The sequence below is a fragment of the Chenopodium quinoa genome, unplaced genomic scaffold (assembly GCF_001683475.1).
Source record: "Chenopodium quinoa cultivar QQ74 unplaced genomic scaffold, ASM168347v1, whole genome shotgun sequence".
Taxonomy (NCBI): Eukaryota; Viridiplantae; Streptophyta; class Magnoliopsida; order Caryophyllales; family Amaranthaceae; genus Chenopodium; species Chenopodium quinoa.
The window spans coordinates 3,738,097-3,799,044 of NW_018744151.1; the positions used below are offsets into that span (position 1 = coordinate 3,738,097).

At 34.9% G+C, this 60,948-nt stretch overlaps 2 protein-coding genes and 1 long non-coding RNA gene across 5 annotated transcripts; 1 reads left to right on the forward strand and 2 right to left on the reverse strand.

The window, feature by feature from the left end:
- The first annotated feature begins 30,819 nt into the window (after positions 1 to 30,819).
- Positions 30,820 to 32,599, forward strand: LOC110693642 (squamosa promoter-binding protein 1-like). Of its 2 annotated transcripts, none has more exons than XM_021870788.1 (2): positions 30,820 to 31,246; positions 32,023 to 32,599. In XM_021870788.1, exons 1-2 carry the CDS (start codon positions 30,969 to 30,971, stop codon positions 32,141 to 32,143), a joined length of 399 nt encoding a protein of 132 aa, XP_021726480.1. In that variant the 5' UTR covers positions 30,820 to 30,968; the 3' UTR covers positions 32,144 to 32,599. The 2 variants fall into 2 exon arrangements, with proteins under 2 accessions (XP_021726480.1, XP_021726481.1); XM_021870789.1 differs by having other exon boundaries at positions 30,832 to 31,168; positions 32,023 to 32,587.
- A 4,216-nt stretch (positions 32,600 to 36,815) lies between these two features.
- LOC110693643 lies at positions 36,816 to 39,986 on the reverse strand. Its single transcript, XR_002505618.1, has 2 exons — positions 39,611 to 39,986; positions 36,816 to 37,124 (listed from the first exon to the last, which is right to left on the reverse strand). It is a non-coding gene; the product is annotated as an uncharacterized LOC110693643 (long non-coding RNA).
- A 9,920-nt stretch (positions 39,987 to 49,906) lies between these two features.
- LOC110693644 (mitochondrial arginine transporter BAC1-like) lies at positions 49,907 to 60,044 on the reverse strand. Of its 2 annotated transcripts, XM_021870791.1 has the most exons (8): positions 59,795 to 60,044; positions 58,051 to 58,140; positions 51,467 to 51,568; positions 51,195 to 51,299; positions 51,028 to 51,126; positions 50,759 to 50,947; positions 50,548 to 50,646; positions 49,907 to 50,436 (listed from the first exon to the last, which is right to left on the reverse strand). In XM_021870791.1, exons 1-8 carry the CDS (start codon positions 59,906 to 59,908, stop codon positions 50,302 to 50,304), a joined length of 933 nt encoding a protein of 310 aa, XP_021726483.1. In that variant the 5' UTR covers positions 59,909 to 60,044; the 3' UTR covers positions 49,907 to 50,301. The 2 variants fall into 2 exon arrangements, with proteins under 2 accessions (XP_021726483.1, XP_021726484.1); XM_021870792.1 differs by lacking the exon at positions 59,795 to 60,044 and having other exon boundaries at positions 58,023 to 58,136.
- Positions 60,045 to 60,948: the final 904 nt, after the last annotated feature.

The window sequence follows — 60,948 nt, forward strand, 5'->3', positions numbered from 1 at the left end:
AGTTTCTGCACCTGTGAACATACTCAAAAGAAAGTAGTCAAAAACTTCAAGGACTCAAGACTCAATGGAACAAGTCAGTTAAGCCAACTGGTTCCCTAAACAGAAACAGAAAATAAAATAAAGTCAAAGTAAAAGTAAAAAGACTCAAAAACGACTCAATCTAAACTAGTAAAGACTATAGGCTTCAACTTCAACTATTTTCCCCCTTTTGGCATCATTAAAAAGATATGCAAAAGTAGCCTCTTATGCATAAAGTAACGTGCTAAACCATCCAATGGCATCAACCATTATACAAATAAAGTGCTGCAAAAGAAGGTCAGATTAGTCAAAGTAAAGCCATGCCAACAATAAAGATCATAGTTTAATACAAACCATCAAAAGTAAACGATAGAGCCCAAATCCATATCAAAACAAATTCATGGATTGGGAGGAATAAAAACAGTCCAACAGAATCAGTTATTCAGAATATAATATAATAAAGGTAGGCTAAATGAAAAAGAAAACAAATTCAATCATCATCATCATTTTCATCATCTTCTTCCTCTTCTTCAGTGTCAGCCTCCTCAACTGCTTCATCCTGATTCTCCTCCTCTTCATTGTCATCTTCCTGCTGGTCTGTTTGCTGGTCCTCCTCAACTTGTTCCTTCTCAATTCCAGAACTACCAGCAACCTGTTTCTCTAACTTGCTCATCCTTATAATAAACGAAGTAGATAAACTTTCCACTAAGGTCACTAACTTGCTAAGCTGATCCCCTACAGCACTCATCTTCTCTTCCTGACTCTCCAGCCTCTTAAGAATAACCTTCTGACCTGCTGGTTCCTCTGCCTTCTGTTTCTTCTTGGCAGGCTTAGGAGTCTCTACTGGTTCCTCCTCCCTAAACTTCAACACCCCAGCACTTATAATCAACCCCTTTTGTTTCAGAATACCTTTGGTAAACACTATTACAGGAGTAGTTGATCCACTAAGAGAAACATTATTCTCTTTAAGAAGCTTAGTTATGTAAGAACCATAAGGAAGAGAATGGTGGGAGGAATTATAGCAATTCATCATATGGTTTATCATTAGGGAAGGGAGATTTATCTTAATCTTATTCATCAGCAAATATATAAGCACCATTTCCATGATGCGCACAAAACCCCTACCTTGTGCTCGAGGAATAATCATCTTGTTACACAGAGAATGAAGAACCAGCATCACTGGTTCCTTCAAGCTACCAGTTTTAAAAGTTCCAACTTTCTTTGGAACTTTCCCTCCAAACACAAAGTCATGCACTTCATCTGGACTGACCCCAATAAGTGTGGGCCATCCATCTCCAGAATACTCATCAAAACCATCTCTGGGTATATTCAACAACCCAGCCAAACTTGCAACAGACACATTTACTTCAACATCATTCACAGCTGATCCTAACGACCTATCCACCATTTGTTTCAAATTTATATAAAACTTTCTAACACCATCAATATTAGCATCACAGAAATCAAACAAAGCCATCCAACCTTGATATTCTAACAACTCTTTCACATCACTTAAGGCACTTTCATCAAAATAACCAACTTCTGTTTTACAACCAGATAGCACAACCCTAGAACCTAAATCAGTCATACCAACAGATGGAGATTCTACTGACATACCTCTTGTAGACTTCCGTGATGTTCTCTTTCGTTTGGTACCAGCAGAATCCATCGATTGTTCCTCCACTACTACTTCGCCAATGTTTTTCAGGGAAGACCTAGTCACTCTGCTGTGAACCAAGGGTTTTTGAAGTCCCCTTTTTCTGCCCAATAATCTGTAGATCCGCTTCTTCACTTCTAACTTCCTCCTCTTCCCTTTCTCCAACAGTATTGAAGAATTCTTCAGCGCTTTTGGGCTGGTCCCCCTGAGATGAGGCAGGTTCTTTGATGATGGAATCATCAGCCTCAGGGGTTTTGGGTAAAGGTGCATTTTTGGGAGGTGAAGGTGAGGGAGATTTAGAAGATGGAGACGGAGTTGGTGATGGGTTCTTTGTGGTAGTAGGAAGTGAATTGCTCGATAAAGTCGGAGCAGGGTTAGTTTCAGTGATGGTGGTCTCCTTCAATTGAGTGGACTCACTTGCTTGAGTCTTCTCCTTTCCTTTCTTAGCTGAAGCCTTGGCTGATTTCCTTACCATTGTAGCAAACAAGCTTCAAAATTTAGTAGGAATTTGAGAGAGATGAAAACGGAGTGAACAGTGATTAGGGTACCACTGTTGAACGAGAGAGAGGATGAATTCAATGATGATGTGATGTGAAACTGTATCAATGTGTTAGTGTGTATTTATATTAATTGCACAACATATGAATTCCAAAAACTAGCCGGTTGAGAATCAAAATAAACGGAAAAGATAATTTCAAAAATTGAAAATTTAAAATATGGTAATTATCTTTTTACCAAAAAAAAAAATCAACCAACTATAAATTAGGCAATTAAATATATTTGCCTCTTTGTAGGATAAGAATAACTGAAATAAGATAATTCTTTGCAAAAAGAAATTATCTTATAGTAATCTTCCAAAAATAAAATATTTTCGGTTCGGATGACATATCAGAGCTGAACTGCTGTTTCCTCTTGCTGGTACCTGTACTGAACCAGTCATTCTATTCTCAGCATGTTTCAAAATAACTTCTCCTGTTCTTATACAACAATAATCCACTTAGGTTATTTACACAATATTTGTAAGTAAGCAACATAGTTATATACACAATCAGTACAAAAGCATACCTATTCTAGCCAATCATTGAAGGAAATAATTGAAGCCAACTCCTAAAATCTAACTAGACCTAAAAGGACTCTTAACCTACAAAAGGACTCTCTACATAAAGGCTTTGTGAAGATATCAGCTATTTGATCTTCACTTTTACAAAACAACATCTCCACCAATCCTTTTTCCACATTGTCTCTTAGAAAATGGTGTCTTATCTCAATGTGTTTGGTCTTGGAGTGTTGCACGGGGTTCTTTGAAATATTGATTGCACTAGTGTTATCACAAAAAATAGGAACACTTTTATAAATAACACCAAAATCTTTCAGCTGGTTCCTTATCCACAGTAGCTGGGAACAGCATGAAGCTGCAGCTATATATTCTGACTCTGCTGTGGATAGGGCCACTGAATTTTGCTTTTTAGAACCCCATGATATAAGACAAGAGCCAAGGAAGTGTGCCATACCTGATGTGCTCTTTCTATCAACTAGGAAACCAGCATAATCTGCATCTGTATATCCAATGAGATCAATGGTACTGCCTTTGGGGTACCACAAAAACAGATCTGCTGTTCCCACAAGATACCTAAGTATCCTTCTAACAGCCTTCAAGTGAGATTCCTTTGGATTGCTTTGAAACCTAGCACACAAACCAACAGAAAACACAATGTCAGGTCTACTAGCTGTTAGGTAAAGTAGAGAACCAATCATTCCTCTATAAAGCGTAGCTTCAACATTTTTTCCCTTAAGATCAGCATCCAACTTTGTGGATGTGGGAACAGGTGTATCATAAGCTTTGCTGTTCTCCATGCCAAACTTTTTCAGCAGCTCTTTTAAGTACTTTTGTTGATGAATCATTATACCATCATTTGTTTGCTTAATCTGCAGCCCTAGGAAGAACCCTAGTTCTCCCATCATACTCATTTCGAATTCACTCTGCATAAGATTTGCAAATTCATCACACAAAGTTTGATTAGTAGCACCAAATAAAATATCATCAACATAAATTTGTACTACAATCAAGTGTTTCCCCCTGGTTTTTATGAACAAGGTCTTGTCTACTGTTCCCCTCTTGTAATCATTTGCCATCAAGAAATTGGACAGTCTTTCATACCAAGCCCTTGGAGCTTGTTTTAAGCCATATAATGCTTTATCCAACTTGTATACATGTTGGGGAAACAGTGCATCTTCAAAACCAGGTGGCTGCTCCACATATACTTCTTCCTTCAAATAGCCATTAAGGAAGGCAGTCTTCACATCCATCTGAAACAGCTTAAAATTCATGTGAGCAGCATAAGCAATTAAAATCCTAATAGCCTCTAGCCTAGCTACTGGTGCAAACGTCTCATCATAGTCAATTCCTTCTTGTTGATTGTACCCTTGCACCACTAGCCTTGCTTTGTTTCTGACTATAGTACCAAGGTCATCTAACTTGTTTCTAAAGACCCATCTAGTACCAATGACTGATCTTTCCTTTGGACGGGGAACCAGGTGCCAAACCTGGTTCCTCTGAAACTGATTTAGCTCATCTTGCATAGCTAGTACCCAATCAGGATCAGTCAATGCCATTTTATAGTCAGTAGGCTCTACATTAGACAGGAAAGAATAGAAGGCACAAAAGTTTTGAAAAACACTTCTTCTCGTTTGAATCCCCTTATTTATATCACTAATTATTTGATCAGTGGGATGAGAAGATTTATATCTAAAACTTTTGAAATTAAGATTGTTTTGTGCTTTCTCATTAAGTTGGGAACCAGCATGTTCATGAATCTCTTCTTCTTCTGAGGAGCCAGGAGGATTCACATTCATGCTGTTTCCTCTATCATTACTTACCTCAGGTTCAGGGGTGGTACCTTCTTCTGTTCCCCCTGAACTCATTACCTGTCTATTATTTGAGGAACCATCAGGACTTGGTTCCCCTTCAGAGTCCTCATTATCTTCATTTTCTTCTCTAGGCACTTCATCATTATCATCTGGTGGAGTATTTGGTAGGCCTAGATCTGCTTGCACTTCATCTGTGGGACCAGTATACTGGTTCCCCGTGAAATCCATCAATCCAATCACTTCATCAGGTTGTACCTGCGCAATCTCAGAAGACATGTTAAATTCATCAAAAATGACATGGACACTCTCCTCAACACAAAGAGTCCTTTTATTGAAGACTCTATATGCTTTGCTGTGAGAAGAGTGTCCAAGAAAGATTCCCTCATCACTTCTAGGATCAAACTTATCAAGTTGATTCTTCCCATTATTATGCACATAACATTTACATCCAAAGACACGAAAGTATGTGATGTTGGGCTTTCGACCTTTAAGAAGTTCATAGGGAGTCTTATTTAACTTTGGTCTAATGAGACCTCTATTCAATATATAGCAAGCAGTGTCAACAGCTTCTCCCCAAAAACTCTTTGGGAGACCACTCTCAATGAGCATCGTCCTCGCCATCTCCTCAAGAGTTCTATTCTTCCTTTCTACAACACCATTTTGTTGAGGTGTTCTAGGGGCTGAGAAGTTGTGATTAACTCCATGTTCCCTACAATAATCAATAAAGTTAGCATTATCAAATTCAGTACCATGGTCTGATCTTACCGAGACCAGCTTGTGGGTGAGCTGGTTCTCCACTTGTTTCACCAATGTTACCCATTCTTCAAACGTTTCATCCTTTGTGTGTAACATCATTACCCAAGTGTACCTGGAATAATCATCAACCATAACACAGACATATCTATGACCTCTTCGACTTTGTACTCTCATGGGACCACACAAGTCAATGTGTACAAGTTCGAAGGGTCTGCTGGTACTCAAAACAGTTTTAGGCTTAAAAGAGATTTTGACCTGTTTCCCCCTTACACATTCAGAACAAACTTTATCAGCTTCATACTTAATGTTAGGAAGACCTACCACTAAGTCATGTGCTTTAAGTTTGTTTAGAAGTGTTAGGCTAGCATGTCCAAACCTCTTATGCCAAATCCATTGATTATTGTCAGAAACAGCTCTCAAACAGATGGACTTGTCTTGAGGGATTTTATCTAAGAAGGTGATGTAGACATCATGCTTCCTGGTTCCCTCACATACAAGTTCTCCTATTTGTGAGTTAACTATGTGACATAGGTTGGCTTGAAACTCAACTCTATTACCTTTGTCACATAATTGAGAAATACTCAAGAGATTATGTTGCAAGCCTTCAACATAATAAACATCATTTATTGCGTTAGAAAGTGTCTTACCAACCTTACCTAAACCAGTGATGGTTCCCTTGTTGTTATCCCCAAAGGTGACACTTCCTCCATCAAAGGCCACTAGTGAAAGGAATTGATCTTTATCCCCGGACATGTGTCTTGAGCAACCACTGTCCAAATACCAATAGGTGTCTCCCTTCACTCTAGCCTGCAAGAGTAAATCAAACATTAGTTTTAGGAACCCAAACACACTTGGGTCCCTTTTCAACAACATTAACATCTTGTTGATCCTTTCTTCTCCACACATACATTACACTCTTGTTGTTCTTATTAGCACTAATTTTCTTAGCTGGACATTCATGTATCTTATGTCCATTCTTACCACAATGAAAACACACGTGCATCTCTTTAGTCATGACATACTTACCTCGCTGATATTCTTTGATCCAGGTGGTTTCTCTGGGAGACCAGTTAGTCCTGGTTCTCTGTCTAGTATAACCAAGACCAAATTTTCCTTTGTTTCCTCCTGATGAAGTCAGATGGTCCAAGGTTCTTTGTGCATTCAGTAGCTTATCCACATGTCTATGACTGTCATGCAATTCCCTTTCTTTTGTTTCAAGTGTCTTAACTAACAACTCGTTTTTCTCTTTCAAAAACTCAAAGTTACTTTTTAAAGTTGCAAGTTGTAAGTTAAGATCTAAAACCATAGGGTCATTAGACATGTCAATAACTACTGATTGCTTTTCACTTTTTAGTTGATTAAATTCAGCATGTAACTTACAGATAGTACTTTCATATTCATTAATCATACTGCTGACTTCAATGCTGGTTCCAGTAGGAGAACCAGGGGGCTGAACAGCTTTAAGTGAAGCAATTTCTTTGTGAGAATTTTCTAAGTTGAAAGCCAATGTTTCAAAGGCCTTCAACAGAGAAGTTCTATTGCAAGAATTTGCTTTACTTATGACTGTTGAAAAATCAAGGACTTCACTAGTAGTTGATAAGTCTCTGGGGAACCAGGAGATCAAATCTTCTTCACCATCACTCGGATAGTCAAGTTCAGAAGATCTTGCCCTTCCTAGTTCTACCTTGCACTTGTCCAATTCAACTTCTAGTTCAGCAACTTGATTTTTCAAGTTATGGCAAACCATCTCTAGGTGATCACAACTAGCAATAGCAATTTTACATTCATTACGTTTTTCTTTTAATTCTCTTTTGCCAGTTATATAAGTTTCACCTAATTTATAGCATTCATCCAATAAAGAATCTATACAAGCGAGCATATTTTCTCTATCATATTCATGCATATCTATTCTAATTTGTTCAAGGTTTACCTTATGTTTTTGTAGTACATCCTTCTTAGCCATCAAGCATTTCTTGAATGTACTGGTTCCCCCTCTGGTTCCCGGACCAGTGCTGTTCTCCTTGATGTTTGTGAAAGCAGTTAAGCAAACATCAGAACTAGGTGTATCTTCCTCTTCATCAGATCCTGAGTCAGATTCTCCCCACATAGATGCTATCATGGCATTCTTGAAAGCCCTCTTATCTCCAGATTGAGATTGCTTGTCCTTCCATTTTGGACAATCACGAATGATGTGTCCTTTCTCACCACACTTGAAGCAACCTGAAGGTGAGGAAGAGTTAGATTTTTTTGTATTTTTGAAATTCTTACCTTTGAAATTCCTCTTTTGATCACGAAGAGATCTTTCAAATCTTTTTGCAATCATGCTGATCTCATCTTCTTCTTCTTCTACTGTTCCCTTCAGTGCCATGCCTCTGGCTGGTTCCTTGTCAGACTTAGAGTCAATCAGCATCTCATGAGTCATAAGGGAACCAATAAGCTGTTCCAAAGACAAGGTTGACAGATCTTTTGCTTCATATACTGATGTTACCTTAGCTGTCCATGTATCTGTTAAACTATGCAAAATTTTTCTCACAAGATCCTCATCAGAAAATTTTTTACCAAGTGATCTAAGATCATTAACAATAGTCATAAACCTACGAAAGCAATCATTGATTTTTTCATTTTTATTCATGGCAAACAATTCGTATTTAGACATGATTAAATCAATTTTAGATCGTTTTACCTCACTGGTTCCCTCAAACGCAAGTTCAAGGGTGTCCCATATCTCCTTAGCACTACTGCAACCAGAGATACGATTTGTTTCGGTCTCACCTATTGCTTGTTGTAGAATTGACATTGCCTTAGCATTTTTCTCCAGCAACTTGTAATCAGCAGTGACCAATTCGCTATCCTTCTTGGGAACCTGTTTCCCATCAGCTTCTGTCTTGAGAATGATATTAGGACCATTTTTAACTACGAGCCAGCATTCATAATCAATACCCATGATAACATTCTGGATCCTGTTCTTCCACCAAGCATAATTATTTCCATTAAACTTTGGTGTCTTGTTGTCATAACCAATTGCACTTAATTCTTGAGTACTCATTCTTAACTCCTCTAGATGTTACTCTTTCGAGAAGCTTAGGCTCTGATACCAATTGAAGGTTCAATGGGCACTCAAGAGGGGGGGGGTGAATTGAGTGTTAAGTAATCGTTAGCGATTTTTGCTTCTTTTCGGATTATGTGTAAGGAACCGGTTGTGCTGGTTCCCTTATGCAGCGGAATAAAACAAAGCAATAAAGAACACCACAGATTTAACGAGGTTCAGCCAACTCTGGCCTACGTCCTCCTATCCTAAGTCCTTTATTAATCTACTCCGAAAAATAAAGACAAAGAACACTCTACTGTTTCCCTACTCCGGGAACCAGTAAACCCCACACTCTACTCCGAATGTGCTCTAAACTTACCCTCGTAAGTTCCTAGTGTGTTTGAACTCACAAACACTCATCAAGTCTTCAACCCCTCTGTCAAAGACTTAATACAAGATCAAGAACTCTCTAATGATCTAACTCTCAAAAGTCAAATAGAGAAAAACGTTAAAACACTATTATGCTCTTGTGTACCACTTAATAATTGAATTAGTGCTTTTAGCTCTCAAAAATAAAACTCTATTAAAAATGCGTGAGAGCCGTATCTGATTATTCAGAATAAGATGTATTTTATAGGTTAGTTAGCTAAACCCTAGTTACCTTAAATCATGCATATAAGATATATACGATTTATGGTAAGTATTTATCTTAATTGATTTGATCACAAGATAAAATCAATTTAAGATAAAATACTTCCTAGTTTTTAGCTAACCAAAAATATCATCTTTATTCTTAGCTGCTTGGATATATTTTAAATCAATATTTTTCGGAAAATATCTTTTTATAAAATCTTTGTAAAAACGGCAGCTTGAATAATCTGTTCAGTTAACCTGGTTCCCTGGCCTGGTTCCCTGAACTGAATATGTTATGAAATTTGTTCCAAACCTTGTACCAAATTTCATAACGATATTTAATATACTAAAAGCACTTTATATACTCAATTATATAAGTTATACTACGGAGCATTTACATGAAGTTCCTAAATAACTCTTTGAGTGTAGTCTTCCTTCATGCATTCGTTAAGTCTTGAAAGCTTCCATGAATGAACTCAATTATTGACCAAAGGACCTTCCTTTAAGTTGATCGAAAATTCTTTCAAGCTTCCAGTCTTAGAAATCAACTTAGATACTGCACATTCAACAAAGTTAATGTACAATACTAAATAAGTAACTGCCTTTCATAAAAGCAGTTTGAGAAAACAGTTTATACTGGTTTCCTACCAGTGCATAGCTCATTCATCATCTAACTGTTCCCTGTATAAAGATAAGTTAGTTCAACAAATATCTCATATAAGTAATAACTTATCTAGGGAAACAGTGTTCTATTTTAGCTGGTTCCCCCAACTGTATTGAACACTTTCAAAGACCTGTTTCCCTTAGCTGTTTGTCATCATTCAAAACTATCAATCAAAACCTAAGGGACTCAACAAAAGTACATTATATAAACAATCAAAGAACATGGAGATAAATAACATTATTTAACATGTTATGTTTTTTACAATCAATTCTGTAACATGTTCTTTTCACTTTAACTTAATGCTCTTTACATTTCTATATAATGTTTTATCCGCTTTTTTTTTTTTTTTTTTTTTTTGGAAGATACACCATGAGGATCGTGCATTTGCCTGCAGGAACCACCCGCTGATATTTAGCAAATTACATTATACAAGATGAAATTAATAGACATAAATAAAAAGAAGTAGCATACAAAGAGGTTCATGGAATGTGACTTAAATCTTATAATCAATAAGATATGGGAATCACCCCCTCTCTCACTAAAGATATGGGAATCATTTTTATAATAATTCAAATTGAATTGAGAATGAAAGATATATCAGCTAATTAGAGCTTTCTTCTTGATTTAATGGGATGCTGGGATCGATTTTTAGTCAGCCATCCTTACGGTTCTTTGTACTAAAAATTGTATAGTGATCGTTTGAAATATTGTTTATTATTAAAATAATATGGGAGCATATTTTAAACGACCGTTGTAGATACATCCTTCTCTGTACACTAAATCAAATTGAATTCAGGTGATTGTGTTTTAAAAGTTTCGGTTATTCTTATGATATTTGCTAATTAATTAACCAAATCTTCACTAAATTAGGGACAGTTTTCAAATGGCTACAATAAAATTGTGGCGATTGTATTGAAACAAATCACAACCGTTTATTTATATTGACTAATGTGAACTATTGATATAGTTTATTTTTATTTTATTTTAAAAACAAACTTGACAAAACTACGGTATCAATTTCATCTCTTCAATCTTTGCCTGTGATCCATGTATACTGATTATAATTATTTGCTATTGGCTCCAACACCAATCATTGTTGTCTTTTTAAGTGTAATTTTTCTTAAATCCACCCTTTGCTTTACTCCGTATTTCATTAGCTTTTTATGGCTTGAATTTCAGAATAAATAGTTGGGAGATTGGTAATTGGTTTCAAATACTTCGTACAATAGTTAGATATTGGCATGCAGTTGCCAAGTTCCATTTGTTTCAAGTTTAAATTTATTTCTTGTTTCTTGAGTATGTGCGGCAAATCTTGCAATGGATGGGATAACAAAATTGCTACAATACTATTGTGGAGCCACTGGTCTATTTTTCCATGTGCTTTTTGTGCATAGAGATATACTGATATGGAATTAGATCAGACCAATTGTTGCCTCTGGCATTCCAATAGAGTTGCTTGAATTTTTTGAGGAAAAAAAAATTACTGAGAAAAAAGAAACTGATAAGATCAAAAACCTTTTTTTTTAAATAAAATAAAAATTAAATCATATTAACGGTTCACATTAGTCAATAGAAATTAACGACTATGATTTGTTTTAATACAATGACCACAATTTTATTGTAGCCATTCAATAGTCATCCCTAAATAAGTTATTTTTTGCTAATTGCCAATCCGTAGCAACTTTTTCAACTTTATGATCCGATGATAACTCATCGAAATGAACACAACACAAACAAGCCAAAATTAAAATGAAACAAATTCTTTAAGATAAATATATAAGTGTGCATTATGATATTCATTAAAGAAAAAAAAATCAAAAACTGGAAATGGTGGTAGGAATTGTGAGAATCTATAGTAGGTTACTTTTCATGCATTTTTATTAAAAACTAGTACTAGCATTTAGTTTACGTTTGAAGGACCACTCTAACCTATACAATTATTTGGAAAACTTTCCCTTTCTTACATGGAGTAGTTATTTTATTGAATTATCCATTTTATTATATTATCTTCTATTAATAACATGGTTGCTTAGCTTTAATATGTAAATGTATTACTCTTTTTTTTTTTAGAGAAGGAAGATTATCATTTTATGGTAAGTCAAATGCCACCTACATTCACAATAATAATTAATTAACCAACCCTAATGGAATTCCAAAAATACTACGTACAAATTTCAACTCCAAACTAAGTGTAAGTTACAATAGTGTACGTACATGTATTGCTACTTGCACAAACAATATCACAAAATCCACTAATAAAATTGCTAGAGAATCAATTCAACCAAAATATTAAAGTATTACTCATAACATATTGGCTAGTTGTTGCTATCATGTTAAAGAACAAGATTGATTTTATATTTAAGGATAAAATTGTATGTGCAGGTACCATACCGACACAATATAGTATTCAGAAATAAAAAGACTGTGTTAAAAATATTAATTTTAATTAGATTGAAGAATAATTTATAAGATGTAAGAAAGTTAGAGGGGCTATATAATTACCTATGTTGGCTCCTAAAATAATGGGTTCATCTCTGCATAATATGGAAAGTATAGACCAAGCAATGGATTATTGGATATATGATTGATATAGTTTAGGCTTAGGCTCCCCACTAAACATCAAATCGATTGGCCAAGATTTATTATTATTAGGTGGCTTTTTAAGACTGTGAGAGATGCCAACTTTTGTGTAACATCAATTGGCCCATGCATTAACTTTGACGACATTTCCTAATTAAGCTAACTGATTCGATAATATTAATATTAATTAATAATAATACCAAGTAATAATAGTAGATGTACAAATATTAATTTTAGTAACTGTTCCACGTGCATGGCTCAAAATTCCAATGTTATCTATCCACTGTTTTAGTCTCATTGAGTCAGAACTCAGAAGTAGTTTTTATACGGAGTAACACAACTATATTACTATATAAACTATCTAGTACGGAGTACTGTAATTCATGAAAAATATTTTAAGGGAAATGAAGTATGACTTAGGTTCTGTTCTTTTAAGCTTCTAGACAAGCACAACAGATTTTAGCAAAGTAGATGTTAGTAGAGCAAAGTAGAGCAAATTTATTCAGCAGAGCGCAACAGATTTCAGCATAATAGAGCAAATTTCAACAACCCAACAAAAAATTCTACTTTCCATGTATATTTCGAAATTTTCCTTACAGTGTAAAATAACTCAAAACATGCATGTATATGTTAGCAATTTAGCATTTTGTGCATTTACCTATATATTGTACATGACCACTAATAACATTTAAAAGTTATACCAAGCTAATAAAGTTTGATCATGTTGAGTCCCTTAGGTTTTGATTGATAGTTTTGAATGATGACAAACAGCTAAGGGAAACAGGTCCTTGAAAGTGTTCGATACAGTTAGGGGAACCAGCTAACATAGAACACTGTTTCCCCAGACAAGTTATTACTTACATGAGTTTTCTTATTGAACTAACTTGTCTTTATACAGGGAACAGTTATATGATAAAAGTGTTATGTACTGGTAGGGAACCAGTATGTAATGTTTCCATGGTTGCTACGTGGTAAAGCAGTCACATACTCTTTATTGTGCATTAACCATGTTACATGTGCAGTAGTTGAGTTGATTCCAAGACTTGGAGCATAGAAGCCTTTCGAAGATATTTCGAAGAAAGATTGTTTGCTCATAATAGAAGTATTCAAGGAAGATTCAAGTCTTGAAGATTACATGAAGAAAAGACGATTTATGCTTTAATATGTTATCTAGGTTTTCATGTAATATGCTCCGTAGTATGCTTGCATGTTTGGGTTATATAAGTGCTTAAAAGTATATTGAAGTATGATATGAAATCTGGTACAAAGTTGGAACAGGTTTCATAACATGTTTCAATTCAGGGAACCAGGTCGGGGAACCAGGTTCACTGTATTCGAGCTGCCGTTTTGGAAAAAGATTTTACAAAAAGATTTTTTCGAAAAGATTATCTTGAAAATATTTTGTGCAGCTGGAAATAAGATGAAATATTCTTGGTTACCTAAAATCTAGGAGTATTTATCTTAATTGATTCTATCTTTGTGATTAAATCAAATAAGATAAAAACTTTCCTAAAATTACATTATATCTTATTCTCTAAGATTGTGTGATTTAAGGAAACTAGGTTTTAGGAATCTAAGCTTATATAAACTCATCTTATTTCACATATTTCGTGTGCCTCTCCAGAAATTAAAAGAGCAATTATTTGAGAGCATATACTTAAGCACTAATCCCATTCATCAAGTCATATACAAGAGCATTCTAGTACTTAAACGTTTTCTCTTAATTAGCTTTGTAGAAGTGAGATCAAAGGGGAGTTCTTGATTCTTGTATTGAGTCTTTAACAAAGGGGTTAAAGGCTGGGTGAGTGTTTGTGAGTTCAAACACATTGGGCTTACGAGTGTAAGTCGAGAGCACACTCGGAGTAGAGTGTGGGGTTTGCTGGTTCCCGGAGTAGGGAACAGCAGAGTGTTCTTTGTCTTTGTTTTTCGGAGTAGATTAATAAAGAACTTAGGATAGGAGGACGTAGGCCTGAGTTGGCTGAACCTCGTTAAATTTGTTGTGTTCTTTATTGCTTTGTTTTATTTCGTTAAATTTGTTGTCTTCTTTATTGCTTATTTATATTCCGCTGCGTACGGGAACCAGCACAACTGGTTCCTCACACATAATCCGAAAAGAAGCAAAATTAGCCAACGATTACTTAACACTCAATTCACCCCCCCCCCCTCTTGAGTGCCCATTGAACCTTCAATTGGTATCAGAGCCTAAGCTTCTCGAAAGAGTAACATCTAGAGGAGTTAAGAATGAGTACTCAAGAATTAAGTGCAATCGGTTATGACAACAAGTCACCCAAGTTTAATGGAAATAATTATGCTTGGTGGAAGAACAGGATCCAGAATGTTATCATGGGTATTGATTATGAATGCTGGCTCGTAGTTAAAAATGGTCCTAATATCATTCTCAAGACAGATGTTGAGGGGAACCAGGTTCCCAAGAAGGATAGCGAATTGGTCACTGCTGATTACAAGTTGCTGGAGAAGAATGCTAAGGCAATGTCAATACTACAACAAGCAATAGGTGAGACCGAAACAAATCGTATCTCTGGCTGTAGTAGTGCTAAGGAGATATGGGACACCCTTGAACTTGCGTTTGAGGGAACCAGCGAGGTAAAACGGTCTAAAATTGATTTAATCATGTCTAAATATGAATTGTTTGCCATGAATAAAAATGAAAAAATCAATGACTGCTTTCGTAGGTTTATGACTATTGTAAATGATCTTAGATCTCTTGGTAAAAATTTATCTGACGAGGATCTTGTGAGAAAATTATTGCGTAGTTTAACAGATGCATGGACAGCCAAGGTAACAGCAGTATATGAAGCAAAGGATCTGTCTACCTTGTCTCTGGAACAGCTGATTGGTTCCCTTATGACTCATGAGATGCTGATTGACTCTAAGTCTGAGAAGGAACCAGCAAAAGGCATGGCGCTTAAGGGAACAGTAGAAGATGATGAAGATGAAATTAGCATGATTGCAAAAAGATTTGAGAGATCTCTTCGAAATCAAAGAAAGAATTTCAAAGGTAAGCATTTTAAAAACTATAAAAAATCTAACTCTAATTCTTCTTCTACAGGATGTTTCAAGTGTGGAGAAAAAGGACATCTTATTCGAGATTGTCCTAAGTGGAATGACAAACAGTCTAAATCCGGAGATAAACAAGCATACAAGAATGCCATGATAGCTTCCATGTGGGGAGACTCTGACTCAGGGTCAGATGAAGAAGAAGGATCATCCAACTCAGATGTTTGCCTAACTGCCTTTACAAACATCAAGGAAAACAGCACTGGTCCAGGAACCAGAGGGGGAACCAGTACATTCAACAAATGCTTTATGGCAAAGAAGGATGTATTACATGAACGCAAGGTAAGCTTAGAGCAAATTAGAGAAGATATGCATGAATATGATAGAGAAAATATGCTTGCTTGTATTGATTCCTTACTAGATGAATGCTATAAACTAAGTGAAACATACATAACTTGCAAAAGAGAATTAAAAGAAAAACGTGGTGAATGTAATATTGCTATTGCTAGTTGTGATCATCTAGAAGGAGTCTGTTATGAACTAAAAAATCAAGTAGCAGAACTAGAGGTTGAATTGGACAAGTGTAAAGTGGAACTAGAAAAGGAAAGATCGTTTGAACCAATTGATGGTGAAGAGGATCTGACCTCCTGGTTCCCTAGAGACTTATCAACCACTAGTGATACTCTTGATTTTTCAGTAGCTATAAGTAAAGCAAATTCGTGTACTAGAACTTCCTTGTTGAAGGCCTTTGAAACATTGGCTTACAACCTGGAAAACTCTCACAAGGAAATTGCTTCACTTAAAGCTGCACAGTTCACTGTTTCCCCTACAGGTACCAGTGTAGATGTCAGTAATACGATTGATAAGTATGAAAGTAATATTTGTGATTTGCATGCGGAAATCAATCAACTGAAAAAGGACAAGCAACCAGTGGTTGTTGACATGTCTATTGACTCTATGGTTTCAAAGCTTAATCTACAATTCGAAGCTTTAAAAAGTAACTTTGATTTTCTTAAAGAGAAAAACGAATTGTTAACTAAAACACTTGAAACCAGAGAAAAAGAACTTAATGATAGTCATAGACATGTGGACAAATTATTGAATGCTCAAGAATCCTTAAATTACCTGACTTCTTCAAAAGGAAACAGAGGAAAAGTTGGTCTTGGTTATACTAGACAGAGAACCAGGACTAACTGGTCTCCCAGAGAAACCACCTGGATCAAAGAATATCAACGAGGCAAGTATGTCATGACTAAAGAAATGCATGTGTGTTTTCATTGTGGTAAAAATGGACATAAGATACATGAATGTCCAGCTAAGAATATTAGTGCTAATAAGAACAGCAAGGGTGTAAAATATGTGTGGAGAAGAAAGGATCAACAAGATGTTAATGTTGTTGAAAAGGGACCCAAGTATGTTTGGGTTCCTAAAACTAATGTTTGATTTGCTCTTGCAGGCTAGAGTGAAGGGAGACACCTATTGGTATTTGGACAGTGGTTGCTCAAGACACATGTCCGGGGATAAAGATCAATTCCTTTCACTAGTGGCCTTTGATGGAGGAAGTGTCACCTTTGGGGATAACAACAAGGGAACCATCACTGGTTTAGGTAAGGTTGGTAAGACACTTTCTAACGCAATAGATGATGTTTATTATGTTGAAGGCTTGCAACATAATCTCTTGAGTATTTCTCAATTATGTGACAAAGGTAATATAGTTGAGTTTCAAGCCAACCTATGTCACATAGTTAACTCACAAACAGGAGAACTTGTATGTGAGGGAACCAGGAAGCATGATGTTTACATTACCTTCTTAGATAAAATCCCTCAAGACAAGTCCATCTGTTTGAGAGCTGTTTCTGACAATAATCAATGGATTTGGCATAAGAGGTTTGGACATGCTAGCCTAACACTTCTAAACAAACTTAAAACACGTGACTTAGTTGTAGGCCTTCCTAACATTAAGTATGAAGCTGATAAAGTTTGTTCTGAATGTGTAAGGGGGAAACAGGTCAAAAATTCTTTTAAGTCTAAAACTGTTTTGAGTACCAGCAGACCCTTCGAACTTGTACACATTGATTTGTGTGGTCCCATGAGAGTACAAAGTCGAAGAGGTCATAGATATGTCTGTGTTATGGTTGATGATTATTCCAGGTACACTTGGGTAATGATGTTACACACAAAGGATGAAACGTTTGAAGAATGGGTAACATTGGTGAAACAAGTGGAGAACCAGCTCACCCACAAGCTGGTCTCGGTAAGATCAGACCATGGTACTGAATTTGAAAATGCTAACTTTATTGATTATTGTAGGGAACATGGAGTTAATCACAACTTCTCAGCCCCTAGAACACCTCAACAGAATGGTGTTGTAGAAAGGAAGAATAGAACTCTTGAGGAGATGGCGAGGACGATGCTCATTGAGAGTGGTCTCCCAAAGAGTTTTTGGGGAGAAGCTGTTGACACTGCTTGCTATATATTGAATAGAGGTCTCATTAGACCAAAGTTAAATAAGACTCCCTATGAACTGCTTAAAGGTCGAAAGCCCAACATTACATATTTTCGCATTTTTGGATGTAAATGTTATGTGCATAATAATGGGAAGGACCAGCTTGATAAATTTGATCCTAGAAGTGATGAGGGAATCTTCCTTGGATACTCTTCTCACAGCAAAGCATATAGAGTCTTTAATAAAAGGACTCTTCGTGTTGAGGAGAGTGTCCATGTCATTTTTGATGAATTTAACATGTCTTCTGAGATTGCGCAGGTACAACCTGATGAAGTGATTGGATTGATGGATTTCACGGGGAACCAGTATACTGGTCCCACGGATGAAGTGCAAGCAGATCTAGGCCTACCAAATACTCCACCAGATGATAATGATGAAGTGCCTAGAGAAGAAAATGAAGATAATGAGGACTCTGAAGGGGAACCAAGTCCTGATGGTTCCTCAAATAATAGACAGGTAATGAGTTCAGGGGGAACAGAAGAAGGTACCACCCCTGAACCTGAGGTAAGTAATGATAGAGGAAACAGCATGAATGTGAATCCTCCTGGCTCCTCAGAAGAAGGAGAGATCCATGAACATGCTGGTTCCCAACTTAATGAGAAAGCACAAAACAGTCTTAATTTTAAAAGTTATAGATATCAATCTTCTCATCCCACTGATCAAATAATTAGTGATATAAATAAGGGGATTCAAACGAGAACAAATGTTTTTCAAAACTTTTGTGCTTTCTATTCTTTCTTGTCTAATGTAGAGCCTACTGACTATAAAATGGCATTGACTGATCCTGATTGGGTACTAGCTATGCAAGATGAGTTAAATCAGTTTCAGAGGAACCAGGTTTGGCACCTGGTTCCCCGTCCCAAGGAAAGATCAGTCATTGGCACTAGATGGGTCTTTAGAAACAAGTTAGATGACCTTGGTACTATAGTCAGAAACAAAGCAAGGCTAGTGGTGCAAGGGTACAATCAACAAGAAGGAATTGACTATGATGAGACGTTTGCACCAGTAGCTAGGCTAGAGGCTATTAGGATTTTAATTGCTTATGCTGCTCACATGAATTTTAAGCTGTTTCAGATGGATGTAAAGACTGCCTTCCTCAATGGATATTTAAAGGAAGAAGTATATGTGGAGCAGCCACCTGGTTTTGAAGATGCACTGTTCCCCCAACATGTGTACAAGTTGGACAAAGCATTATATGGGTTGAAACAAGCTCCGAGGGCTTGGTATGAAAGATTGTCCAATTTCTTGATGGCAAATGATTACAAGAGGGGAACAATAGACAAGACCTTGTTCATAAGAACCAGGGGGAAACACTTGATTGTAGTACAAATTTATGTTGATGATATTTTATTTGGTGCTACTAATCAGGTTTTATGTGATGAATTTGCTAATCTTATGCAGAGTGAATTTGAAATGAGCATGATGGGAGAACTAGGATTCTTCCTAGGGCTGCAGATTAAGCAAATGGATGATGGAATAATGATCCATCAACAAAAGTACTTAAAAGAGTTGCTGAAAAAATTCGGCATGGAGAACAGCAAAGCTTATGATACACCTGTTCCCCCATCTACAAAATTAGATGCTGATCTTAAGGGAAAAGATGTTGAAGCTTCTCTTTATAGAGGAATGATAGGTTCTCTACTTTACCTAACAGCTAGTAGACCTGACATTGTGTTTTCTGTTGGTTTGTGTGCTAGGTTTCAAAGCAATCCAAAGGAACCTCACTTAAAGGCTGTTAGAAGGATACTTAGGTATCTTGTAGGAACAGCAAATCTGGGATTGTGGTACCCCAAAGGCAGTACCATTGATCTTATTGGATACACAGATGCAGATTATGCTGGTTTCTTAGTTGATAGAAAGAGCACATCAGGTATGGCACACTTTCTTGGCTCTTGTCTAATTTCATGGGGTTCTAAAAAGCAAAATTCAGTGGCCCTATCCACAGCAGAGTCTGAATATATAGCTGCAGCTTCATGCTGTTCCCAGCTACTGTGGATAAGGAACCAGCTGAAAGATTTTGGTGTTATTTATAAAAGTGTTCCTATTTTCTGTGATAACACTAGTGCAATCAATATTTCAAAGAATCCTGTGCAACACTCCAAGACAAAACACATTGAAATAAGACACCATTTTTTAAGAGACAATGTGGAAAAAGGATTGGTGGAGATGTTGTTTTGTAAAAGTGAAGATCAAAATTGCTGATATCTTCACAAAGCCTTTGTGTAGAGAGTCTTTTTGTAGGTTAAGAGTCCTTTTAGGTCTAGTTAGATTTTAGGTATTGGCTTCAATTACTTCCTTCAATGATTGGTTAGAATGGTATTCTCTTGTATAGTGTGTGTACATACTTATGTTGATATCTTTCAAGTGTTGTGTAGATGGTTCAAAATCTCAAAAGGATTGAGAATCATTGTTGTAAGAAACAGGTGAAATCAGGCTGAATTGCCAGAAACAGCGTGACATGGTTCTATACAGGTACCAGCAAAGGGAAACAGCAGACCAGCTCTGATATGTCATCCGATAATATCTTTTATTTTCGGAAGATTACTATAAGATATTTCCTTTTGGAAGGAATTTATCTTATTTCAGTTATTTAATCCCATATAAAAGGCAAACATATCATATGCCTTATTTATAGTTGGTTGAGATAATTATGGTAAAAGATAATTACCAAATTTTTGATTTCAATTTAAAAATATCCTTTACAGTTGCTTTTTATTGGCTCAACTAACTCTTTTCTTTCCTTCTTCTCTCTTTGTGCTTCATTGTTAAAAATATACACTAACCCTTTGTGCAGATCATCAATCATCATCACTCGAAATTCTCTTTCTCTCTCTCGTATGCTTTAAATTCATCATTGTTCATTTGGTTACTGTTCACTCAAGGAACCAGCTCAGTCTCAGGGGGAACATCAGATGGAAGCATAAGTGTCCTTAAGCCCGAAGTTGGAGGAAATTCAGAAAATTCAGAGTGAAGAGGATGAAATAGAGATTGTTGGTTATTATGAGGAAACACCCATTGCTAAGACCATGGTACGAAGTAGAGTAACTCAATTAAAGAAGTTCACTGAGAAGGTGCAGGAGGAACAGTCCATTGACGCTGTTCCAGGAACCAAGAGAAAAAGGGTACCAGCAAGAACCTCTTTGCTTGATTGATGTGATGCTAGTTTTGCACTCGTTATGCAACAAGGAGAACAGTTTTGCACTCGTTATGCAACAAGGAGAACATTCTGAATCAGTACATATCTCTCATGTTTTATAAAAAAAAAAAAAAAAAAAAAAAAAAAAAAAAAAAAAAAAAAAAAATAGAGGAACCAGCAGGTCAGGAAGTGGTTTTGAAACAGATTGGGGAATCACAAGAATATGCTTAGTAATATAATGATTTTGGTTTAAGCAGCGCATGGTGACAAAGATGAAGAGGAATCAGATGATAATACAGAAGATGTTGCAAAGTTTGAGGAGGAGGAAGGGAACGAGAATGATGATGAGGAGTGATGCTGTTTCTGTTCTTGTTTCCTCACCCTCATGTTTATTCTAAAATAACTGATTTTGTTGGTCTGTCTACTTCTCTCCATTCCATGAACTTTCTTTTTGGATGGATTTGGGCTTCTTTGGTTGAACTTTGTTGGCTTGTATGAACTACTAACTCTGCTATGGTATGAACTGTTTGACTAATCTCTTTTTGCAGCATAATGCTTGAATGGTGGTTGATGCCATTGTATGGATAAGCACATTAACTTGTGCACATTGCTTTTACTTGTGGATACTTTTTAATGATGCCAAAAGGGGGAAGTAGTCTGAAGTTGAAGCCTAAGGTTTAGCTAGTTTAGATTGAGTCAGTTGGCCTAACTGACTTGTTCCAAAGAGTCTTGAGTCCTTGAAGTTTTTGACGGTTTTCCTTTTGAGCATGTTCACAGGTTCAGGAACTTCAAAAGTTTGTCATCATCAAAAAGGGGGAATTTGTTGAGTCCCTTAGGTTTTGATTGATAGTTTTGAATGATGACAAACAGCTAAGGGAAACAGGTCCTTGAAAGTGTTCGATACAGTTAGGGGAACCAGCTAACATAGAACACTGTTTCCCCAGACAAGTTATTACTTACATGAGTTTTCTTATTGAACTAACTTGTCTTTATACAGGGAACAGTTATATGATAAAAGTGTTATGTACTGGTAGGGAACCAGTATGTAATGTTTCCATGGTTGCTACGTGGTAAAGCAGTCACATACTCTTTATTGTGCATTAACCATGTTACATGTGCAGTAGTTGAGTTGATTCCAAGACTTGGAGCATAGAAGCCTTTCGAAGATATTTCGAAGAAAGATTGTTTGCTCATAATAGAAGTATTCAAGGAAGATTCAAGTCTTGAAGATTACATGAAGAAAAGACGATTTATGCTTTAATATGTTATCTAGGTTTTCATGTAATATGCTCCGTAGTATGCTTGCATGTTTGGGTTATATAAGTGCTTAAAAGTATATTGAAGTATGATATGAAATCTGGTACAAAGTTGGAACAGGTTTCATAACATGTTTCAATTCAGGGAACCAGGTCGGGAAACCAGGTTCACTGTATTCGAGCTGCCGTTTTGGAAAAAGATTTTACAAAAAGATTTTTTCGAAAAGATTATCTTGAAAATATTTTGTGCAGCTGGAAATAAGATGAAATATTCTTGGTTACCTAAAATCTAGGAGTATTTATCTTAATTGATTCTATCTTTGTGATTAAATCAAATAAGATAAAAACTTTCCTAAAATTACATTATATCTTATTCTCTAAGATTGTGTGATTTAAGGAAACTAGGTTTTAGGAATCTAAGCTTATATAAACTCATCTTATTTCACATATTTCGTGTGCCTCTCCAGAAATTAAAAGAGCAATTATTTGAGAGCATATACTTAAGCACTAATCCCATTCATCAAGTCATATACAAGAGCATTCTAGTACTTAAACGTTTTCTCTTAATTAGCTTTGTAGAAGTGAGATCAAAGGGGAGTTCTTGATTCTTGTATTGAGTCTTTAACAAAGGGGTTAAAGGCTGGGTGAGTGTTTGTGAGTTCAAACACATTGGGCTTACGAGTGTAAGTCGAGAGCACACTCGGAGTAGAGTGTGGGATTTGCTGGTTCCCGGAGTAGGGAACAGCAGAGTGTTCTTTGTCTTTGTTTTTCGGAGTAGATTAATAAAGAACTTAGGATAGGAGGACGTAGGCCTGAGTTGGCTGAACCTCGTTAAATTTGTTGTGTTCTTTATTGCTTTGTTTTATTTCGTTAAATTTGTTGTCTTCTTTATTGCTTATTTATATTCCGCTGCGTACGGGAACCAGCACAACTGGTTCCTCACACATAATCCGAAAAGAAGCAAAATTAGCCAACGATTACTTAACACTCAATTCACCCCCCCCCCCTCTTGAGTGCCCATTGAACCTTCAGATCATGTATTGATAAGAATGGTATCTTTTAACCTTGTGATTGGGGTTTTAATCTCTAAACAATTTAGGTGTGTGGGGATCCTAAATAATTTGTTAACCTCTTGTACTCTTACCAATCAAAAAACAAATAAAGAAGAAAAACGCTATGACTTTACAAGTTCAAAGCACATTTTTGTTGAAAATAAAGAGAGTGCTTAGAAAGTTAGAAGTTTTATAATAATAATAATAATAATAATAATAATAATAATAATAATAATAATAATAATAATAATAATAATAATAATAATAATAATAATAATAATAATAATAATAATAATAATAATAATAATAATAAAGTCATTTATTTTGTCAAAATAAATAAATAATAATAAAGCCATTTAGATGGAAGACAATTGGCCTGGTTCAAAATATCTAAAAGAATCCGTCATTTTCTAGAATATATTTATAAAAAATATTATTTAGTGTCATTATATACAGGTATATTTAATTATTTATATTAATCTCACAAATAAATGAACTAATAAATCTTCCAACTTTTCCCTATTTGACCTAGTCCTATATCATCATATTATATGAAAGTACAGTACTGTAGTGCAACAAGTTGACAAACTATAGTTAAGCTTTTTTTAAATCTTGTGTCTCAAATTTAAACAGATTTGCATCTAATATGTATGTTACACATGTTTGAGAGGGACTTTTAGAGAGAATAATTTGGTACCTTTTATTACAAAAAAAATTCCCTCTAGAAACTAAACCCTGAAAATTAGGATCTTGACCTTGAGCAGATATCAATCATCATAAAGAGTCAACCATAGATTATAACAAAGATTTGGTCATTACATTGTTAACAATTGATTTCTCTCTTTAGTCTTAATCAAATCTTTCAAATTGCTTTGAGATATTGATCATAGGAGTATCAATTATCTAGTTTAATTAATCGGTTAACTTTAGAGGAGGTGATCTAAATTTGGAATCAATACTCGTTATAATCACTGTCTTTTATTGCGTTATTACGCACATACAACCAAAAGTGCTACAACTTGTTCATATCAAGAGAGAATTTATACTTAATATTATACACTTGCACTTTAACTAAAGATTTATCATCATGTTAATCACGATTTTTAAAATTTTAGTCTGATTTCCCTTATATCGCGTTTGATCATGGTTTGTTTCAAATTGATTAATTTGTAAGTCTTTAGTTTAATGAAACTAATAAAGAATTAACTTAATTGATAAATTATCCCTAAAAAAAATGTTACTCCGTTATATATATGTGTAGGACATTGATTTAAGGGCCAATATAATATAGAGTCATAGACCTTTAGATACTACCTCCGTTAACTTTTAGTTACAAGTTTAGAATAATTTATATCTCATCAATAATACCTCAAAAGTGCAACTAAAAGTTAACGGAGGTAGTATATATAATTAATATAAGCACAAATTCTAACTTTTATTCTCAAAAATAGAAGTGCTACGTGTATAATACGGGATAGTTAAGAAACGGGGCCTATATTTATGAGATTACATGAACTACTTGGCGCAAAAAGGACCAAGAACATTGATGTGACAAACTGATATTACGATCAGTGGAGTCCCAAATTTCTAGTATCTTTGGTCAATTTCTTTGTTGCAATTTGTATTTATCAATATTTCTAAATGACTTTTGACAAGGAAATAAGCAATCGAAAGTGACTATTGTTTAAAAGAAAACAAAGATAAGAAAATTATGGTGGCCCTAAAACTAGACAAAATAGGACAACGATTCCACGTGAATATTTTTTATAGGAAACGAGTCCACGTGATTTTAATCCACTTTCTTATGACACACAAATGGTGTATTTGTATTAGTCATGAAGTTTCTCAAAAATCAATATCATTGGGTATAATTTAAAGGAGGGGGATGAAATGTGGTGTAAAATTGCAAATCGTCGAATCCAACAAATAAAGAAGAACAAAGGAGACAAAAGAACTAATGCACCACTAGCAATAGCGTACACTAGTCTATGACATCCCTTAGATCGGAACGTTTTTCCAAAGTAAGCTTAAGTAGCAAAATATATACGTAAATGGTTGCGTGGCAAAAGTATTTACCAAACTAAGCTTCCAGGATAAAACGCTGTCTCGTACAGCGTTTTATGCCCTGGTTTTTTTTTATAAAAAATTCAACTTAAAAACGCTGTCTCAGACAACGTTTTACATGTTGACTTTTGTTTTTTAAATTTCGTAATTTTTGATATTTAAAAAAAAAATTACACTAAAACGCTGCCTGAGGCAGTGGTTTTAGTATATAATTTTTTTATTTTTAATTTCTAGTTTAAAAACAAAAAAAGAAAAAAAAAATATTATACACCATTGCGTTATTATGATAATGATTGTATTCTTTGGGGTGGATAATTATCAATATGTGATAATGATTGTATTATTTGGGTGGATAATTATCAATATGTGATAATTATCATATCGTATTCGAGTATTGCGGTTGGGGTTGGGATACGATTGTTGCTTCCTATCTTCTTCTCCTCTTTGTATTTAAGTCCATATTCACATGATTGCAATATACTGAAAATACATATGCTTTGATTGCTGTCATTGTTTTGTGTTTAACAAAATCAATTCATGAGCAAATTCTACATACCATCCAAAACGAAGGTGTGTTGCTCAAGTAAAGCCACAACAGAGGACATAAAAGGTTAAAGGTAGGAGTATAGTGAAAGTGAAGGAGAAAAGAACAGTAGAAACTTTGATTAAAGGAGTGAAAACAGGAAGAGGGTCAAATAATTGGTAAAAACCAAACATAAAAAATCCTAGAAGGAGACACTAATCTATAGTGCATGAACATTACGTGTAGAACAAAGAAGAAAAAAGGTTAATTAAGCTAGGAAAATGGGGCAGCTCAAGAACACAACAACTTTAATATTTTTTTTTCTTTTTTTATTTTTAAACTAGAAATTAAAAAAAAAAATTATACACTAAAACCGCTGCCTCAGGCAGCGTTTTAGTGTATTTTTTTTTTTAATATCAAAAATTACGAAATTTAAAAAACAAAAGTCAACATGTAAAACGCTGTCTGAGACAGCGTTTTTAAGTTGAATTTTTTATAAAAAAAAACTAGGGTATAAAACGCTGTCCGAGACAGCGTTTTACCCTGAAAGCTTAGTTTGGTAAATACTTTTGCCACGCAACCATTTACGTATATATTTTGCTACTTAAGCTTAATTTGGGAAAACGTCCCTTAGATCGTCATATATAGTCCAACTAATGATGTAAATTGATTCTAGTTATGTATTCCGTGCAATGCGTGACCTGACTATATAATTTTAACGTAGTTTCGAGGGAAGTTCCTATGTTTTTGTTCTATTACAAAATTTGTTTTTTTCATTAAGTTGCATAAGTTTAATTTATGGAAGCTAGTAAATAAGTCTTTGGTTTCTTTTAGGAAAAACAATACGTATTCTAATAATTAACACAATTCTACAAAAATAAATTCAAACAAAATGAGTTAAATAAGTTCAATAAGTTCTGATGCATGAGTTTAAGTCAATTCAAATTATTAGCCAATAATAAGTTGAATTGGAAGATGTACACCCATAATCAATTTGTGACATTCATGGTACACAAACTACTTATACTATTGATTAATTTGGATGATACATTATTCTAACCTAATTAATTCTAACATTACGAGCTAATATTAAACCTGCTCCTTCAATGGACTAATAACGACTTATGCTTTTATCAACATTCTTTTAACAAAAATGTTTCATTTCTTACCGATTTTATAAACTAAAATACTGAATAAGAGAGTAGTCCACATATAGGACAAAATGTCCCACATAAAGAAGAAGGAAATGACTATTGGCTGATGGCTGATGCATTAGTTTAATTGGCAGTGTACTCCATCTACTACCTCTGTTATACATTATGTGCAACTTTCGGTATTATTTGTGAGATATAAAATATTAAAAAATTACACGTAATATCTAACAGAGGTAGTACGTAATATCAATTGAACTTAGGATGAAACTCAATTAGATTTCTAAATAGACAGAATCCCTAATTTTGATTAAAGATTTATTTTGTACAATGAAGATTCATTGTATTCTACATGTCATTATCATGCTCTCTAATTGTCCTACTAGAGATTCTCATAGTGACAAGAAATTAAAGTTAAGTTGGAATTGGTTCTCATGATATGATTGATGATGTTGTAAAAATTAAGGTAAACTTATAGGAATAGTCATGGCCTGTTGTTCCTTCAATTGTTTTGGAGACTTTCATTTTGGATTTGTTTATATATATATATATATCATTGTTTGTTATTACTGATAGAGTATATAACATATTCCCGTATCTCAACCATCAACTCGAACTTTTGGTTGAGATGGTCCTTCAACATGGTATCGGAGCCAACGTGACATAGAGGTCACGGGTTCGAATCTCATCCACCCCTCCTTTAAAGTGGAATTAATTCGCGTCGGGTATGAGAGGGTCTGTGCTGCATCCACATTTCAAGCCCAAAGGACCTTTCATGTGAGGGGGAGTGATAGAGTATATAACATATTCCTGTACCTCGACCATTAGCTTGAGCTTTTGGTTGAGATGGTCCTTCAACAATTACTTCTATCAATTCTTTTATATATATATATCATTGTTTGTTATTAAGATATATATCATTGTTTGTTATTACTTCTATTAATTCTTTTAGCTAGCTCATCTAAAATGTTTCAATTGAATAGAAAGAAACTACAACTATTAGAATTCAACTATATACTATAAGAGAAATATATTTATGCGAAATCTTGTTATGTTCAATTATTCATATTGATGTGTTGTTTAAGTGTTAACTAGTTTTTATTATTATATAGCTATTGATAATAATGCATAAATGTGTCCATTGAAATTAAAGCATTATACGAAGTATATAAATGGCAAGTGCATGGGACAACAAAAGAAACAAATCGGACGAATTAATATCTTTTTTTTTTTTTTTTTTTTTTTTTTTGGAAAGGATACAATTAATTTCTTTTTCACACTCATGTTGAACAATCTTTTTGCACTTTGCAAAAAGTAGTTGATTGTTATCGTGTCTAATAGGTGAATTTTTCATACTCTAATTGATTTTGTAGACTAGTAACAAGTTTAAATTTATTAAGAATTCTATCATGGGTATTTTTGCAGCTGTTTCCTCATCATACAACCACTTTAAAAGATTCTTAAAAGGGAAAATCATTTGTTTGCAATTGCTAATTACTACTCCGTAGAAAGGAGAAATATGTTGGGTTTTTTTTTTGGGGTAAATGATGATTACAAGAAAGTGATGAATTCTAATGTGCATCATTATAAGTGTCGATTTGGGTACCTGGGTCGGGTCGGGTCTATTACAAAGTTTGAGTCATGCTATGAATTATTGTGTCCATATGAGTCAAACTTTGAATTAGGTTTTTTCGGATCAAATTGGATCGGATCGGTTGAGTCAGTTTTTGAAACCTCTTGCATCATAGATGTTGTAGTATTACATAAAAACCAAGAGTCTGAAGTTGAATTAAGAAGTCTAATTGGATGCATAATGATCTTTATGTTTTGTGGCTATCATGAACATGAGAATCAATTGTGCATATAACTTTTGTTTTTAGGTGGATTTAAATCGTTTACAATTTGAAGTACATAAAACCAATGGACCAAGTCGATCAAGAACAAAGTCGTTTGGCCTCTGTATGCAAAGAACCTTACTCTAATATCGATTTTAGTTTTGTGTCAAAAAAAAAAAAAAAAACGGTTTTAGTTTGTAGTTTTGTAAAATTAGTCATAATTAGTTACAATTACAAGATACCATCGAGGGAACATGGTTGGTATACTTCAAAGTTAGCGGTTTCTATTTGCTGATTTGTTTGAATTTTACACAAATTTTACTTAATCTATTTTAATCAGCTTTAGTGATTTGTCAGTGCCTGAGAAAAATCGGTTTTGTGAATACGTTATATTTGTCTTGACATTTATTTTTCTATAACTTTTTACTTGTATAATTTTTACTTTTGAGTTAATTAATAATACAACAATGACTAAAGAAATGCATTAACATGCAAGATTCTACATAAAATAGGTCATGTATAGTGAAACAAAGGAAGTATAGATTAAGCTAATCGAGACTAGTAAATAAGGCATTGTCTATAGACTCTTAAAGTTGAAAACCTAAGTCAAATTTGATGCCTTACTCTTTATTTGATTATTTCTGCACATTTTCTTTTTATTATGTGACACCACTAAAAGATCAATCTTGCTAATCTAAAATGCCATAGTATATTAGTACTCCCTCTATTGCACTAGGTTTGTCTCATTTTTCTCTCAATGAATTTATTCTATACCCTTGTTGAAGAAAAGAGAAAGATATAAAGGCTAGAAAAAGAACAAATAAATCGTAAAACCACTTAGGGCATGTTCACATTTACTTAATTTCAGTTCAGTTCAGTTCAGCTCCTAATTTCTTTCTCTCATAAAATATTCATTTCACCTCAGTTTAGTTCAGTTCAGTTCCCGTGACAGTTTTGACAAGATTATTATTGTCCATGCTCAAATAATTAATGTGCTAAATCATAATCTGTCAATACAATGTTAAATCATAAGTAAATTAAACGAATATTAGACTTGGTATATTAATTACATAGTATTATGCAAGAAATTTTATGTGACACTAGACAAATATATTCAATTTAGACATATCCAAAGTGAGTGATGGAGAGAGTGATAAGAAAAATCTTGGGTAAGCCAATTAAATGCGAAAGTGAAAGTGAGAAAACAACGTTTTTTACTAAAAAGGGCCAAGCTAATATATACGGAGATAAATTTGGTTAAATTTTAGTGGTACATTACCTGTCACAAATCACAATTGTATAGTAGAAATTGTTGCACTATTACCTACCTACCATTTTTAACAATAATGACTAGAAAAAAAATTAATGACTTAGGTAATACCGACAATTAATATATAATGATAGTGAATCATTTTTAGATATGTATGTTAGCAATAACAAAATTCATTTTTTTTGTAAAATGTCAAAATAGTAATGATATATAAATAAAGTTTTTTTTTATTTGAATTGCTTCTTAAAAGTTACTTATTAGTACTTAGTTTAAATTGATTTGTGATAATAATTTTAATATAACTCATTTAAGCGATTGCGAATAATTATCATGGTTGATAATTGATAGATCGATGTGAGGGTGGGGCTAATAAATAGTGAACTAACATGAGAGACAATTTTTTTAATAAAATAAATACATTATATATATATTTAACTGCATCAGGATCAATAATAAGCTTTATTCTCCGAACAAAATGATTAAAAATAAAGTAAAAAAGTCTCGACGTATTAGAAATAATAAGAAATACATGAATCGTGTTGTTTTATGTTGTCCTTGATTGAGTTAATAAGCATTTTTAAATAGTGTCGAGTCGCTGTTATTGACCTAGTATTTTCTATACCAACAACTTGCACTCAAATTAAATAAAAGAGATTTCCAGCTAATCTATAACATTAGACAACTAATAATGAAAGGTGCAAAAATAATGGAGAATGTGGTCCTCGGACATTGTTGTCCTTGTTTCACCATATAATCTCATTTTTATTCCTTTTTCTCAAGTTAGATAGCTAAGTATGTTGCCTTTATATATATATAATTAAAAGCCTTAAATCAAAGCTATCTTGCTTTTTAACTTGACCTTTTTCCTACTCAACATTATATTTATAGCTACCACTAACACTACAACTCTCTTCACTCTTGCTTGTTTTGCATTTTTGTAAGGAAAAAAAATTATGGAAGGATATAGTAACGAAGATGATCTAAGGGGTGGATCCCTAGCTAACATTGTCTATTGCCAAGCAGACAATTGCACGGCTGACTTGACCGAGGCGAAGCGCTATCATCGGCGTCACAAGGTATGTGAGTTCCACGCCAAGGCTCCGGTTGTCATCGTGAACACGAGTCATCAACGATTTTGTCAACAATGCAGCAAGTGCGTAACAACACTCCTCCTCCTTCACACCCAGAAATACTTCTACGCTATATCTCGTGTGTGTGAGCAAATTTTTAGGTACACCTACGGATATGTGCTCCTAGGCGACTAGCAACAACCATCAAGGAGTCGATCCTTTTATTTTGATCTTTAACTCCTTGATTAATTGTTGCGACATCATCTAGGTGCAAGGTATACCTTACAGGCTTATAGGGTTTTTTTTTAATTAGTATTTTTATCACGCATATCACAAACATATATATAACTGAATTATACAAGTCTTTCTAGCTAGTGTCATTTCCTCAAATGCATAATATAATGCCATTTTTTGGGGGGCATTTCATACAACATTTCATCAAAATTTGATCACTGGCCTCCTCTCAACATCAATTCCAATAAATGTGTAATTGTTGACATTGACTCTTCAAAGGTGACTCCCAAAGCAAGGCTTAGTCACTCATCTCTGTAACACGGCTGTCTTTCCATTTTGTCAAAAATGGTTATGCTCTGTCCAGTATTAGATTAATTTGAACTTTCAAATTTCAAATTTACGACAATAACAATTGAAACCTATTTCATTACTCGGGAATTGGGAGAGTAAATTAAATTAGTATAAAAAACATGACATAGAACTATAGAAGTCCTTTAATTTGTACATTCTTAAACATAGCCTACTTCAATTCAATGCATTAGTAAGGTTTAGAGATGACATTTACTAGATGTATGATTATCAAGTTCAATCTAAGCAATAGCTTGTTAAATTATTTACATGTACACTAACATTAATTTGAATTCTTCACTATACTAGCATTATAAACTTGACGTATTCTAATTAGTGTATTGGTGTTAGCTAGGTTCCATGACCTATCAGAGTTCGACGACACGAAAAGGAGTTGCCGGAGGAGACTAGCAGGACACAACGAAAGGAGACGGAAGAACTCCTACGATGTTTCAGGAGAACCCTCAGCAGTCTAAGGCTAAATAGGGCAAGAGAGATCGATCGAGAAACCAGCCTGACGCGCAGCGGATCATCAAGGGGATGATTGTGATTATTAGAGATTAAACCATAGATTAGGCCTCCAATCAAGGGCATAATCAATGGTTTTTTCTCTAATAGTGATTAATAATCATTCTTTTGAATGCTCTCTATCTTCTGTCAAACCCCATTCCTCTGATGTGTGATCTTTGTCCTACCCTAAATAATTTCTAGTTAAGATTATTTTATGTTTTTTTTTTTTTTGACAAGAAGATTATTCATGTTTTTTTTTTATTATTATTATTATTAATATTGTGTGAAATTCTTATGTTTTTGTACGTGACTAATTTCCATGCATAATCAAAATGCTTCATCCTAAGGTCATTTCATGTACAATTTTTTTTTCCGTAATTAATCAAATTTTTTTCCGTAATTAATTAGGTTAGAACACAACAAAAGATAATATAGGAATCTATCGAAATAGTTTGTTTTCTATGAATAACATATGAAGAAAGGGACATGATTAAATATATATATATGTAATTATTAATCATACTAATTTCCAAATTAATAATCATGTCACAATAAAGGCAAGAAAAAGATGCTAAAATTAGAGATTGTGATTTTAATTTGGAGCAAACTATATTACTTGAAATTATTATATTGTCACTTACTAATAGTAATCATCATATTATTGGTTTATTCTATTAGTCGTCAATTTAGAATAAGAATATGTAAAACTAATTACTTCATCTTTGTTGTATGTGTGGATAACTGGATATTGGATAGAGGTAAATGGACTAGGTCGTTTTACAAACTCGCCAGTCTGGCCTAGCTTAAGTTGGTAGATGGGGGGGACCAAGTCCAACCTGTAAATTAAAGCAAGTAGGATGGTTGGTCTAGATTGGTTAGTTGGTTAGGGTCGATTCACAAGGCGTGATGGATGGAGAACCATGCATGACCAATACATGAAGTAACAGTATAGGAATGATCCCAGGTCTTAACTAGGTTGTTTTTAAGGCAAAAGCTAACGAGCGCCTAGAGGCGTTAGATAAGAGAACTAAATATGAAAATATTAAAGTAAAATTAACATAAATTATACCGATTAACGCGTGATTTTTCCAATATCAGTATTATTTTAAATAATATATTAATTAGTTATTTAACGTTCTAGAACGCTCGTGTTAGCATGATTTTTTTTTATAAAGGCTTTTTTTCATCAAGATAATTACTTACTTAGGATGGGATATGATAATCAGGCTATGACAGATTGATCAGACATGCGGAGTACCAATTTGCACAATTTTGGCTCATGATCCACTCACAATTTAGATTGGTTCGAATTCTTGGAAATTGGGTAGGTTAATTTGGGCACCATATTTATTATACATGCCATAATTTATAGAACGTATAATAGGTATGATTTTGGTACTCAATGTGGAGTATTTTAAGAATACGGTAGCCTTTACCGTATTTGAATTGTACTAAAATTGTTTTGAAGTTCTAAATTACTCATTGACTAGATAATTTTTTTACGTACAAATAGAAATTAAACATAATCTATACATATTTACTTTTTACTACCTCCTTTTTGAGGTAAGTTTTTCAACTTTAACTATAAATTCAAATTAACATCATACTGAATGTATCAAATTGATATCATATACTTTGAAGAATTTTGTAGCTACCTCAAGATATGTATAAATCAACTTGAGAAAGAAAAAAAAATCTACAAATATAATTAGATATATTAATGGTATAAGGCATAAGAGAAGACCATTAAAAACAAAGTGTAATCATAAGAGACAGAAGAAGTATATATGTTTTATCACTTTTATGATCGTCGATACTCATCAATATTATTAGTACTAAAAGGGTAATCACTTTATTGTACTTGTATGAACCAAAGTCTCAACCACCTTTTTTATTTGTATATATGACTTTTCGTAAAAACTAATCAGCACATTACATACATAATTGACATAGTACAAATAATACTCCCTTCGTCTCCTAATATTTGTCACTTTTGAAGAAAAAAAAATCATGAAAATTAAGGAGAAATTAAGGAAGTACAATGAAAACTTAAACCTAATCATTTCAAAAAAAAAAAAGAAAAAAAAAAAGAAAAGAGAGAGAAAGAGACAAAGTATTTTGCAATTATTACAGTCAATTTTCAAGAGAAGACCTTTGGTTTTTTTTTTTTTGGCTTTGTTAAACAGCCAATGAAAATCAATCCACCAACAGGGTCAAGAAATCAACAAAAGTCTGCAAGCAACAGGCAACCAACAACACGGTCAACACATCAATAACAGCCAGTAGGCACCATTTAACCAACAAAATGGTGAAGGCCATCATCAGCATATGAGGCTCAATAGTGGGGACAAGTTCAACATATTGATATGGTTGCTGACCGTATCATCAGATGAAAAGCTTAAACGTGGATCCATTCAAAAAGGTGTCACTCGTTTCAATCTATAAAAAAGAACCACACTCAGAAACATGCATGAGAGGAAGACATGCACAGAGATATCAATCATGAGAGTGTGATTCTTTTGAACCAGGGGACTCACTCATGATCACTGACAGCCTGAAGCACATACATTAACATAAATATATCAATACATACATAGTTAAGAAGACATGAAACATGAGAGGAAGACATGAACAGAGATGCATCCACGCATAATGATGGAAGGGATATTTGGTGGTTGGACAAACACCCTAAAGTCAAACTACTTAACTAACCACTAACCTAAGCATAATGGTAAGTGAAGGTCATTCTTTCACAAGGACTAACGAGAACCACCGACAAGTGTTAATTATAATAAACTAGAATGAATCAAGGATTGGAAGTTTATGAACTAACTAGTTTAGACAAAAGAAATGATTGACAAGAGAAGAAAAAAAAAAAAAAAAGGTGCTAGCTAGGGATAAATGGGGTTCAACACCCATCAAACCAAATAATCAATAACCAAGGATAAATCATTAACATACATGGGTGATAGAATGGGAACTCAATGTTGTCTTCTTTCAAAGCCACAATACTAAGCATTTCCTAGACCAAACAACTAACATGATAAGAAATTAAGTCTCAATGATAGGAAGTGGATTTCTAACTCGAGTTTGTCTTCATTTCGATCGTTTCGAGAAAGCTAAAGTCATGAATAATTGGGATTTCTCACCTAAATTATCACACTAAAGCATCCTATTCATTGAAACAAAGCATCCATAGTCATGAAAAAGACATAATTCAATTGCACAAGAAAGGACTCACTACCAAACCCCATCTTTCAATGTGAGTAAGGGAATGAACACATGAGCATAAAGTGGCCACCAAAATACACATGCAACAATCAATTCAAGCACAAAAAACTATCAACCCAAAGTAAAATAACATGAATAAATCCAAATTACACTACTAGAAAACATGCAAATAACGGCGGAATTTTTCCGTCGGAAACACCCTAAATTCCGTCGAAAATGGGGTTTCCGACGGAATTTCCGTCGTAACGGGTCGTCGGAATACATATTGTAGGAAAACGTCCTTTTCCGACGGAAATTCAGACGGAATTCAATCTGTCGGCAGTGATTTTCAGGCCAGAGAAAATCCATCGGAAAATTCCGACGGAATGTAATCCGCCGGAATATTTCGACGGAAATTCCATCGGAAAATTCTTTAAAAAAAACAAAAAAAAGCCTGCCACCACCCTACACCACCAGTCCCCCCCCCCCCCGGCCATCCAGACCCAACCACAACCACACCACCAGCCCCCCCATCTATACCCAACCACAACCACACACCACCCCACACCACCAGTCCCCCCCCCATCCAGCCCAACCACAACCACACCACCAGCCCCCCATCTATACCCAACCACAACCACACACCACCACCGACCCTATCCTACCACCACCGACACCACCACAACAAAAAATTAGCCCAAAAAGCCGTAAATTAACCCCAAAAAACCGTAAATTAACCCAAAAAAACAAAAATTTACACAACAAAAGCAAGAAATAACACACAAAAACTCAAAACCAGTAGATCTACATATTTAACCAAAATTTCATAAAATAAAACGATGATTAATCAACAAAAATTAAATCAAATATATAAATAAACACAATTATCTATTTAAATTTACAATATATCATTACAATTACATATAAAATTAACTAGATCTATGAATCTATCCTAAATTAAAACAAGATCTACCAAAAAAAGACGGTGGTTGTTGGGTTTGATGTTGATGCTCGGTTGTTGCACTACAACAAATTAACCTTTGTGCCACGAGTAGAATCGTGGCACAAGTTTAGAATTCCCGTGGCTATGTAATTTAGCCACGGGAATTTAGAAATTTACTCCCGTGGCACAAGAGGCCGTGGCTAGGAATTTGCCACGGGAAAATGGATGTCGTGACAAATTTTATATTTTATGCCACGAGTATTCACGTGGCAAACAAATTGACTTGCCAAAAATATTAATGTGGCTAACAAATTATATGCCACATATTCTACCGTGGCAAATAAGCTTGTTTGCCACAAATACTATCGTGGCTAATGCAATATGTTGCTTTAAATATTAATGTGGCTACTAACACTTGCAAAAAAATTTTCCCATTTTTTGCATTTTTAACCCAAAATTGATCAATAGTTATATTACAAATATACTTATAAAACATAGATATTCCCATTAATAGCTTGTAAATTTACACTTTTTATCCGAAAAAATTAAAAAAAAATACAATTAGATAATTAGAGTACACTACAATTGAAGCAGCAACAATCAGCCAAGCAAAAGCAGTGTCCGGCCACAACAGGAATGCCTAGGCCAACTACAACAATAGCGGTAAACCTTGGAGCATCTAAACCACCTTGCTTTCTTCAACTAGCACACTGCACAACACAAATGTCTTCAATTTCAGCCAGCAGGAGCTTTCTTTGTTTTGAGATTATGTCATAAGTCCAAGATTTAATTCACTGCAATTTTAGGAGAAACATATATTATATTTGCATATAATAAAATAAGTATGAGTAGGAGCATATATATAGTACACTAAGAAAGAATGTCCAAAGTACAATCTTGTACATTACAAAATATGACACGTATCAATTTCTACTTATTAATTATTCAGACCAGACTCTCAGAAGGAAGAATGAGAAAGCCTAGACAACAGATGCATTTGTACTCATCTACTGTTCTGTTTTTGTTTCAAGTCCAAGTAGTAAATATCACACTCTTCTAAGATTGCATTTAGTCAGGCTAAAGAGCCACTTTCAATTTCAAGAACTATAAACAATTAAAATTGAAGCTAAATGAAGGTTCGTGCAGTCATCTACTCTGCCAAATTGCTACTAACAAGTAGAAAATGGCAGGTTTTATTGCAGACATGGCAGTCATCTATTTTTGAAGACATGAAAGCTGAGAAAGATGATAAATTCTTATATCAGTGACAACGAGGCAGGGGATGAAGAACATGAAGTTCGAACTGGAAAAACAAGAGAAACTGAAGGTTGTAAAGCTTTAGGTTGGCATTTCTTAGTATTATTAAGAAGCATATTGATGATAGGGCACTAGTAATTTCTATATGATGGCCATTTCTACAAGTAGTAGATATTAGTATGTGGCTCATACGTAAGGGCCTTATCTCTGCAAGGTCCTGTGCTATCCATACACAAGAAGCTTGTAGTGGAAAAGCTGCAGAAGAGGTAACTGAGCGAAAGGTTAGAGGCAAAGCAAATAAGGAAAAGCATTTGGAATATCACACTATGACACTAAGTTTACATACAAATTTATTTATAATACATCATTTTCGTTTTTATATATCCCAGCACACTAATTTTACAGAATACTGTCTTGACCTTGTAAATAAATTTAGGGGAAGAGACTTGTGAATACAACAAATTTCTTAGGTTCCCACGAAAAGTTCTGATAGGTGTTGCCACAAAAGAAGGTAGTATAACATATCCACTACCAGAGTAACAAACAAAGAGATCTAGTTATTTACACTCATTTCTGGGCAAAAACCTTGTGAATAAAGAAGTTATAAAAACTATATCATTCCCATTATTTAGAGATAGTCCAATCTTTTAGCATGCATATAGAGATATGGAGTTGAAACTTTAACAGTAAGTAAGCCATCATGATAATCCAATCTGGAATGAAATTTTGTATGTGATATACTGCTACACCTACTCGCAACAATCCTCCAATATAACAGTGAGAAAATTTATCATTGAACATCAAGCATGAAATCATGAATATGGGGAGTTTGACTTGCTTTCATGCCATGTAGCATATACTATTGAGGAATATCAAAACTACCAATAATTTATTCATAGAAGATGGTAAGAACAAGGAATTTGACAAAATAAATTTGAACCGTACAACATTAGTTGGAGTATGAATACTCATAGAATGATGAGGTTACCCAACTTTCCTATACTAAACACTTATTTCATTAGCTGAATAACTTTTTTTTTTAAGTAAAAGCAATTACATTGCATACCAAAACTAATGTTTTCATATGTACATGGATATTAGTATTTAATACATATGGACTAACAAAATGGTCAAGGGAAGGTTAGGGGAGATATAGAGCAGTATTTTTATCACTCAAAAATGAAAATTGGTGGGCAGATATGTATTTAATCTAATGGTGATATAACTAAGAATAATTACATGAGACAAAATAAATTAGTGGCAGAAAACAACCAAAACAAAGTATGCAAACTGTATAGACTAGCAGAAGATATGCCATACAAACGAAATCAAGCTATGTGTTATCAACAAACAACGACACGAAAGCTAAATTATACTACAATATTAACAAGTGACCATATAAATGAAACAATAGTCCCTCATTTCACGGTTTCACCTAAGAACAAAATCCTACAGATGTCAAAAACAGAAAATTTCGACTAAAATTGATCAAACAAAGAACTGCCCGACAACTAGCTTCACTTTACATCTATGACTAGCTCAAATTATAGTTTGGCATTCATTCAATGCCACAAATAAAAAGCTTCGAGATATAAATAACTAACCAAAGATAAAAAGGATGAGCATAATGCAAGCAGAATCATATTCAATAATCCCTTGCTCATTAATTGACCAAATATATCAAAACAAACTAAATTTAACACAATTAAACATCCCCTATCCCTAATTTCCCAAAATTGATAACATCATAGGGTTTGCGAACCCAATAAATAAAAAAATTAAGTCAAAATTAAAATTTGAGAAGATCCTTCAAGAAAAATACATCACATAAGCAACGAAAGAATAGAATTTGATTTATGTTCTTCCCCCTTTCCAAACAATAAATTACCAGCAAAATTTCATGAAATCATCAACAATTTTCTCTCAAATTAAACATCACAGAAAATTCATAGTCCTGCAATTAATTCCCTGTATTGTGAAATGATAGTCGATTATTTAAATCAAGATTAAAGAACAATTTTACCTGAGAAACTTATTAAATGTTGAACAGCAAGCAAACCCTAGATTGAGAAACTGATTGATAGTTGATAACGAAAGGCAGGTTCTTCTTCACCATAAACTTTATACTCTGGTGGAGAAGGTGAGAGTTGAGCGAAAATGGAGAAGAGCAAAGCCCGATGAACCTGAGCAAAAATGGAGGAGAACACAGAAGTTGCGAAAATGAAAGGCAGGTTCTGAGTTTTGTTTTTCTTTTTCAAACACGAAAATAGTTTAACCCAAATATTAAAAAAAAAATACAGCGGGGCAACTTTGAGATAAGTTACGAGTAGGTTAGGTACAATAATTTTGTTCAACTTTGTTTATAATGAGATTGATGACGCTAGTTTGTTTTCTTTTCTTTATTCTAGTACAAGGGGGTTTTATAATGTTTATTTCTTCATAACTTTTTAAAAAAAATAAAAAAATTAGCAATTAGCATAATGTCAATTAGAGCTGTTAATTCAGGTAAACGGGTCGAGTTTAAGTCATGTTAGTGTGAGTCGGGTCAATACGGGTAAGGTCATAACATATGCGGGTCGGGTTCGGGTTGGGATATGCTTGAGTCGGGTCACGTCGGGTCATACATCTTATCGGGATTGGGTCGGGTTAGTAAAAGGTCGGGTTACATTCGCGTCGGGTGAAAATAGGTCGGGTTAAATTCGGGTCTTTACGGGTTTAAACGAGTTAGGGTCGTTCTCGGGTTCGAGTCGGGTTTGGTTCAAGTCAATTATTTATGGGTTATAATCAGGTCGGGTTATTCTCGGGTTCAAGTCGAGTTCGGTTCAAGTCAATAATTTGCGGGTTATAATCAAGTCGGGTCATTCTCAGGTTCGAGTCAAGTTCGGTTCAAGTTAACAATTTGCGGCAAACATGTTTTGTCCCTGAAATTTGTCCCTAAAAACATGTTGTGAAACTACCTCTTAAAATTCAAAGTGAAATCTTGAAGGAATAGAGTTAGGATTCAATTTCCGTTCCAATACCAACATGAGGTAACGACCTATACATATTGATTCGATAACAAGTCAGATTGAATTTGGGTCAGGTCAATAACAAGTCGGGTTGATTCGGGTCGGGTTTGTAACAGGTTGGGTTGAAATTTGAGTCGGTTTTGTAGCAGGTCGGGTTAATTCGGGTCGGGTTAGGAACAAGTCGGGTTGAATTTGGGTCGGGTTAGGAACAGGTCGGGTTGAATTCGGGTTTTAACGGGTTAAAACGGGTTTAGGTCAATTTCGGTTTAGGTCAGTTCAGTTCAGGTCAATAATTTACGGGTTACATTCGGGTCGGGTCATCTCTAGGTCGGTTAATGTTCGGATTTGGGTCTCAAATACTCGGGTCAACTCAGGTCTAAGGTTGGTTTCAGGTCGGGTTAGGTGGGGTTCGGGTCACCATTTTTTTCGGGTTCAGACGGGTCGATTAATAGGTCGGGTTAGGGTCGGTATTTCGGGTCGGGTCAGCTTTTGACAGCTCTAATGTCAATTGCTAATCTAAGTGCTTTTAATAGCAATTTTTCCATTACTGTAGGGACTAAAGTTTCCATAAAACTAGCGCACTTTTTTTAGTGTCTTTTTAAAATTTTACTACTCCCTCCGTTTTCAATTTGTTAGTCCCATATACTATATTGGGTGTTTAAAAAAGATCTACTCATATTGAATGTATTCCACTTTTAACTTAGTTTTTATTTCCTATTTTATACATGATAAATTCTGAGTGGTTAGATTAATTGATTGTGAATTAATAACACGACTCTATGTAAAGAAATTATTCCCTTGATTTATGCAATTATAACTAATGCTTTCCTTAAAAAAATCAAAAAATATTAAATAAGGCAAATAATTTATAAATTGTTTTTTACTTTAATGCTAGATTCCAAATATTCACATTTTATTATTTTATGTGATTGATTCCATATAGGACTATCATATTGAAACGGAGGGAGTACTAGTGACTAGTACTCAATATACACTTGTTGGTGTTTTTGCGCTTTAAAAAAAGCAAATCTATAAATAAATAAAAAATTAATTGTGTATTTGAAATAGATCATATATATTAATATATTTACCCTTTAATTTGTATTATGTTTCATATTTTACTATATTAGTTAGTGCTTATTTTATTTCATATATATATATATATATATATATATATATATATATATATATATATATATATATATATATATATATACATACATATATATATATATATATGTATACAAACTTCTATGGCTAATTCATGTTATCTAATTAACTGACATGTAAATATTTATTTTTAGTAAAGTTATTACGGAGTATAAGCTATAATTTCCTTCTTTTTATGGCATGGCTAGATCTACCTATAAAATTTTTATATTGTAGCAAAATCCATGGCTTGAGTGTATGATTGTTGTTCCCACGGGAAAAGATATATTCATGGCACAAATGTAAAGTTTGCCATGGGAAAAGCACTACTCGTGACACAAGTGTGAATTTGCCATGGGAAAAAAATGCTCGTGGCATAAATTTCTCTTCTTATTTAGGTTTGTATTATAATTCATTTTTCCCATGGATATATGAAAATATGCCACGAATTTTGAATTCCCGTGGCATAATTCGTGGCACAAGTGATGATTTGTTGTAGTGTTGGTGTTGCATCGCCGTTGCGGTTGATGTTGGTGGTGGTTGAAGAAGCTTCATGTTCTGCCACCATGTTGTATCGTTGTTGTTGTCGGTGTTTGATGTAGGTGAAGAGAAAAGAAACGAAGGAGAGAGAAAGGGCGGTGAAGAGAAGAAGAAAGGAAAGAGAAGGAGAAGAGAAGAGGGGAGAACGAAGGAGAAGAGGGAAGGAGAAGAAGGAGGAAGGAGGAATGAGAAAGGGAGAACGAAGGAGAACATAAGAGAGAGAAATAGAGAGCAGAAACGGCGGAAATAAGAAAGGGGGAAGGGGGTGCTTTAGAGTTTGGGAAATGTATTTTAATTTTTTTTAATTACTTTCCGACGGACTATAATTCCGTCAGAAATTATAAATTCCGACGGAATTTTCCGTCGGAAAGCACATATATTCCGACGGATATAAATTCCGTCGGAAATTTCCGACGGAAGTATTGAATTCGTCGGAAATTTTCGACGGAATTTATATCCGTCGGAAATTTTCGACGGAATTTATATCCGTCGGAAATTTCACTTTTTCCGACGGAATTTCGGGTCCATCGGAATCAGTCCGTCGTAATTTGCTTGTTTTCTAGTAGAGTTAATCAACCCATGGCTTAGTTGGGTTTTCACCCAACCCCTAGCCAAGTAACTTCTCACAAATCATGGATAAGAGTAACATTCTAACACTGAACATGCAAGAACAATTAACAAGGATTAAGAGAAAATTAAGATTCACAAAATCATATAAAAATAGAAAATTAAGAAGAGAAGAGAGTAAGAGATTACTACTTGAAGCTTCAAAGTTAAGAAGAAGTGTTGAAATTATGAGAATAAAGCTTGAAATTATCTTCTACAATGCTTGAGTTTGAGAGATTCTAAGCTAAAATAACTAATTAATTAAAGATCGATCTACATTGTTAATTAAGAGGAAGAGCCTAAGAAGACTAAGGAAGAAGAAGATTTCCCTTACAAATGAAGCTAAAGGGGTATTATATAACCCCCAAGTAAAACGACGTAGAAAACAAGAATCGGCTTGTCTACAGGTCGTCACGGACATACAGACCTGTTAAAATGAGAATATTAGCTACTGCCTGACCTTGCATGGATGTGCATCACTTGGCATGGATGTGCAAGTCTTTGCATATACGTGCAACTTTTTGGCACGGACGTGCATCTTTTTCTGGAGAAATAGCTTCATTTTGGAAGGTCAGAACTTCTTCATTACTCATCGGAATAATACATGTGACCCATCGTTGGAAAGCTCTTAAGATGAACTTTAAATTCAATTTGAATAACTTCAAAATATTGAGTAGAACAAAAGTTATGGTCATTTGAAGTTGACCTTAGTGCAAAACTCTTTCCAAAACCCTTCCAATGCTCTTATTTCACTCTTGGACTCTTTTTCTTGCTTCTTTCATTCTTCCACAGCTCCCTTATTTCCTCTTTTTGCCTCCAACTTCTTTTCTTCTTTATCCAAAAGTTTTAAAGTGCCATCTTTACACCTAAATATGGACCAAAACACCAGCAACCCCGTGAAGCATAGTGTTCACAAAAAAAAATTCATAAATTAGAGTATGTAATTAGTAAAATAAGACATTGATTTCTCACAGTTTCAAGGCTCAAAACCACTCTAAAATCATACAAAATTACAAGCTATCACATAGATATGAAAACAATCACATACATGGGTGTATGCATCATTCATTTATGTTTCATCCATGAAACATTTAAAGAAGAGGAATCATGAAATAAACACAAACTCAGACCTTGTCATAGAATGATGATCATGCTCGATCTCAGTAGTAATTAAACCACAATAACCCTAAGTAATATAGTAAAACCCTAGGTCAGATGAATAATGAAATCCTAGATCAGATAAGCAGTACGTGAAACCCTAAGTCAGAGTACTTGTTCAAAGAAAGGTCACATGAAAACGCAACAAAATTCACGCAAGCCCAATTCATGATTCAAAATTATTCGTCCAACAACATAATAATTCAACAAGCCCACAAATTCAACACAATAACGACAATTTAGGTGGGAATTGAAATCACTTTTAAAAAGTTACAATCCATGCGAATCACATATTTGTATTAAACATAAATTAGAAACAAAAACAACACTTTTTTGCAACATAATCAAAAACAGATATAAAGAGAGAGGGGAACGAAGAAAAAGAACATGATACCTATCACCTTTAAAATTCCAAGGAATCGCAAAATTAGTTGAGGGCTTTGATTCGTCTCCACAAGTACATAGAGCATCGTTCAATAATTTTTCCCACAAATTTCAGCCTCAAAAATTCCCAATTGAAGAGAGAGAAAGAAAAAAAAAACTAGGGTTCTTCACTGGAAAATGAAGAAAACGAGTGAAATGTAGATCCATATGCGAAGAGAAAGACAAAGTAATGTTGAAATAAGTGAGTTAGAGTAACACAATTCAAGTGGAAACCGTGAATTAAATAGGGCACGGATACTTTTTGCAAATATAAGGGAAAAATGGGAAGCACAGATAATACGGACAAAAAAAATGAGTGCATATATGTCAAACTTTTTTGTTTTGTTAAACCTGAAAAATATGAAATGTGACAAACATATAGGGACACCCAATATGGCAAAAGTGACAAACATTTGGGGACAGAGGAAGTTATTAATAAGTACATAAAGTTTTCCTATCCAAAAATACTAGTTTTTCCTCTCTAAAAGTACAACTGTACAAGCTTTTATTGTCGTGAGATGGTCATGTTATAGCTTTTGTATTAAAAAATAAATCAGATCAATTCTCTTTGGTAACACTGTTTTTTAATATTCTCTTTGGTGCGTGAATTGTTAAAAAAGTTGTTACCTTTGATAATCGTAAAATATTTATACTTATTACTCATGATATAAATAATAATTTTCCATTAAATTTTAACTATAGTCAGGTTAATTTTTTATTTTTTTAATAATTATATATACATATATATATATATTATTTTATATATTTTTTGTATGAAAAAAAAATAAATTAAACCACCCTTCACCACCAGCCGCCAAGCAGTCCTCTCTCCCGCAACCTACCCGGCCCGCCTGGACGCTTAAAACATCATGTCGTCGGTAGACCTCTTCCCTTATGGCCTTGTTAACCCTTCTTTTCCTGCCCCATCCCTGTCTTCGCCCCCCCTTTTCCCCCAAACCACCATCCCCACCCCGAAACCTCATCCCTTCCTCGAACCACCCCTTTTGCACCCTTATAAACCCTAAATTGCCCCTCCCTTACCTCCAAAACCCTAGCTGCTAGGGTTTCGAGGTGGGGGAGGGGCGATTTGGGGTTTTGAGGGGTAGGTAAAGGATTTTCGGTTGGGGGGTTGGGTTGGTGGTGGTTTTTTTTTACAAAAGAAATTATATTTTAAATAATTTGATTATTAAAAAAAAAAACTACCCATGGTTAAAGATTAAAATTAAAATTGTAATTTTTTTTGGTAATCAATGATACAAAATAACCCATGATAATTAAAAAAAATAAATCACAACTTACCAAAGAGAAAAAATAAAAAGTAGGGTGTTATCAAAGAATATTTCTCAAAAACTCATCCGTCGCAATAAAAATGTTTTTGTTAGTATTTAATTTTAGTTGACATGTTTGTTATATATATATATATATGTATATATATATATATGTATATATATATATATATGTATATATATATATATGTATATATATATATGTATATATATATATATATGTATATATATATATGTATATATATATATATATATATATATATATATATATATATATATATACTTGAAAATATTGAGATGAGATGAATATAACAAATTCAATATGACTATTACAAAAAAAATAAAAAAAAAATAAAAAAAATAACTGAATAGTGCTCAGGACAAAACTTTTCAACGAAGTAAAATAAAATGAAAGAAATTGCATATTGTTTAAATTTGCAACCAAAAAAACTCAAATATGGCATATGTTACTGTTTATACCAAAAATCGCCTAAAGAGACAACCTTTGTTTGGATGCCGATAACTAGATTAATAAAGATGCGAAATGTTAACAATGGAAATAAAAAGAAGATAGACAAACACAATAATTCACTATGATACGGGCGTTATAATAACCATTATTGATATAAACACAATAATTATTCGAGCGTCTAGGGTCATTGATAGTAAAGAAATACACAAGAACAAGAGATTAAGTATACATTATAACTATTGAGAAGATGTATAAACGTTGAGTTGATCGTTGCAGCATGTGAAGCCATCGAAAGAGGCATGTCGTCGTTAAGATTGTCGAATGAAGCTTCGTAATGTATCTTTTGATGATGTACTTTACAATGTGTTATTTTTTTAGTAATTTATGATTGGAATAAGCCGAGTAGGATCTGCCCTTTTTTGCTAGTCGTTGGCCTCTTTTCATAGGGCTTTAAGTGGTAAATTTCGGTTGAGGAAGGTAAGGGTGACTTCCTTGATTTTAAGAGGTAGTTGTTTGGCTTCAAGACCTGGTCATATGATGAATGTAGACTGATTTAGGCTTCATATTCATTGTAACAACTTTCTTGAGGCCAGTAGAAATAATGCTATCTTTTTTTAGGAACCACTAGAAACAACCTTGACTTATTTAGAAACTTTCTAGCTTCGCACTACGAGGCGCGTCATGTGACGTAGGGCGTCAGCGTCATGCACATCTTCTAATATCATCTGACGTGTCACATTGGAGGTCATTGTAGATCGACATATGTCAATGTAAGTCGCCATATGTCACTGTAGTTGTCAGATGTCGAGTATTGTCGTCCGTCACTGAAACGTGTCACTAAGATGCGTTATTGAGATGTGTCATTGACGCCAGATGTTGCTAGGACATAGACATTAGTCTCTTTGACCTTCTCCAACTAATTCGACCTTGAACACCAAGACTCGTCTATCATGTGACTACCTTGGTAATAACTTATAAGACAACCCTTTGGACTTCACTTTATGTTGTGGAAATTACGTCCATTACCGTTACAAGTAATAATCTAGTAACGATGGATATGTTATTAAGATCGTCTCTCACGCTAGTTTTAAGTAGTTTTAAATCAAATCACTGCATGGATTATGGACTTTTATGAAATTAGTACTATAATTTTGTAGCATTGCTGAATACTAGTAGATAAATTCTCTTTCGATTATGATCATATAGTTATTTTTATTAGATTTTGACACTCTTATTAAAAGTGAAATAATAAAGCTATTGGATTGATGAGCCGAACACATTTGATCAATAGAAAAAGTTAGATTTTTCTTTTTTTTTTTCGGGTAGTGAGGAATAGATTGTGCAATAGAAATGTGAAACAATAATTCATTGTAAGCAACCCAACCCAAGTCCCCAAAACTGTAAGTTTCATTATAGTGCGCTTTTCTTAGAATGATGAGACTCGATTTGAATCTCAAAAGTCATTTAAAAATATTTTTTTATGTGTAAATAAATGGGTTTTGGTCTTAGAAATTCAAATTTCACGATTAAATATGAGTCTTTTACAAGAATTTTACAATATACTTTAACAATATTTGATCATTATTATCTTTTATAACAAGGAAAACTTTTCATACTTCTAGAATGGGAATTATTAATATAAAGTTTATGAAAGTTGACAAGTATTTTCAAATTTGCTTACTTTTCCAACGGGAGCTCTCTTTTGACAACACTCTCTCTCTCTTCTCTTGAGTTCCTCAAAAAAAAAAAAAAAAAAAAAAAAAAAAACGAATATTAAACATGAAGTACGAGTATAATTAACTGAAGTGACGGCAGTGAGCTGTTTTGGTAAGGCTTATTTCACAAGTTCTCCTAGATGTTAACTTCAATTACCATAACAGTGTCTAGTCCATTATGATCTAAAACTAAAAAAAAAAAAAAAAAAAAAAAAAAAACATTAAAATAAATCAATATGAGTAATTATTCAGTATATAAATTCAATAAATCACACTGTCCATTGTCATTTAATCTTATGGTAAAACAAACATAATTTTTTAATAACGTTTGGTTGCCCTCGAGCAACATAATCAACATATGTGACATGCCTAATACATCACCATTAAGCACAATTAAAATTGCATAATAACCTTTTACATTACTGGAACTCTGGAAGTCCTAATAGTACTAGTGAGATGTTTTTTAAAGTACTACTAAAAGTGTCTTTTATAGTAATGGAAGCATATATAGTACTGCTGAAAATGTTCAGTAATACTATATTACCTCTCAAAGTTACTTTCAAAACGTCATTATTACAAAATTGTCATTGTTTTGTATTTGCTTGTGTGTAACGATGATGTATTAGGACTTTCTCAATACCTAATCCAAGTTTTGCAGTGAGAAGTTGTTCCCCTCTCTAGAGGGCAGTTGGTGACACAAGGGTTGATTAGATCAATTGATTCGTCACAGTTTAAAACAATTTGGGCCAGCAGTATTGAAGCTTATAAAATGGTTTGGGCTTAATTGGGTCGTATATAAGCTAGTTAAATTTTTCCAAGATTACTCAGCACCCGGTTGCATTGTCCAAGACTGATCAAATTCCGGTTGATCATAGATCGGACCTAAGTATAAAATCCCGTGCTATCCAAACCATTACTCGATTATTTACTCGGCTTTTTTCAGACCGGACTCAGACTTTTGTCGAAATAAGTGTTTAGGCTGTTGTTGACTAAACCTGTACTTTTTTTAAGTCGGACACTATCAGAGTATCAGGCAAGCAAGACAGGCCATTGTTAACTCTAGCCCTGATGTCAAAGGCTACACAATGAAGCATGGTAACCAGTTTCTTACTTTCTTTAAGACCCAAGTTACTAGGTCATATGGTGCGCTTGGCTGCTTGGGTCTGTGGCATAGGTTGGCTTCCTCTGAACAGTGAACACCAATTCAGCTGCTGCTTGTCGTTTTTACAGAAGTTCCGATATATGCTAAAGCCAAGCTGCACGTTGCGTATGTCTTTTGCACATCAATTGTTGGATTGATACTCGCTACAGAGGGTCTGAGACTATGAGGTTTGATAGGTGGATATCTTTCCAGTTGAAAAGTGTTGTTTAAAAAGGAATGCAGTGGCGCGTTGCTTGCAAGTTGCAACTGTCATAGGATGCTGCAGAACCACGCAGGGGAAGAGGAACTAAGCAGTATGAAAAGCTGTTGTAATGAGACCAGAATATCTGGCTCGCAAAGTCCAGAAGGAAGTTATGCTTCGCTTTCATTGATTATATAGCTGCTCCCTTGTAAGTTTGGTAATTGTAATCTGTTATTTCAGGTTTTGTCTATAAGGAGCTTCTTCCTTGAAGGTAGCTCCTCCCCTAAGGTTTCTGTACTGATAAGCTCTTATATTCTGGCCTTTGACGGCGTTCTCTAATAAAATAAACAAATTAAATACGGAGTAATTAATAAAAAAAAAAAATGTTTAGATTGAGGCAATATATATGCGAAAAATAAGACTAATTACTAAGTTAAAGCAGAGAGTATCAGAATTTATAACAAAATACTATGGATGGAATACAAAGTACACTCTAGAATGATTCAGAATTATCCCAAATCAAACAATACTTCATCAGGTAATCAAAATGCTTTTCAAATTGCCTATTGCCTACGAGTAATTGCCAAGTGCTTGTTTGGTTAACCAAAAGAACAAAAAATGGGGAAGTAGAAATTTATGTAAACAGTTTAGGGTAGTTATTTCACATGTTTGGTTAGTACTAATAATATGAAATTCGGCTTCCCACAAAACATGGGTGATTAATTACCTAAACCCCCTTGATCGATAGAAATTCACGGGTACGAGGAATTCCTTTAGTCCAACCAAACATGTCATTGCCTAGGTATTGCAGAAGGGAAGTAATTTCTCTTGGAAGTATAAATTCCCAAGGAATTTTTTCTCAGTGTGAGCCAAACAAGTACAAAGTAAGCCCTTGAAGAGTTCAAAGACCATGGATACTTGAATTTTATGGCAAACAATTCAATGCGCCTTACTCTAGACCTCCCGTCAAATCACACTGCTTCCGTTCACTGCAAATGAATCTCTGTAGAAAGATTACTCATGTCTGATGCCTAAAATTTTCATGGCAAATTCCCAGGTGACAATTGCTGCCGCATTGGCTGGGAATGCCCGAGCTATAGTTGGACCCAAGCCAGCATAGCATCCTCTTAGCCCAGCTTGTTTGTAAACCTACAGATATACAGTATGTTAGCTGAACCACCAAGTAACACACAGTTTCTGCTAGTCCAAACTGAACTTGCTTTCATGAAAAAAAAGAAAAATCAAAGAGAGAATTTATACCAGCTTCAACACTTGAAAAGGATTTCTTGAGTAGTTTGGATCTGGGTTGGTCTGAATCATGGTTTTTGCCATATCCAGGGGCAAAACAGCAGACCAAAACTGAAAATTTTCAGCCAAAAGAACAGTTCAGGAAATGAAGTAAAATGAATGGCAGAGAATTTTAAAAAAACAAAAATCAAAGGATTTAATCCTGTGAACTATCTACACTTACAGCAACACCACCTAGGCCGCCACTGATGATCCCAACCCCTATCTCAGCCAAGCCTTTATATTCTCCAGAACAATCTTTGAGTTTCAAGTGCATAGAATGCCGGACATTCTCATAAACACTAAAGAAAACAGCATTCCCCACAGATTCTCTTAGAAATGTTGCCATTCCTCCACGGAAAATGCCTGTTACCTGCACATCTAAGACATCAGCTCTTCAATAACCAGTCGGTCTTTTCATGTACCTCATACATAGCAAAAGAGATTCCTCACCCCGTCAGTTCTTATAGTCTTAAGGGCACAATCAACAGGACCGGTATATGTGCTACCCTTGGGAATCAAAGAATCAGTTCCTTGAATTTGCATCCTACACTGGAGAAGCTCAGAGTCAACTTGGAAGAGCCTAGAGCAATATATTCAAAAACAGCATATTTCCTTACCTTCACTAGCTCCGTAGGACAGAGTACAAAGCTGATTATAGCTCCAGAATAGGCAGCTGATGGAATAATGACTAGGGAATCAGGTCCAGAACTTTGCAGCTTGCCCTTAAACCATTACAGACAAACCATCACCATTGAGGGAAAAATTCACATTTAGTCCATATGGAGCAGATTCCATACAGCAACAATACATTTCATGTCTATAAATTTTGGAAATAGATCTCGGATGGAAAAGAAGTGATTTTTGTGAGCTGCAGGGAAAGAATTTTTACCTGGAGAGATTGCTTTGTTTGCGAGTATATGCCAAACAGAAGTGAACTTTCAAAACCCATCCCTATAAAAGAGGAGGTAGCACCTCGATAAAGACCCCTAACCTATTGAAATGAACACGACAAACTAGTAAAAAAAGAAAAAAAAGGGACATTGCATACACTAATCGCATACTGTGGCAAAAGAGACAAGCAATCACAGTCAGTGGCAGATCCAGTATGGGTTCAGTGGGTTCAACTAAACCCATACTGGATTTTGGGAAAAATCTGTAATTCGGGAGAAAAAAGAAAAAAAAAACCTTATATTAACAATCACACATACAATGATTGAATGTGTATGGATTCAGTTCAATGGTCTAAACTGTAAAACCAATGTGCAGGAGTTTAATACTCTTATAAGTGTGCGGGATCAAACTGTGCCAATAGTGCCAAACATTTTTCTTTCGTGTTTTTGAGAAAGAATAGAAATACTTGTTATAAATTTAAATTTAGAACCTCTATCAATCCAAATGAATGTAGAGTTGCAGGTGAAAGTGGTGGATGGTTCTAGTGCTATGTTTACTAAGCTTGTGTTCAAATCTTATAATTTCCTTTTTAATTTAGAATATTTAAAACATTATCGATTATTTTTGGGCATTTCTATAATCTCTTCACCATATTTTTAGTACTTGTACGAAACACAATTACTCTCAAATTTTAGTATTTGGTATGATTTTGTTTTGAATTACGATTATATTCACTTAGGAAAACAAAAACCAATTGAGCTCAAGCTATCTTTTGAAAATTTTTAGCAAGACCTTTATACGGGTAATATACTGGTATGGGAATTGAATCTATCAGTAATGTTGCGATTAATTCACATGAAGATGGATTGATTACACAATAAATTACTACATCCAACTTTCAAAATCCTAGTTCCGTCCCCAAGAATATGGTAGTAATTGGGAGTTAAGACAATATTTGATTTATTTATGTTTATCAATATCATTTAGCTTGCTAGTTGTCTAATGCTCGAAGATCTGGGCCCATATGCAAAAATTTCATCCGCGACTAATCACAGTAGCTGCTTCTTCCAAGTTCCAATCAGCAGCACAACTACATAGACGGAATAGAAATCTATGCAGAAGAAATTTGTATGCCAACGCTAAAGTAAGCTATTGGAATAAGAGAATGTGGTGTGTAACCTTAACTATTGTAGACTGTTTCTTAAAATAGAGTTAAGGACTGAGAGATCAGCAATCACCACCAGCATCCTGACACTGAAAATCTATTAAGATTATTCCTAACTGATCAATCTACTGAAAACCAACATAGATTTGGCAAGTAAAACTCTTTTTTATTTTTTATTTTTTTAAGATTTGAATCATCTAAATAGTTCCAATAAGTTGCATCATTTCTCTACTAGAAAGTAGTAGTGGCAAACGGGTTGTTTGAATTAAATATGGTTCAAGTGAAAACAGTTCAGGTCATGTCCAAATTAGGAGTGGTTCGGTGCTAGGAATTAGCATGGTTTCTGCCAGATTACAGCTCTAAATATGGCAGAAATTAGGGAAGAACAATGATGATTATATTGATAATAGGTGAATTACACTAATAGAAGGATAATTCCACTTTTGAGAGGTGGATTCTCTCCTAATATGAGCTTTTGAGAGGGTCACTCTCTCCCAATAACATAACCTCAACAATATTCATCATGATCATTATTCCTCCTAATGAGGTCTATTTATAGAAAATACCCCTAATAAACCTCTAGCTTATTCCCCAAGTTACTACTATTAGACTATGACTAATGTGCCCTTCCCCTAAATATTGATTCCTTGCATTACCCGCCGCTCAAACTTTCACCTTGTCCTCAAGGTGGTTTATAATCGGAACTGGATTCCCGACCTCGGCTACGACTCTCGACCTTGGCAAGTGGGCTGCAATTATCTCCAGAAATTGATACAAAGCTGGCTTTTATGGGTTAAAGAGTTGGGCCGTATAAGAAGTGAAGGGATGAGGTGAAAGGCTAGAGAATGGTAATTGACTAATTGGGTAATGAGTGTTGGAGAAGGAAAGTTGGGCCTTAAGTCAGTAAGCCCATCTTTGTACTTGGGTTAGTCTGCTGGCCTTTCATCACGTTTGTAGCAGGTGACCAAAGCTGATTTAAATCCTTTGTATTTGCTATAAGTGGTATTACCCAAAATACCCTTACTAGCATATTCCATTTCTGACTTCCTCTCCAAGCCAACCAAAGACCCCCTCAAGCTTCCCTCATACCCCTCTCTTTCTAGACACCTCTGGAAAACACCAAGCAGCAGCAGTTCAAGATGTCCACCATTGATTCCGTCGCTGGGCCCTGTACGGCTACTGACCAAGCTACCTCCGTCCAGATCACTGCCACCGGAAAATCCACCAGAGAAATCACCATTCCTCACCCCACTACACAACTCACCGTTCATAATTTCTGGCCCACTAGAAGCCCCTTGTCCACACTCACTGCTCCAACAACCTACAACACCACCTGTCTCGCCGGCATAAAAACCAGTGCCACCACCAGACCCGCTCCCTCCGGCACCACCACGATCGAACATTCCTCTTGGCGATTCTCGTGCAAGACTAATACATCCATTACTCTGTTTTTCGCCGGCAACACCTCCTTGACCGCTACTTTTCCGGCCACCGTTTCTACCAGCGGAAAAATCTTTTCCACCTCCGCTACCACCACACGCACATTCACTCAGAGACTGTCCAAATCTACTTGTCTTAGCATCACTAAACCAAATTGTTGAACTCTCAAGTCCTCCCTCCGACATCTCAACAACCGCGCCACTGCGAAAACCACCAAATAGGCCGTCGGTAGCAGAGCAAAAGTATTGATTACCTCTGTTTATCTCCAAATCGGCTTTCTCCACCATTGCGCCATTAGAGAGGCCGCTCACGCCGGAGAAGAAGTACCGGTCAGAACTGGAGATTTCCAGTTCCTCCGCCATCTTTTCCTCATGTGATGCAGGTTCCTCCTCACCACATGACAACTCGGAGGTGGCTAACTCCTGTTCTTCTTCCTCGGAGTCTTCTTGAATTACACCTATCCCTGATTTGATCCGAGAAATTGCATCCTCAAAAATCTTCTCTATGTTCTGGCACAATCGATCTTTAATTGCATCTATCTTGGCTTGGCCTCAATTTCTGGCTGTGAGAACATGTCAGAGAACTCACTGTTCACCGGCACCTTCACCTGACTTCCGGCAAGGTCACCCAGGACTGTTCTGATACCATTTGCTAGGAATTAGCATGGTTACTGACCAGATTACAGCTCTAAATATGGCAGAAATTAGGGAAGAACAATGATGATTATATTGATAATAGGTGAATTACACTAATAGAAGGATAATTCCACTTTTGAGAGGTGTATTCTCTCCTAATATGAGCTTTCAAGAGGCTCACTCTCTCCCAATAACATAACCTCAACAATATTCATCTTGATCATTATTCCTCCTAATGAGGTCTATTTATAGAAAATACCCCTAACAAACCTCTAGCTTATTCCCCAAGTTACTACTAATAGACTATGACTAATATTGCAAGGAATCAATATTAGGGGAAGGGTATGTTAGGCATAGCCTATTAATAGTAGCTTGGGGAATAAGTTAGCGTTTGTTATGAGAGTTTTTCTATAAATAGGTCTCATTAGGAGGAATAATCATCAAGTTGAATATTGCTAAGAAGTCTGTTATTGACTTGTTGGAGAGCACCTTCCTCTCGAAAGAAGGCATTGTATTGTTGAACAATGAGTTTGATAATACAACTTATCCCTCTTAGCTATCCTTTTCTATCTAATTAGCTTGCTTGTGACTGTTTGAGAGCTAATTCCTAGCAAATGGTATCAGAGCAGTTCTGTCCTGTCCTGGTAGATTCAGCCTCTGAAATTTCTGTTTTCAGCCATTAAAAATATATATATATATATATATGAGAATGGAAGTCGCCGGAGCTCCGATTTGGTCACAATCACTTGAGCAATTCTCCGAAAGGATGAAGGAATCCACGAAGAGAATTGTTGATAACCTTCAAAGAAATCTGGAGAAGATATTTGAAGAAGCATTTTCTCGAATTAGAGAGGAGCTAAGTCTGATTCGAGAAGGGCTCGAGGAGGAAGAAAGTGAACTCAGTGATGAGAAGCAGTCAACCACCACTGACCTTCCAAGCGGTGATGTAGAAATCATGATGGAGGAGACAGCCGATTTGGAGATGAGCAACTGTGAACAATACTTTTGCTCTGCTGCCGACGGCCTATTTAGTGGTTGTTGCAGTGGTGCGGTTGTGGTGATGACAGTTGGAGGACCGGAGAGATCGGAAGTTCGGTTTAAGGATGCCAAGACAAGTAGATCTGGACATTCTCCGAGTGAATTCGTGTTTGGTAACAGTGGTGGTGGTGATTTTTTGGGTGGCCCTAAAAAAATTGACGGTGAAATAGGTTGCGGAGTTGAGGGTTTTGCAAGGGAACTAAAATATGGGGGAAGGCTTGGCGATTTCGGGGATGGGTTTACCGGTTGGAGGCCCAAGGGAAATTGTCGGCGAGCTGGGTGGTGGATATTTTGGCGAGCTGGTGGTTTTCACAGTGAGGGAGTGTGGGAGTTATGGCTGGAGAACTCGAGCGTGGAGGTAAGACCACCGCTAGTGGTGGCCTCAACAGGGAAGGTGTCTTCATGAGGGGCAGGTCTGGAGCAAGCGGCTCTGGAGGTGGTCCGGGCTGTTGGTTCGCAAGAGAAGACGGTGGAACGATCAATTCGTCTCCCTCGATGATTGAAGGACGGGATGGTGATTTTTCAAGTGGTTTTACAGGTGGTGGGATAATGTTCGGAGGTGGACTGGGCTTTTTTACCGGCGGTGAAACTGATGGTGGGAAGTTGCAATGGAGGGGGTTTCACGGTGGTTTCCAGAAGTACCCAGAAAGAGAAGTTAATGGGAGATGCCTTGATGATTCATGTGCTAGCTTGGAGAGGAAGTCAGAAATGGAATATGCTAGTAAGGGTATTATGGTAATACCACTTAAAGCAAAGAATTTAAATCAACCTTGGTCACGTGCTCCAAACATGATAAAAGGCCAGACTACCCCAAGTAAAAAAAGTGGGCTTACCAGGCCAAATATGGTCTTACTGACTTAAGGCCCAATTTTCCTTCTCCAACACTCATAACCCAGTCAGTCATTTACCATTCTCCAGCCTTTCACCTCATCACTTCACTGCTTATACGGCCCAACTCTTTAACCCATAAAAGCCAGTCTTGTACTTCATCAATTTCTGGAGCGCCAAGATCGAAAATTGTTGTCGAGGTCGAGCATCGAGTTCCGATTATTATCCACCTTGAGGACAAGGAGAAAGTTTGGGCGGCGCGTATTGCAAGGAATCAATATTAGGGGAAGGGTATGTTAGGCATAGCCTATTAGTAATAGCTTGGGGAATAAGTTAGCGTTTGTTATGAGAGTTTTTCTATAAATTGGTCTCATTAGGAGGAATAATCATCATGTTGAATATTGCTAAGAAGTCTGTTATTGACTTGTTGGAGAGCACCTTCCTCTCGAAAGAAGGCATTGTATTGTTGAACAATCAGTTTGATGATACAACTTATCCCTCTTAGCTATCCTTTTCTATCTAATTAGCTTGCTTGCTTACTGTTTGAGAGCTAATTCCTAGCATTCGGTTCGGTTTCTAAATAGGTCAGTCACATTGTAGTCTATTGTCAAATTTATTCCATAGTTCATTACAGTTGATTATAGTCATAGATATTTCGAATGAATAATTCATGCATATTTATTCACTTTTTACCATTTTAACAATTTATGACCTTGTACCACACAGTACACAAGAGATAGATTTTGCCTTGGTCTCGCCTGTTATGAAGTGATGTATGAATGCATAAAGTAGCTAGAAAAGAAAATTCATTTTGAAATAGTAATTAATATGTAGTTTATCTGAAACATTTTTCTCAAAAAGAATATCTATATGCACTTCCTCTGAACACTCTGAAAAATCCTTTTCCAAAAAAGTAACAAAATTGGTCTACACCTCGTGCAAGCTTTCAGCCACTGAACATTGTTTACCTCATGCACCCAAATGTCTTAAGAGACTCTTACATACGAAACAGTATATGAGATGGTCAGATAAAAGCGTGTTCCAGCTAATTCGCAAAGTAAGCACATAAACTTAGCTAAACTTCTTAAAATGCAGCTCAGATTCAGAAGTGGAAATGTTGCATAATACTTCTCTCATCCCAGAGTAAATTCGACGTTTGTAAGTGGAGGAGAGTTTAAAAAAAAAAAAAGGTACATTAAATTTGAGCAGGCAAGTGTGGAGCCTAGCTTTAGAGAAAAATTGGAGGATAAAAACTTCAGTATTAAAACAGACACGTGAATTTTGATACATCATGTCATGGTTTATAACTAATTTTTTAGTTTGGGATGGTTCTAGTATAATAGACCCTTTAAGTCGGGGTTAATCTGGTTAATTTTTCTAAAAATTTAATTAAGAGCCATGATGAATTTTATGATTGCTTAGCCTTCTTAAAACATGGGATTCCTAACCTTAAAGCTGGGGAACAGAGATCCATACCCCTTCATTCTGCAATATCCTAGCAGCACAATGCAATCCATTTCTATACTTGACACCATGTACTTCAGTATTGTGTTTTTGTAACTTCACCTGTCAGCAAGAAAATACCACATATGAGCCAGGCCTGCAAAGAAAGCATCTACTTAAACATAATAAGATAGCTTATAGGATTAAATCTCCTTCGTGTACTATAGTCCATTTCATGGATGTTAAAAAATACTTCGTTATTGGTAAGATCTTAAACAGTGATTCCAGATTCAACCAAGTGAAAATCTAATTTGTTTTTAAACTGCATCTCAAGGTTCTCAACCTCAAAACTAAGAAGATTGAGAATAAATTTGCAAAAATACTTGGAATAATTCTACCAATTCTACAAAGTCAATCTGTATTGGTATAATCAAGTCCATGGCTGCATGCTAGTGCCAAGTGTATTTCAGTATCTAAAGATCACATATAGGTTTTTTGAATCAGATGAAAGAATCTGAGCAGTACAAATCATATTTACCAAAAATGATTTTCATTCTTTGGTTCATTCACAGCTAGAAGTAGTGAGCATTTTTAATATTTAGTGTCCCAAAAATAAATATGCTTAACTTAGGCCATTAACTAACATGATAGTTATTCAAGATAGAAGAAAAAGGCTGGGATCCTGACATTACAGAGGTCAAGCTAACTTATGCTACTCGGAATAATTGTCCTAACACACATACATTGTATGATCTTTTACATCAATTATTTTCCAAGTATTAGGTTGATAAATAATAATCACCTAAATTGAAGGGTAACGTTGAGAAATCTTAATCCCAACGCTTCTCAAATATCTAACCTTGTTTAAAGATGCAATCATGAAAAATGATATCTGATAATGGTACTGTAGGATGCCCTATAATTTTTGTTGATAAGCTCTAGTATGAATCTAATCAATTGTTTTGTTTAAAATAATTGGACTCAAAATATATTGTAGGGGTAATTTTATTGTAAATGCCGTGAAGTTTTTGTTACCAAGAATAATTAAGTATTCCTCATAAAAGAAGAATAAAATGACATAGATGCTAACTCTTCCAAAACATGATATATTGCGGGATAACCTAAAACGCAACAAGTTACAAGCAGCCTAGCACACTATAGACATGAATTACAATTTCTTTGCTCTTGTCTAAATTTTCTCCAAGTGCAAGTCTACATCCATTGCAATGCTTTAAAGATTAAGCATTCTGATGAAAAGAAAGCTTCTCCTTCTAACCAATGCAAGCACTCTAAGATGAGCATGAAACGAGTACAAACTTAATAACATTATCAAGAAGTTGTCTACCAGACATGGCCACCAAATTATGCTCAAACTTAATAACATTGTATAGAACCAACAATGGTAACATACATCCGAAACAAAACCCCGGCACTTAAACTCAAATCACAAGAAAATTAATCTTCCATTAACAAACCCCCAACTCATGAACTCATTCCAACATCAAAGATTCCAAAACCAGACATCAAGTTTGCCCATCATTAGCACTCAGAGAATTATCAGCAATATTTAAGCTCTTTTTTTTACAATTTGCTCGGTTAACACAATTAATACACCATATTATCAATGAGCTCAACAATCTATGACATCCCCAACAAATTTAAAGAAACAAAAACATGGGTATAGTGCCAAAATTGTATAAATTTGGTGGGAAATTGGTAAAATTCAATAAAATTGAGGAATGCAAAACAAGAAGTAGAAGAAGAATAAAGAATGGACCTTGACAGTGTCAAAGGGGTGGCCGATGATGACGGTGGCGACGCCGGCGATCAAGCCCGCCAAGTACTCCTTGTACTTGGACACATCTGCCGAAGATGCCGAGCGTTCTACCATCTTTCTCTCTCTACATTGCCATAGTAATTGATGCTACAGTAAAGTTAAGCTTTGATTGAGGTTCTCAAAGAAGAGTATCAGGAAACGAGATGACGCTGTAGAAAAGGAGATTTAGCTTTTTCGTTTTCTGATTTTGCAACACAAATTATAACTTAGGGTAAAATTTGCATATTTTAAGGCAAAAATGGGCAAAACCCGTTAACGGTTTTACTTATGAACAGTGGAAATTGTACTCGTCATGGGTGGTGGGGCGGATATGGTTATAAGATTTTTAGACGGCTATCGGTGTGGACTGTGAAGTTATCATTCTCAGTATCCGATCCACCCCATTGTCATCCCTACTCCCTCTATTTTTTATTAGTTATCTCATAGTGATATGAGACGCATGTTGATGCAAAACTTTGATCAATTATATCATAACAATTGAATATTAATAATCTATTCATTTTCATAAGCATGTTCTTAGGTATAAATCATAAATATTGATCAAATTAGATCAAATGAATAGTGCCAAATTTATTAAGGATCTTAGTAAGGAGCGCCCCCAGGGCGTTGGATAAGCATCTTAAATATTACATATAGTGGTATTAATTTAGGAAAGCATGACAAAATCACGCGTCAATCGGTGTAATTAATACTAATTTTAATTTAATCTTTCTACTTTTAGCTAGCTTATCCAACGTCCCCGCGACGTTCGTTAGCTTTTGCCATTTATTAATAGGGCACTTTAAAAAAAAAATTTTAAAAAAAAAAGGTTGTATAAATTTGTTATTTGATAGTTACTCAATGTTGCTTTGATTTTCTTTAAACATGGACAAAGATATCAAATTTTAAGACATCTTCGTATAAACCATAGGTCCATGGCTCATTTGATGTTTGACCCTCTAATTTAAGGATTGTGTGTTCTACACTTTCGAATTTTGATGCAACAAACAACCCATCAACCATTGTGTTCGATATCACCTCTAAAATTACTTTTAGCCTTTTAGACCGTGCCTTATGGCAACAGACAAACCTTAGCTTAATTGTTTAGCGGAAAT

Coding starts and splice junctions, on each gene's coding strand:
- LOC110693642 (XM_021870788.1), top strand. CDS start 30,969: ATGGAAGGATATAGTAACGAAGATGATCTAAGGGGTGGATCCCTAGCT. Junction 31,247..32,022: donor GTGTGTGAGCAAATTTTTAG/GTACACCTACGG, acceptor GGTGTTAGCTAG/GTTCCATGACCTATCAGAGT.
- LOC110693644 (XM_021870791.1), bottom strand. CDS start 59,908: ATGGTAGAACGCTCGGCATCTTCGGCAGATGTGTCCAAGTACAAGGAG. Junction 51,127..51,194: donor GTCCTACGGAGCTAGTGAAG/GTAAGGAAATAT, acceptor GAGCTTCTCCAG/TGTAGGATGCAAATTCAAGG. Junction 50,948..51,027: donor AGACTATAAGAACTGACGGG/GTGAGGAATCTC, acceptor TTAGATGTGCAG/GTAACAGGCATTTTCCGTGG.